Below are 72089 nucleotides of genomic sequence, written 5' to 3'. Positions count from 1 at the left end.
AAATACCAAGGTGGCCACTTTCAGCAGGTACTCTAAAATACTGTCTGGTCCCAGGGCCTATTTCTGCAGGTGAAAGGACACAAAGATGTGTACCCACCGCCCCCCCCCGCTACACCCTATTGCTGAACCCTTTGCTCTGCTCTCTAATCTTTGCACATACCAGAGATTTCGTAAGTTCTGTGAGTACCTGTTTTTCTGCACGTACCAGAGATTTTATAAGTTCTGAGGCAGGGTCACAAGACGTGTTTAAGTAAGATAAACTCTTGCTGCCATAAACCGGTTGTGCAACCTGACACAATATAATTAACTGTCTTTGTGTAAAACTGCTCTCCCGCCTCAAAGGTTGAACCGAAATATCAGAAATGGCGGGAACCAATCATAGTTAGCCAAATCGCCTTGTTCAAACACTAGCCAATCATACATCTGATTTGTATAATAATTCTATGCCCACTTTTCTTAGACTATATAACACTGTTCGGGGCTCAGTGGGGGAGCTCTCTCCTGCCCGTCTCGTTTCACGAGAGAGTGAGAGTTCCAGGTTCGAACCTGTAATAAAGATCCTTGCTGCTTAGCTTTGACTCTGGACTCTGGTGGTCTTCTTTGGGGAATAAACTGTCTGGGCATAACACAGGTTCTTCCTGATATCAGGGGCTCCCTGCATAATAAATTTATCCTTTAGGATAAGTTGTCCCTCTACTGAATCAGGAGATAGAAAGGTATGTTTTACTAAGGCCCCTCTTAGGCTTTCCAGGAAGGCAGTGGGGTTCTCATCCAACCCCTGGTCTATTATGGATAGCTTGGTATATTTGAGAGGGTTAGTTCTAGTCCTACATAATCCTCCATTATGCACGCCTGAAAGTGTCTCCTCTTCCATTCTCCCATGTCATCGCTGGGATCCCATTTAAGGTCATCCAGGTATACTGTTTCTCTTCCAGTTGGATAAAATTCAGGCTCTTTCTTGACACTATATGTAATACGAATCTCATCCCCAAATCTCTCTGCCACCTGCAGGGTGGCCTGCTTCTCAGTGTTAGTCAGGATTTGATTCAAAAATAACATAACATCTTTCCAGGAGATTTCAATACTTGGGTTAAATTCTGGAAAGCCTCTATATATCTGTCAAGATCATCTGAAAACTTGTCAAGATCCCCCTTAATTTGCCTTAACTCCTGTAGAGAGAATGGGACCTGGACCTTACTGGAGCCAAGTTCACCAGGCACCTGTTGGAGGGGTAAGAGGAAGACTGGGGCTTGTCTTCGGTGAGGATTTCTAGGAGTGGGCAAGTGAGAGAGAGAAACTCGATAGGGAGGATGGGGTGGACCTGGAGGGGCAGGGCCGGAGGGAGTTGGCTCCCCTGCTGGAGGTGCCACTCAGTTTCATTTCTTTAGTTTCTTGGAATTGTCCCTTGTAGCCTCTCCTGAGATGGCAAACAGGAGGGCTGGATCAATCCTACACTGTGAGCAAAGGTCTGGACTACCCTTCAAGGTAAAGAAATGCTGCACATATGGGGCCTCAGACCATTTGCCCTCAGGTTTACAGAATACGTCTAACTGCAGGATGCTATCAAACTTAATGGTTCCTTCCGGAGGCCAAGACACTCCTTCCTGTAGATCATTATTTGGCCAAATCTCTTTACAAAGGGCTAAAGACATTTTTTTTCTTTAGAGTCTGAGGGCCAAAGCAGTCCCAGTGATCCAGGATACCCTACAGATGAATATAGACTGAAGATGATGAAGACAGTTGATTGCCCATTCTGAAAGGAAGGGAATCATGTCCCTTCCCTCTTTCAGCAAAAACTTAGGATGTGAGGAGAAAGAAAATGGGCATTCCCATTTATCTCTTTTGTCTTTTTTTCCCCCTGAGTCCTGGTACTCTTAGATGGATGCCACCCATGAGTGCCATTGTGATCTGCAGCCATGAAGCAGGGAGGGCCTAGAGAATAGGAATTATCCACACTCACCTACACCTCCATGTTCCCTACTGTTGGCAACGTTTGGGTTCCCTGGCCCTTATCTCTGCCATGGAGCATGGCCTCCTTCCATGAAGTGGGACCTTCATTGCCAGAAATTAGTCCCGCCCCTTTACATTGTGCCTGTTGCCTGGATCCCTCAGATCTGACTTTCCTTTTTAGGGCTTCAACCCAAAGTTTAGAATTGAATTTGGACCAAACTTGTTTATCAGGGAGTACATAGATTGATTGAGATTAAGTCCCAATGGGGACCTGTCAAATTACAGCTATTAGCCAGTAGGGTCATTCCTCCACTGCTTCCCTATGATAAGCAGAATGCTGAAGTAGGGAAGAAAAGCCCCTTTGCATAAAAAACATAAAATTAAAAAACAAAACAAAACAAAACAGCTTAAGTGTGGGGAAAAAACCACTTGCTCTATGAAAATGGGTTCCTTTAATTATTGTATCATTCCTCTGGCTCAAACCAAGCTGGATCCCTTGGTCAGGGGAGAAAAGACCTTATGAGCCCATAGCAGGAGGGGACAGTGTGCAAGAAACACTGGCCAACTGCATGGAGCCCCTGGCCCCCAGCATTTCCCTGGGGCCCTGGTGGCAGCCGCTGTTCTTTCCTGCCCCATGTAGCTGTTGGGCACTTGCAGGCTGCAGACCCTTCCAAGCACCCCAGCTGGGATGGGAGGGGGTGAGCAGGAAAGCTGCTGTGCACCACACATGCTTGCAGCTGTCGGGATTGGGGTGGTGGTCCTACATCTAAGGACAAATGGAAATCTTATTGTTCTGAATTGCATATCTGGTGGCTGGGCCAAACACTCATTCTAATTAGTAATATTTTTTCAGTTTGTAGCTAAACACTTATCATTATAGGAGAAAAAATAGAAGCCATTTCAAACTGTGAAAGAAGAAAGAGAAAGATATCATAGAAAAGTCTGGGTGTCGTGATTGACACTCTAATAGGCAGTCAGGGACAAGGCCAGTCTAGGGGCCTTCTGGCAGCACCAAGGAGTGGCCTCATCCAGATGCTTTTAGTTGCCCCAGGACTTTATTTTGGTCCCACACAATGGCTAGATATCTATGTAGGGAAACAGAGCCAAAATTCCTTCTACCCAAAGAAAGAGACAGGTGGCAGGGTTGCAACCTGTCCTCTGCAAATGGCACAGCTCAGGGAAAAATCTGAGGACAAGAAGTTTTGAAAAAAAGTGAAGAGTCTGATCCAGCCAATCCACATTTACTCACCCTTCTTACAAATTCCAGATGAGCTCCCTTATGAAGCAGGATATTTCCCTGACCCCTTCATGGGACTTGCAACAACGGTGCCTCAGTTAGTCAGTCTGCCGCTCTCAATGCCTCATGGGAGTGAGTACATGAGTGAATGAGCTGGAAAGTGGAGTGCATGAGCTCGAGAATCACCCAGACACTTCAGCGCTGGTGGGATCAAACTCCGTTCACTCAGATCTGGTGCATTACACTGCTCACAGGAGGGAGCACACAGGGGAGTGGGTGCAGTAGCTGGAGCGAGTGGTTTTTGGTACTGGCAGGAGTAAACTCTATGCAGTCCCCAAGGTAGCATCCAGGCGGGGTGCTGGAGACTTCTGAAGTCCCAGGGAGCATGTTACAGTGTTCTTTTAGCTCTGCTGTCTGAGGAAGGCTTAAGTGATAATAGCTCAGTGAGTCCTCCACCCTCTCACATGAGGCAGATGCCCTTGGCTAGTCAGAGCAAAGGGTCAGTATGACTGCCTTTTGTATCCACACTTGTGGTTCCTGAGCTCTTGTCCAGTATCCAGGAATAATGAGATTACATGAACAAACTGAAGGATGGTAAATGCAGAGGATTTTATTGACGATGAAAGTGGCTCTCAGCCAGAAGAGGATCTAAAAAGGGAATTGGGTAGGTAGGTAATTTTCCCCTGGAGTTCAACCCTCTCCAGCCAGATTCTTCTCCACAGTTACACTGTCAAACTGTCCCTCTAAAGTCAAGCCACAAGTACATTTTATGCTTCTCTTCAACATCCAGCCATAGTCTCTGACATTCTGCTGATTCTCTCCTTTCTTCTGGCTGAGGGTAGGGTCTTTATAAGCAAGGGATGGGGGAAGGTGTGGGCCATGGGTAGTTTAGGAAAAGGCAACATTTGTGGAAAAAAACAGGAACAAAATTTCTCACTTTGGGCCACAGTATCAGGTCTTTTGTCTTGAGGGTAGGGTTTTGTCCTTTTTTGCCCAGAATTTCTTTGTCCCCAAACTTATCACTTCGAGGTGATTGGATCATGGGGGTGACTCTCTCAGGAACGGCTGGGGCTATCCCCTTGGTGATAAGTGAGCTCTTACTCTGAGCTCACACAAAATTTGGTGGTTTAAAAATGCATGACATCTCCTCACTCACTCTCTCTCTTTTGCTTACTCATGCTTCATCTATGTGAACTGCCTGCTCCTGCTTTGTCTTCCAACTTGACTGTAAGCTTCCTGAGGCCTCCCTGCAACCTGACACCAGAACCATGAGCCAATTAAATCTCTCCTTTTTTAAATAAATTACTCACTGTCAGGTATTTCTTTATAGCAATGAAAGAAAGGCCTAATAAAATAATGTTAATAATCTGAGTCACCCATGTTTTTTGGTAAATTGGTTAAAAGACCATATAGTTTTACAAAGTAATAATTCAGTGTTTTTTTACACTATAATCCCATAGTGTCTGTTTAAACATCAGACCATCCTTTAAACTAGTCTTCTGAAAGTCCTTTTTTGCAGCCATTTCAGTAGTTGTTCATATTTATTACTTGTATATGAAATAATAGAATGATATTTAAATGATACTCTGGGCCATGAATACATTTCTCAGAAAGTTTTTTTGTTGAAATTTAACATAATCAAATTACATTGATTAAATTATTTATGGTAAAAATTCCATCTACCACTAGGAAAAACTTAACTCTGCATTTTTCAAAGTGTAGTTATTTCCCAAATAAATAAAATATGGCAAAAAACTGTGCATTTTGTGGGTCAACATATATGCTATGTCTTCTACAGCTGTTGTCTTCTGAATTACTTTAGGACGAACCATCCTGTTTCATACATAAGTATCTAAAATATGTAAATTTTTTCTCTGAATACGTGATTAGTTTCTTTCTAGTCAAAGGAGATTTCCCCCATGATCAAATTCAATCATCTTTCTATATTTTGGAATTCTGCTTGAAATATGCTTATTTTTATTTATGAAAAATGTGCCAGAATATCTGCAAGTGCAATTTTGTAACACTTATTGTAGCATATTTTCCAATTTAAAATCGAGTTTACAGCTAGAAATAGCAGAACAAATGAAAGAAATATCATTATGAATTTTTAAATGCTGTGAATTCAATAGCATGGCTAAGAAAACTAATAACAATGCTTTGGCAATATTTTTATTTTAAGATCATAGTAAGAGTGGACAGAACATGTTTAATAAATGAAACTGATATAAATCTAGAATATATCATTTTAAAGGTTTTTCACTCAGCACACAATAGTTCATATTAAAAAAAAGCATTTAAAACTGAATTTGGATAAACTGCACATATTGATATGGTCCCATGGTCTTTCATTTTTAGACGTTTTCAATGCTGTGCCAGTTATTGATTTATTGTCTCTAATGTATAAATTTCCCCTTTTTACCTGCTCTGTGAAAATAAATCAACCCTTCTAAACATTTTTCTGTTAACATTTTACACTGAAGCTTTGTCAATAAGCAGTGGTGAAGAAACATTGAAGAATATAAAGTTTTGTTTTCTGCTCTTCTTGCATTCATTTGGTATGTTCCTGCACTGTACCTGGCTTTTCCTGGCACTAGGCTCCTGTAGTGCCTACAGCTTCACCACTGCCTTCCTCCTGTTATGCATGGAGGCCAGCAGCATTTAGCAACCAGTTGCTCTCCTCTGGTACCACTTTTGGCTGGTTTTGTAGAAAACTGCCCCTGGTGAGACACACCCCCATGAATTACTTTCACCACACCTTGGAGAACATTTTTCTGGCAAGTCCACCATAGCCATTTCTCTGCTCTTCAGTGAGTCACAGCTGTGTATTCTCCAAGAAAATTTTGTAAGACACATATGTGTCTTTGGAGAAGGGGGTGTTATTTCTTGTATGTCCTGTCTCAGCCATGGAGTAATAATTCTTATTTTGAACTTTTTTTCTATAGTCAGTGAATTTACTAGAGATTCTGGGGTATGTTAGCTTATGCAGGTAGATATATCTCCATTCACAAATTGTTTGGTTGTCTGAAACTTGGACTCAGCCGTAGACTAAAGTTAATGAGACTGAATTGCCAGATCATCTGTGGCATAATTCAGAGCAGGAGATGTAAAGGATTAGGGAGGTAGAGCAAATGAACTGAATTTATTATCCAATTTTCATTTGTAGTTTTGATGCTTTTATTGGAACAAATTACCATAACCACTGTTTAAGTTTCTTGTGCTTTAAATTTACCAAAAACTTTGTGACTGAAAACCTCATACATGTATCATCTTACAGTTCTGGCAATCAGAAATCCAAAATAAACCTTAGTAAGCTAACATCAAGGTATTTGAAGTGTTCAGGTCTTTCTACAAATTTTAGTGGAGAATTTGTTTTGTTAGTTTTTCAGCTTTTAGTGATCACCTATACTTCTTGGTTTGTGGTCTCTTTTCATGTTCAAAGCCAGTAGTATTGAAGCTTCTCTCCTAATTGAATTCTACATCTGACAGCACATCTTTTCTTTATGATTCTGACCCTTCTTCCTCCCTCATACAAATACCTTTGTGTTTATATTGGGAGTCTCTGGATAATTCAGGATAATCTTCCATTGTGAAGATCCTTAATTTAATGAATGTACAATGTACTTTTGCCATGTAAGGTAACATGCTCATAGGTTCTGACATTAAGACATGGGCATCTTAGGGAGACTGTATTTAGTTTATCAAACTCTCCGTTACTGGTATGAAGCTGTTGATCTGATTAATTCCTTATTCTCCATACTAATCTGCAAGTGGTTTGCTTTTACCCGGTAGGCCCAACAGTGTAGTTCTAGAATGTTGTTTCAGGGCTTTTCCAATTCTTTTCCCTGTCATAATATAGTCAATAGGGAGATTGATCATCTTGACAATTCGAGAAACATCTAAGTGGTCTACTAAGCTAATGACATTCTACTGATTAAACCTGATAAGGAGGAAGTCGCAAGTACATTTTATGAAAAAGAAGGTGGAAAATGTACCCAACACAGTTTCATAAACCTGCCCTCCCAGTGTAGATTTTGTTATTTCAGTGGTCTGGAGTATGTCAAGATAGCTTCTCCAAAGAGAAAGGCAAGTTGTCATACTTCTCATTATCTACTATGAGCAAAGTATGCAATACTTAGTAGTCTATTTTGGAATTTTCAAGTATTGTGTACTACATTTTAGTGTACTACTTTGGCTCATCTACAGAATTGTACACAAGAAGTCCATTTATAAGTGAGTACAAGAGGAAAAGAAGATGACTCCACAGCAAATTCAGATTCAGTCTGTAATATAAGGCATTCTAATACTTGGGCCTTGTAATTCAACAGATTTATTAATATTTACAATGTATGCAGCATATAGGAATGCTATATGAGTCTCTAGTGAGCAGAAATAGAAAAATTGCAGAGAAAATCTCCAGGATTTTGAATAAAATCTGTGCCATGTTTAGCATATGATACTATTCTCTTTCTGAGAAACAGAATCTGACTTGCTACTGGGTCTTGGTAGAGAATGAAAGCCCAACCATGGTGGAACCTCAGATGATCAACATACCTTAGCTTTGTGTCACTTGTCACAACATTAGGCATGATCAGGAATTCATTTCAGACCAAATAAAGTGCTGAAATAAACTTGTATTCGTGTAATGAATTTGTTTTACCACATATTTCATCACCTGAAGAAGCTGGTCTATTTGAAAGATACACTGGCATATTGAAGACTCATTTTGACACCAGTTGAGAAAGAGATGCCTAAAAGGATAAAATGTATTCAGAATACAGTATGTTTTAAATAAAAATTCCTTATATAGTATGGTTTTCCACACAGCCAGAATGCTTGAGTCTGAAAAAAATAAATGTGAAAATGGGAGTACCTCCTACCATAATATACCTAAAAATCTACCCAATTGCAGAATAATTGTTTCCTACGTGGTAAGCTTGAGCTCAGTTTCTTTGGAGATATTAATTCTCAAAGTGGAATGAATCTAGAAAGAAAACTGAATTAATGGTTTCGCTAAATTGAAAGAGGAGACTACCTCCTGGACTTTTGGGGCTCCCTATGCCATTAAACTAATGGGAAAAAAGGAGAATTAATCTACTGGATGGAGTGATTCACTTTAATTTTTAAGTGAAAATGTATTCCTTCTACATAATGAAGTCAAAGTAGACTATATGTACATCCCAGGAGATTCTCTGGTGCACTTTCCAAGTATATTCACTCTCAACTGTAAACATTGATAGAAAATTGCAGCAATCAGAAAAAACAACAAACAAACAAACAAACAAACAAAAAACATCCTGAGGGTTTCAGACTTTCTGAGAATGACGATTTAGGTCAGTGCAGAAAAGAATCTTGACCAGAGGAGGTGAACTCAAGGGCAGGGAAATGCTGAAATGGTAGTTAAAGAATGAAGCCGTAGATGTCAATTAAGGCCTTGAGAACAATTACAGAAATCAAGATTGGTAACTTTGGATGTTTTCTATTTTTCTCATCACATATGTGTATTTATTTGTATATATTAATCATCGTTTCCTTTATTCTTTACATTTTCATTTTTTATACAGCAGCAGAATGTCTGCATTAGAAACCTCTACATGAAGGGCTTTCCTCAACACCATGTGGCAAATTCCAGAGGAATGATTTTTAGGAAATTTCAGCAGTGCATCTCTACAGTGACTGCTCTGTCATTCAGCAAGCAATAGTCTTGACATCTCCAAGATGAATCTTCAGTCTTATATCTTTGAACTGCAGGCAAAGGCTCTCCTATAGCTCAGTCCTATGGGAAATGACTATGACTGTTACTTCAATAAGTTTTGGAGGTATGTTTACTTCTTACTAACCAACTTATTATAACCTCGACTCCTGTTGTAGTTAACAGTTTTTTTTACAGTAAACTGTTCAAATACTGTGTGGTTACTATCTCTGGATTGGTCATATATATATATATATAATAAATTACATTGGTTCTATAATATTGAACTGATCTTAAATATCTGGTGTTAACCTCACTTGGTTATTTTGCATGTATTTATTATACTATTCAATTTTCTAAATTTATGTTACCTATTTTTGCATCTATATTTACTTTGGATATTAGTTGGGGTTTTTAACCAATCAACGTTAGTTAACACACGTTATATCTACCAAATTGGCTTACAAATAAAAGAACACTCATAAATTAAGTAAAAAATCCAAGAATTATCATGTTCACATGACTTAAGTAAGCCTTTAATAAGCAAGCTGACTTTAAAATTATTGATAAAATAAAAATGAAATATCCTCAGAATTGTCAGCATACACTTTTGTCTGGGTTTTATATTTGTCTTTGCTAGATATTTTGAGATATCAGTGTTTGTCACAGAAAGTTCTGGAACCATAAATCTAGTCACAACAAAACAATTTTTGAGTCAATTTTTTGATAAGTGAAACTGATTTAATATTGTCGATTTAATGAAAACTGCTGAATATTCTGGTGAAATAATTTCACTGGTGAAAATGTCCATGTAGTAAACCTTAATTTTCACAGAATATAAACTGGTTAACAAGAAAACACGTAAATATTCTAGATAAACTCTTAAAAATATTAATGTATAAGCTCTGTAGGTGAAGTTTTTGTGTTATTTAAAATATTCTTATTAAATGGTTAGGTCATTTCTAATTCAGAAAATGTTGGAAACATGTTCTAAAAACTGTAGAATTCTTCTCATTCATAAAATGCTAATACCTGCTAGGCAGCTTAGGATTTCTTGCTTCCTCAGTTTTCACTAAAACTTACTTCCTTGATTTTCACTAAAATTTAAGGTTACTAAGGATAAGAATTATAGTTTTTGTATATATATATATTTATATATGTAATATACCTAAAGATGTGTTATTACTGAGATAAAGAATAATGTTTTCTAATTCAGGAGTTATATTAAAGTTAATTTAAATTATAGGCTTTTAAAGGTTATTTATGAAACATAGTAGTAAGAAACTTGTAAGTAGGGGAGAGATATGTGACAAAAGTAATGTATGTGAAAATGTATTTTTGGTAAGAAAAGTTATAAAAAAAGATAATTTTGTATGAGAAAAGATGTCATATGGTTAATTTTTTGACCTGGGATAAAATGACTGGTTATTTAAAGAAGAAGGAGAAAATCTGGGATTGAATGGAAAGTCGAGACATGTTGTGGATAGTCTCTGTAAGTCATATGTAGTTTTTCATGTTTCTCTGTGTATCTATCTTCAAGCACATATGGAGAAAACAGAAAGTTGAAAAAGTTTAGATAACAAAACATTATTTAAAATCTGATAGACAACTGGAGAAATTTCATTAAACTTTTCATAGTTAAAACTCTTAGTCTTGATTAAGTTAAAATAAGAAATATTGTAAGGAAATGTACTAGCAGTTTAGCAATTATTTTTTAATATAGTTAAGCATGAAGCCAGATTTAGGGTGGAGCCAAATCTCACATACATGCTTGCACTACTTCATATTATGTTTGCTATTTTGCATGGATAGTTCTAGCACTGTAGTAATTACTGGTCACGTGTCTAGAGTGAACTTCTTGATTGCACAGGATGTGTGGTAATGTTGGTGCACTTACAAACACTGAATTGTGTATTAGGAATAAAATATTAATCATATGACTTTTAGGCTCTAAGAAACATTTCAGCCTCCAAGGTAAACTGAGTTGGAAACATTTAGGGTTAGTTTCTTGTTTATTTGTTTTTGCTTCTGATTTTCATTTCTTTGCTCTTTTTTTTTTCTTTGGGTTTATGACTTGTCTAAGCATAAATATAAGACCATTGATGAGTTTTATTTTCTAGTGGAAGAATTTTATTTGGTTCTGTGAAGAGTTACTTTGTTTCCTGTGGATTTCTAGCAAGTCATCATTTGCTTTATTTATTTATTTATTTTTTGAGGCAGAGTCTCACTCTGTCACCAAGGCTGGAATACAATAGCATCATCTTGGCTGACTGCAACCTCTGCCTCCTGGGTGCAAGTGATTTGCCTGCCAGAGTCTCCCGAGTAGCTGGGGTTACAGGCACCTGCCACAACATCCAGCTAATTTTTGCATTTTTAGTACAGATGGAGTTTCACAACGTTGGCCACGCTGGTCTCATACCCCTGACCTCAGGTGATCCACCTGCCTCAGCCTACCAAAGTACTGGGATTACAGGCATGAGCCACCGAGCCCAGCCCATTTGTTCTATTCATCTAAAATTCCTCGGCTACCTTTGTTGGGCCTGCAGGAATTGATGGAGCACATCAACCACTTGGAATTTGACTGGTTTTGTTTGCTTCTGATTATTAAAAACCATTATTAAAAACAAGTGACATTCACTTGAATGAAGTAGTAGTAAAAATGTGAGACTTTCTAGTGAATTTTGATCCCAACCATTTTATTACTTATGGGCCTTCATGTGTGTACTCAAAAACAAAATATGTGCAAGTATTGCACTGGTTTGAAGATTTTGGTGTTAAAAGTTAGCAAATCAGTTGTCAGTACTGTATCTAGAAACCAATCTTGGAAGTATGCAATGATGCTCTTTTTAAATAGTTGAAAATAAATTATTTTGTTTTTTTCTTACTTTTTCCTTGTTTTGTTGTATAGTATTTAAGTGAAAGGAGATAATTTATTCTTATTTCACTTACCAGGTTTTAATGATGGAGAGAAAAAAGTGAGTTGTCTTACTTTGATATGTTTCACATGGGATCTATGACATTTTTTATGCTTTTGGTCACAATTCTGTCACTAGAATGCTAGTAATTAGATGCATGCAGTGAATAACCTAACTACTTTTATACAGTAGTTTGAAATTCTGCAGGTGCTAACTCCTAAACACCAAATAATCGTGTTTTAATTTGTAACACATCAGATGAAATGACAGGACTTCAGTAGTTAAAATATCTTTTTAACTAAATTTGTGCTGTTAAGTTACAGGACATTGACTCCTGGGTCTGAAAAAGGCACTGACTTCTGCTAAATTTTGATCATCTGCACTCCAGCCTGGGCGACAGAGCGAGACTCCGTCTCAAAAAAAAAAAAAAAAAAAAAAAAAAAAAAAAAAAAAAAAATTTTGATCATCGACATCACTTGAAGCATCATCATTGGATTTGAGAGAAAGGAACAATCAAAATCAACTGCTTTTGTGAGACACAAGGCCATAAATTAAAACTATTCAATTCCTCTAGGATCAGGGACTGTTGGGGAAGAGGTAGGTGAGTGATATTGTAAGGGTTGATTTTGAGAGATAAGATTAGTTCAGAGTTTTTTTTTATAAGTTAATGTCAAAAACACACTGATGCAAGGCCAACCTCTGGGCCCAGGTGTTGGGATAACAAGTCTTTCTTGGAGCATTAATCCACTTTTTACTAAAAAAAATGGAAAAGGTTCTAAAATGTTATGGAAATCTTACTTTGCAGCCAAACTGATTAAAATTAGATAGATTTGCTTATAAGGTTATATTGAAATTGCTTTAATATTAGCAACACATCATACAAAGGTAAGCTTTAGTTTTCTCTTTTTAGCAAAGTGTAATACTAACAGACAAAATAATTTGTTTACCTTTGAGAAAACTGCAGGGAGAAAATGGAGGGGGAACAGACAGATTTAGTTGGCCTCATGCTGTCTTAAGTCTTAGGTCTTATTGTTTGGGAAACTGAGTTTGCTCTCTATCAAAGAGTAAACATTTTTGTTTTATCATTTTGGCTAATGAATGACTATTTTATAATGACTTGTGATCCTACTTTGTGCCATCAAGTATCTTAAAACTTGACAGATTTTCCAACAGCAAACTTTGAAGTTCTAACTTAAGTCTTTTTGTCCTTAAAATAACTTTTTTTTGATATTAATTTCTTTGAAGTCAGAGAGGGAGACATAGTAGTAGGCTTATTAGGATTATTTGTTATGTTAGTATTAGGCAGGATGCATTGTCAAACATGAGGTGGTGCTTAGTTCCTTTGGGTTATATTTATATAGATGTGTTATTAATATGTGTTCCAAGATTGTATGAGATTAGTAAAATTTTAATATGTTTTGATATTTATGTTGTCGGTAATAATTATGATTATGTCAAATTGTTTTATGCTGCAAAAAAAAAAAAAAAACAACACATTTTCTTGTCAACTGTGTCTTTAACTATGGTTGTCTAAAGATTTTTGTCATCCACAATTGACTGTTTGCTTTGATCTTTATTAAAAAAAAAAGTGACTCATAATCAGCTACAGTCCAAGCCTGATTCCTTGGAAGAGTTCATGAAAAGTACTCTTGAATGCAGGTTTTTGATAACTTTGGAGATTTTTCCATTGGAATAGAGAGAAAACTTTCAGGGCACTAATTGAAAGGCTGATGTATTTGTGAAGATTGTTAACCCAATATGAAGCAGAGCAAGAGTTCATTGCATGGGCTAAACTAATGGAGGACAGAAATAATTTTTATGGCTTTTGTTGTTTGAAATATTGCGGATTCTTTTTCTTTTGGTTTTCAAAATCTGGAGAATCTTTTTCTTTTGGGCTATTTATAGCCTTGGAATATACTTTAAGTGTATTGTGTATACTTTTGTAAGCATAATTTGAGTCATATTTCTCTTTCTTTGCCCAATTTCTCCAGAATTTGTAAACTATTTGTGAAACTTCCTAATTCATGGCATTGTGTTTGTTTGCATACAGTTAATAACCACAAGTTTTCTTTTGTAATTGGACACATTTGAAGGAACTGACTATTTTCTCAGAGCTCTGACCAAAATGGCCTTGTGAGATGTTTCAGTTAAGCCAGTTAGGGAGAGTCTATATGGGTAATGATTCTTGTCACATTTTTTGCGCATAATCAAGCCAAGTACATGGGACTGAAGCTAATTTTTCAAGTAGATTGATCCCTGTTTGATTTGCCTTTGGTGGAAGTGGTGGACTGAAGAGAGAACTATTGTATGTCAGAAGAAAACTCTATATTAGATTCACTTTTGATTCCTGGGTGGCTACATGTTCAACCATGGTATGGAGCTGCTGACAGCACCCCTCCTCAACATGAAGCAGTCAGAAGGATTGACAACTGGATTCCTCATGATTGAGGAATTGATAAATAGAAAGGGAGGATTGAAACCAGCCCAAGAGTCCCATAAACAGTTGTTGTTGGATAAACACAGAAATTGATCTCTGGTGTTTCTGTAACAACCCCAAAGAGTGAAAAAAGAAAATGTGGTACATATACACCATGGAATATTATACAGCCATAAAAAAGAATGAGTTCATATCTTTTACAGGGACATGAATAGAGCTGGAAGTCATTATCCTCAGCAAACTAATGTAGGAACAGAAAACCAAGCACTGCATGTTCTCACTTTTAAGTGTGAGCTGAATGATTAAAACATATGAATACATGGTGGGGAGCAACGTACACAGGGGCCTGTTAGAGGAGGCTGGAAGAGGGAGGGAGACCATCAGGAGGAATAGCTAATGGATGCTGGGCTTAATACATAGGGAATGAGTTGATCTGTGCAGAAAACCACCATGGTACATGTTTACCTACATAACAAACCTGCACATCCTGCACATGTACCCTGGAAGTTAAAATAAACTTTAGACAAAAAAGATAAAGGAATATTTAATATTGCTTTCAAGTTACACATATATTTTTTTTCTTTCTTTCTTTCTTTTTTTTTTTTTTTGAGACCGAGATCTCCCTCTGTCACCCAGGCTGGAATGTAGTGATATGGTCTCGGCTCACTAAAACCTCCACCTCCTGGGTTCAAGGGATTCCTCTGCCTCAGCCTCCTGAGTAGCTGGGATTACAGGCACCTGCCACCATGTCTGGCTAATTTTGTTGTATTTTTAGCAGAAACGTGTTTTCACCATGTTGGTTAGGTTGGTCTTGAACCCCTGACCTCAAACAATCCATCAGCCTTGGCCTTTCAAAGTGCTGGAATTACAGGCACATAATTTATTACTATAATTTTTATTCATAAATTATTATTGGCTTTTAAAAATTGAAAATAAAACATCAAAAGATAAAGCAATAAGGGCCTAAAATATACATTTGTGGTGTATAAAAAAAATGAAAAGTATTAAGTAGACCTTCAATACATATTAATGACATGCAATTTAAAGTAGTTTGTAGTTAATAAAAGCATAAAATATGTAACAGAAGAGATTAACTATTTAAATACAATCAATGATTGATTAACATTATATTTATTTTATATTGCTATACTTTTTATTATAATACAACTTTACTTAGATTATAATTGTAATGAAAGTATGCTATTACATTCGACACATATCATTACCTCTCATGGCTAATAACTTATTCTATAATCAGAAACATTTTAGGGTATTGTTCAGATTTCCATATCTATGCATATTGACATTGTTAAAATAAAAACAACTTCTCAGATTAATAGTTTACCTTTAGTAGTGACAGATATATTTGAGGTTGACTTTAATTTTCACTGTTCAACTCAAATTGCCTATCAGAAATTTGCTAATTTAATTCTGAATAATTAAAACAATTATTAGTATTTTTGTGAATAATCATAAAATAAAGTATTTTAGGTAAATTAAACTTAAGTCAAAATGTAAGCTTCTTCATATCAACAAATATACAGGTTTTAAAAATGGTATAGATTGGGATGTACCTCATATAATAAAATGTTAATATTCAATTTAAGAAATATTAGTTTTATAAATAAAATTTTATTTTAACACAGTCTCAGTCATATCGATTGTATGTCTACAGCTGATTTCACACTACAACAACAGTTACCATATTGCTTGCAAAGCTTAAAATATTTTCTGTTTGGCCCTTTACAGAAATTTTTCTTAGGTTCTGGCGTAGAGCAATGCTTGGCCAAATAATTTACTTGGCAGCTCCCAAGTTGTTAATATTTATTTCATTTTCTTTCATTTGCTCAACCAATTCTCACTGTACCTCTAATATCTGGGTTTCATAGTTTGTAATTGGGTAGCCCAGTGTCTGACTTTAGATTTACTTATATTTGTGAACATCAGCAGGGTTATGGGCCTTACTAGGTCTCATTAAAGCTGATTAATGGTAAGTCTACTAAATAAGCAGACTCAGATAAAATCCTTGGTGTGTGATTTGTAGTTTGTCTTGGAATGCAGTTCATGAAAACTGAAGAAAATTCAATAACACAGAGGTGAAATATTTCAATAGTAATGGCAATATACATAAGAAAGGCAGATTGTTTTCTTTATCATAGCTGCCTTCTCTTATCATTAGTTTTGCAGAGAATATAATAAAAAATGAAAGCATTTTATGTTAATTTTTATTTGACCTTTCAAAAGAAGTATGAGAAAACTGTATTTTTTAAAGGTATGTTGATCAGAATAAGCTAAATTTTGCTTTGATCATAAACGGCTCCCAATTCTCATCAGCTTGTAAGAACTAATGTGTGTCACTTAAGTTAAATGTTCATTGAGGGTCAGCTTTTGCTCTATATCACATTGCCTTAATTCCATATCTGTAATAGGCAGAGCAGCTCATATCTAGAATATTGTTGGTGTTGTGGAAAAAGAAACACGGCAAACTAATGAGTTCTTAAAACATCAGCTCTGAAGTGACCCAAAAAAGTTATCTGGCCACTCCTAGGTTCAAGAGCATAGGGAAGTAAAATCCTCCTGCAGGTAGAGACACTAACAAGCCCACCATAATTTCTTTTTCAGGGATAGAAAGCAAATACTTAAATGTTTTGATCAGTAATTTTAAAACACTTTGGCATATAATCTTGGATTCTTAGTAGATACGTGTGTGTATAGGATTCTGTAAATATGTGGGTAACAATATGATAGCAAATCTAATTGGGGGTGGGAGAGGTATATAAGAAACAACGAACAAATCACCTAGGTCAGAATAAGGTTGCTTCTAATAAAAGGGTTTTGAGAAAAGTCAGAATAACTTGCAAATAGTTATATAGAATAACTTGCAAATGTTATGGTAAACAAAAGAGAGAGATTCGAAGAAAATTCTGAGCTCAAAAATTAACATTTTAAATGTATTTCCTATGTGGTGTATATTTTGCAGTATGATATACTATCACTGTCTTTCAACTCTAATGTCTCAAATTATTTGGATTTTTGATAATACTATATCAAATATTAAAAATGATCAGATTCTTTAAATTTTATGGATGAACAAAAAATATGGCCTTGGTATATAATTTAAACTCTTTATTCCAACTTTATCCTTGGAGAAATTAAATTTCAGCATATTGAGGGAATCACAATTGCAATTCTGAAACAGCAAGTTTTCGAAGATATTTTTGTCAGAGAGTGGGTGCCCTTGTATCTCTTAGCAGCAGGCTAAAACAAATGGCCATACAAAATATATAACCTGTCTTTCTTTTCTTGGAACTGAATCCAGGCAGATATCATTGGATCTCTTCAAAAGAAACCCAAATAGAACATTTGCTGAATGTGATCATTAGAGGAGAGACAAATTCTCTTGAGTTTCAAATATTATAAAAAAGATTCCATGAGTTGAACTTTAGTGTAGCTGCTAAACTCCAGGGACAATGAATATATGCTACAAAGTTTCAGAGGGGAAATTTGAAGATTTTTAAAAGAAAAAAAAAAAGAATCATACAATCATTGAATCTATCACTAATGACTCAATGTAAAAAACTGTGAAAGACAATCTATAGATACTTGAGGGGAAGAAAACAAAACTGTAATGTCAGAATCTTGCACTCATCAGAAATAACATACATCTGTTGAAAGGAGCAAAGAAAGACATTTCAATGAGCTTTATGTGAGGATGGAATGAGGTTATCATCAGATCTTCCCTAAAAGCAATGATCAAACTAGATATATTTAAATATATATATTTATATAGATAGATATAGATATAGATATAGATATATAGATATATATCAGAGCACTGGTAAAGATATACAAAGACATACAACAAATTTAAAAAGATTTATACATGAAAACTACTAAACCTTGGTCCAAAATAATATGAGACTATGGCATTCTGTTTTTTTTTTTTTTTTTTTTTTTTTTTTTGAGACAGAGTCTCGCTCTGTCGCCCGGGCTGGAGTGCAGTGGCCGGATCTCGGCTCACTGCAAGCTCCGCCTCCCGGGTTCACGCCATTCTCTTGCCTCAGCCTCCCGAGTAGATGGGACTACAGGCGCCCGCCACCTCGCCCGGCTAGTGTTTTTGTATTTTTTAGTAGAGGCAGGGTTTCACGGTGTTAGCCAGGATGGTCTCGATCTCCTGACCTCGTGATCCGCCCGTCTCGGCCTCCCAAAGTGCTGGGATTACAGGCTTGAGCCACAGCGCCCGGCCGAGACTATGGCATTCTTATCTGAGTCTTCCTTTATTCCCTTAACTCAGCCTCAGTTACTCAGTTATTCTACCAAAGACCAGTCATGAAAAACAAAACACCTCATCACTAAAGAGAGCCCATAGTGACCCTGGATCTCCAGATTCAGAGAGGAATATATTGTGAGATTTACAGTAACATAAGTGAGTTTAGAGAGAGTGAATGACAAAGGCCAGCAGATCCATTAGCCAGAGGTTGTGATTATGTATGAGAAACAATGGACCAGATTTAAAGTTTGGCAGATTAGCCAACAATTTAAAAGAAAGATCCAGGAAATGAATAACCCTAAGGGGTTATAATAAACACACCATACATTCCCATGGTTGGCTGTAAGGCTGTGCGTTTGTAGGAGAAACTAAAGTGGGCCTCATCTATCCATACATTCCTGGCTAACTGTGGGAATGTGCCCAACTTCAGAAAAGATACAAGAGAGTCAGCCAAAGTGAGAGTGAAACATACTTGTGAAACACCTTGAATCCATTATTTCAACACACACACATATAACCACTAGTAAGGGTGGTAGCCTTTAGACTCAAGATGTATAAGTACAACTTTTGCCTAATGATGACATGAACACTAAGCTATATAAACACAGAAGCAATCCCTAGGGACTCAGGCTTAAAAATTTAGATTTAAATTCCAAAAATTGATTAGAAATATCTGTGAACTAATGTCATGAGATTGCTCAGATTTAATCCAGGCAAGGTGCTAACCAATAACAACAACAAAAAAGAGCAACAAAACAACCCTTGGAAGAGAACTTAGAATTCACTAAAAATATAGTATCAAAAATGACAATTTTTCAGTGAAAACTTAAGAGACAACAGAACATACGACACACACACCAGTATGTTGTGGGCAGTCAGGGACCCCGAATAGAAGAACCAGCTGAAGCCATGGCAGAAGAACATAAACTGTGAAGATTTCATGGACATTTACTGGTTCTCCAAATTAATACTTTTATAATTTCTTATGCCTGTCTTTACTGCAATCTCTGAACATAAATTGTGAAGATTTCGTGGACATTTATCACTTCCCTAATCTATACTCTTGTAATTTCCCATGTCTGTCTTTACTTTAATCTCTTAATCCCGTCATCTTCATAAGCTGAGGATGTATGTCTCCTCAGGACCTTGTGATGATTGCATTAACTGCACAAATTGTTCAAAAAGCATGTGTGTTTAAACAATACGAAATCTGGGCACCTTAAAAAAAGAACAGGATAACAGCAATGTTCAGGGAACAAGGGAGATAACTATTAGGTCTGACTGCCTGAGAACTGGGCAGAACAGAGTCGTATTTCTCTTCTTACAAAAGTGAATAGGAGAAATATCACTGAATTCTTTTTCTCAGCAAGGAAAGGACCTGTGAAAGAGAATGCATTCCCAGGGGCAGGTCTCTAAAATAGCCGCTCTGAGAATGTCTGTCTTACATGCTTGCAGATAATGGATGAAATAAGCCCCAGTCTCCTGTGGTGCTCCCAGGCCTATTAGGACAAGGAAATTCCTATGTAGTAAATTTTAGAGCGGTTGTCTGCTCTCAAACCCTATCTCTTGATAAGATGTTATCAATGACAATGCATGCCTGAAACTTCATTAGCAATTTTAATTTCACCCCGGTCCTGTGATCTCTCTCTGCCCCCATTTATCTTGTGATATTTTATTGCCTTGTGAAGCATGTGATCTCTGTGACCCACACTCTATTCATACACTCCCTCCTCTTTGAAAATCACTAATAAAAACTTGCTGGTTTTGCAGCTTGGGGGGCATCACAGAACCTGCTGACATGTGATGTCTCCCCCAGCCATCCAGCTTTAAAATTTCTCTCTTTTGTACTCTTTCCCTTTATTTCTCAGACCGATCGACACTTACGGAAATAGAAAAGAACCTACATTGAATTATCGGGGGTGGTTCCCCTGATACCATTAAAATGCTGCCAATAGAAAGTGTTTGATATTAAAACTAGCAGACAAAGCTTTTAAAGCAGCTATTATAAATATGTTTAAAAAAATGAAAACCATCTTCAAAGAATTAAAAAAAAAAAAATGATGACAGTGATTCATCATAGACAGAATGCCCATAGAGAAACTAAACACTAAGAGAAACAAATGGAAATTCTGGAGTTGAAAAGTAAAAAGACTAAAATAGAAGATTTTCTAGAGGTTTTCAATAGGTGATTTGAAATGGCAGAAGAAAGCATCCATATACTTTAAGATACAGAGATAGAAATCTAAAGAACATAAAGAATATAATACATATTATCTTTTTTCAGTAAATCAATGCCTCTGTTTGGAATCCTCAGTACCAGTTTTTTGTATTTCTCAGACAGGTCAGCCTTCACACATCTCCCCTGAAACCAAAGGGCTTTTTTCAAACAATGGTCAACGATTGCCATTGCATCTTCTCTTGTCTCCATCTCAATAAAAGCCTGAATTTTCATCATCATCAATATGTAATTCTTTATTTTCCAATAAGGCTCAGCAAAGTTGAGGACAACACTGTCAGAATAGCCAGAATGGGGAAAATTGCTGTGATGTATCACATGTCCAAGCTATTGCTTTTGATCAAACTTCTGATCTGGCTCTCCTTCAGGTTTCTTTATTCTGTTATACTTCTGGGATAAATGAACTGCCAATGGCTTGCCTAATACTAATGCTGATGTGGTTGTATCATAATCCATTGTAACCTGAGCATCCTCTGTGGTTGCCATTTCAATAAATGCCTCATTAATTTTATTTAGAATCATATGATTTGAAATGACTCCAAATGGTTCTACTAGGTATCTCAAGTTTTTCCCTTATTGAAAATCCATGATGTGAACAACTCTGCTAGTTTCCACTCTGCCTTTTTGCATGTGTCTAGGTCCTTGCAGGTTTCCATTCCCAGCACCCAGATTTCCTCTTGGTCCAACTGTTGGTCCCCCAAGATGAAATGAGGAAGGTGGAGGGTCTTAGAATTCCTGGCACTGGATTTGTAGACTACTGCAACATGAATGGATCACCCATTGTGTGTCCTGTATCATTGTTAGGATTCCATTCTGGGTAGATTTCAAGAAGAAGCTGGCATCAATGACTATGACTTGCTCCATTGATATGCTGACTCCACTCCTTATTAGAATGAACTGGCAACTCACATATAGAGCACAGATGGGGATATCCCTTTGGTAAGAGTCTATGGAAGTCTTCAATATTGCTACTTGGAGGAGCGCCCCTCTTTTTCTCAAAGAGAGATCTCTCTTGTAAGGGGCCAGGACCACATCCCATTCTCTCATACTCACTGTCAAATTTATGATAATTATGTGAGATCTCACCAGAAAAAGAATCATCACTACACCTTTCTCCATCTCTTAATCTGTCATCTTCATAATTCATTCTGTCATAATAACCAGATTCTTGAGAATGACTTCCATGGTCATAATCAATCACTGGGTTAAGACTAGGAACACGATCATCAAAACTCTTCTAAAGTGCCTTTCTTTTCTTCCCAGTCATCCTTAGGTACTGTGTATGGTGGCTCCCGTGTAGCAGACCTGCCATCTGTACCATAACTCAAGGTAGGGCCTTCTTCAGTTCTCCTCCTTTCAAGCTGTAGAAGGATTTGGGGCAAATTCTCAGGAGTAATCTTGTCCTCTGGATAATGATTCAGTTCATCTAAATCTCTAGCAAACAGACCAAAGCTGGCCAAAATGTTACTGGCCTGGTCTGCATCTCCACAGTGTTGAGAAGATAAAGGGAGTGGACTTCTACTTCCAATGTTAAATATAGACTGCAAATGATGGGAAGAAGTACTAGCAGAAGACAGTGCACTATGAGCTCCTTGTTGATTCAATGAAGAACCCATTCCAAGATTCATTAAACTAGCAAGGCACGCAGTACCCTGGTCTATCCTTTCAAGAGATGCTGGCATACTTAAAATACTGAGTAGCAGCAGCAGGAAGGCCTATTTCTGCTGCAGACAGGTCATGCCCGTGACCCTGTGAGTCCCTACTGAGAGATGACTGCTGGAATGACTTGGACTTTTTAGAACTAGCTCTTGTCTATTTTATAGATTAAAAAACATTTTTTTTTTTTTAAGACGGCCAAAAAGAAAGCTCAAACTAGAAAGCTAGGTTAACTTTGCTTCAAAAAATTGTAATGCCAAGAAAAAGGATCAATAAGGACTGCGGAATCTTCTTCAAGTGGAGCACCAGCAGACAACTCTCCCAGAGAGCTGATCGCGGAGGCTCCTACAATCCGCCGCAGCAACGGTGCTGGCGAGAGGTGGCAGCAGCGGCTGCAGCCCAAGAACTCTCCAGATGACAAAGAATCTTCAAGTGACAAGAAATCCAAGATGGTTCCCAGAAGACTGAAAGTTCAACCGAAGGTAAAGAACAAGAAGAGAAGTCCGGTGAAGACGGTGAGAAAGACACAAAGGATGACCAGACAGAGCAAGAACCTAATATGCTTCTTGAATCTGAAGATGAGTTACTTGTAGATGAAGAAGCAGCAGCTGCACTGCTAGAAAATGGCACTTCAGTGGGAGACGAGACCGATCTTGCTAATTTAGGTGATGTGGCTTCTGATGGGGAAAAGGCACCTTCAGATGCTGTGAAAAAAGATGCAAGTGCTTCAGCAGCAGCAAAGAAAAAAACTTAAAAAGTGTCGTTTCCCAGGGAGTATGGAAGGATTTGTCACTCTGGATGAGGTTGGTGATGAGAAAGATTCGGAACTTCAGAAACTTCGTAAATAGGTCATGGCATTTAAATCTGGTGACAGAAATGATAGGTTGGTTGAAATTAAGGTGGACAAGATCGAGGCACTTGATCAAGAAAATGAAGCAGCGTTGGAAAATGGAATTAAAAATGAGGAAAACACAGAACCAGGTGCTGAATCTTCTGAGAACGCTGATGATCCCTACAAAGATACAAGTGAAAATGCAGATGGTCAGAGTGATGAGAACAAGGAGGACTATACAATCCCAGATAAGTATAGAATTGGACCGTATCAGCCCAATGTTCCTGTTGGTATAGACTATGTGATACCTAAAACAGGGTTTTACTGTAAGCTGTGTTCACTCTTTTATACAAATGAAGAAGTTGCAAAGAATACTCATTGCAGCATCCTTCCTCGTTATAAGAAATTAAAGAAATTTCTGAATAAATTGGCAGACAAACACAGACAGAAGAAGGAAACAAGATGTGCAAGAAATTTGATGATTTCAAAGAAAATAATGGTTCTTTGTTTTTAATGTTAACCTTTTTAAAATACAATACTGATAGAAGAAAACTATTGTACTCTTTTGTTTTAGTGGAGAAATAATAGATGTCTGTTCATGTGTTAAGTGTTATAGCAAAAAAAAAAATACACATATGGTTAAGTTAATGAATATTTTTTGTTTTATCAGAATGACAACAGACAGAAGTACTTTGTAGAGATTGACTTCCTAAGCTACTTAAGACAACTTGCACCATTAAGAAAAAAAATGAAGAACCATTTGGAAAAATGAAATTCAGTAGTTCCAAGTTTCAAAGAAATGTCAACATTTTATTCCATTCAATAAAGAACAAAACCAATAGTATTTTTGTTACTTTCATCTGAAACATTCCATGTTTTAATCTGAGCCTTGCAGACTTTCATTTGGAGTTTGAACGTGTTTTGGTTGCATTTCATTTTTGGAGAACTTCATTAACGTGAGATTGGCAATTCAAATGCAGGTGCAGTTTTCTGTTAATGTCATGCTATTGTTTGGGTAATAAGAAATATTAAGTAATTGCCTTTAGACTTTGTAATCTTTCCCTTGAGTTCCTGCTAGATTTCATATTCTAGTAGCCAATGTATTTTCAGTGAAATATAAAAATATTCCCGTTCTCTTTGACCAGTATTAATTTTTGAGATCTTATTGCTTGTCATTTGATTCCTGTCATACATCTCTGGTATAAGCAACATTTGATTTTTGAAGTGTGTAACCATCTCTTCATATTTTCAAGAGGTAATTTTACATTTCTGCATTTTAAAAACGGTTTGGCCATAATCCTAGATGCACACTTCTAATTTATGTACCTGCACATGTGACCTTTGTGAACTGAAACTTGCCTGTAAAATTTGTGTTTACTTGTAACTTTCTGGTTATATACTGTTTATATCTGTGGATTCAAGTTACTGAAGTGAATACCAATAAAAAGAAAATCCCTGGGTCATGTTCACTGGTTATACATGTTTGGAATGTTAACCAAAAAAAAAAAAAAGAAAAGAAAAGAAAAAAAAAGAATATAATATATATTAAGAAAAATTAACAGTATTTCAGGAACCTGTGAGACAAAGAATCTAATTTTAAAAATGGGCAAAGGATATGAACACTTCACTGGAGAATATATCTCAGTTTTAATAAGTACATGAGAAGATGCCCAAAATAATTAATCATTAAGAAAATGCTAATTTGAACTATAATGAGCTAGCATTATATACTTATGAGAATGAGACACAAGATATCTCTTCTCATATACTTAATAGAAAAGACAAATATAATAAGTGTGAATAATGTGGAGAAACTACAACCTTCACTCATTGCTTTTGGGAATATTCAGTTATTCAGTCATCTTAAAAAGAGGTTCACATTTGTCCAAAAAAATTAAACATAAATTTACCATATATCCCTTAGTAAATGCCCCTTTATTCAATTTTTGGGATTTCCACAAAAGAAATAAAAATATATGTCCATAGAACATTCTTGTATGTCACTGTTTGTATTAGGGTCCTCTAGAGGGACAGAACTAATAAGATATGCATGTATATGATAGGGAGTTTATTAAGGAAGATTGACTTACACGACCAAAAGGTAAAGTCCCATGATAGTCTGCTTGCAAGTTGAGGAGCAAGGAAGCCTGTAGTGGCTCAGTCTGAATCCCAAAACCTCGTAAGTACTGAAGCCAAATTGGAGCCTTCAGTCTGTGGCCAAAGGACTGAGAGCCCCTGTTGGTGTAAGTACAAGAGCCCAAACGCCGAAGGACTTGGGGTCTGACGTTTGAGGGCAGGAAGCATTTGACAGGGGAGAAATAGGCAGGCCAAAAGACTCAGCAAGTCTGCTATTCCATCTTCTCCTGCTTGCTTTATTCTAGCCATGCTGGCAGCTGATTAGATGGTGCCCATCCAAATTGAGGGTGAGTCTGCCTCTCTCAGTCCACCGACTCAAATGTTAATCTCTTTGGAAATACCCCAAAGACACACCCAGGAACAGTACTTTGCATCTTTCAATCCAATCAAGTTGATACTCAGTATTAACCATCACAGTATCCACAGTATCCAAAATAGTATTGTTTCTTACAGTTCCAAAAAAGGCATTATCCAAATTATCAATATTCATTTCAAATATTTCATTCATGAAATACTCATCTACTTAACTCAATTAAACTAAAAAATATACAATTGTTTATAAGGAGATCTGTTCTCACTATGATGAAAAGCATTTGACATGAAAAAATAGTCCAAACAACTTCAGTAAAGTCAAATATTTTTAAATTAGGTGCCTATATTTTTTATACTTACCATAATCCTTAAATTGCTAGAACTTTTAAGTAAAGTGGGAGTGGTGACTTACATCTTAATTCCAGCACTTTGGAAGGTAAATGGATGAACTGATAAGTGGATGAACAAAACGTGGCATAACTAAATGATAGTGTATTATTAAGCAATAACAAGAATAAATTATGCATACATTGTGTTATATGAATGAATCTCAGAAACATTAAGTGAAAGGGGCCAGGTGCAAAGGACTCTCAAATGATAACTTTTTAATAAAATGTCCAGAAAGGCAGATTTATATAAACAAAAAGCAGAGAGAAGAATCAAATAGACACAATAAAAAATGATAAATGGGATATCACCACCGATCCCACAGAAATACAAACTACCATCAGATAATACTATAAACATCTCTACTCAAATAAACTAGAAAATATAGAAGAAATGGATAAATTCCTGGACACATACACCCTCCCAAGACTAAACCAGGAAGAAGTTGAACACGTATGTTTATTGCTGCACTATTCACAATAGCAAAGACTTGGAATCAACCCAAATGTCCATCAATGATAGACTGAATTAAGAAAATATGGCAGATACACACCATAGAGTACTATGCAGCCATAAAAAAGGATGAGTTCACGTCCTTTGTAGGGATATGGATGAAGCTGGAAACCATCATTCTCAGCAAACTATCGCAAGAACAGAAAACCAGACACCGCATGTTCTCTCTCATAGGAGGGAATCGAACAATGAGAACACTTGGACACAGGATGGGGAACATCACACACTGGGGCCTGTTGTGGGGTGGGGGGAGAGGGGAGGGATAACATTAGGAGATATACCTAATGTAAATGATGAGTTAATGGGTGCAGCACCCCAACATGGCACATGTATACATATGTAACAAACCTGCACATTGTGCACATGTACCCTAGAACTTGAAGTATAATTAAAAAAAAAAAAAAAAAGTAGATTAGGGGTTGCCTCTGGTTGAGGATAGAAACAGGAACTGACTAAAAAGGCACAGAAATGAACTTTTTTGTGTGATGTAAATGTCCTAAAAATGGACTATGGAGATCATTTTGTCAATCTATAAATTCTCTAAATGTCACTGATTTTCAATGAGTGAATTTTATGGTATGTAAATTATATCTCAATCAAGATATATAAAAATGAAAACATCCAAATAAAAGGAAAACAATTTGAACATACCATGACTCAGAATGTAGCTATTTACATTCTTTCTCTGAGAAAAATCATTAAATATGTATATACATGAAATGAAAATTCAGTCAGAAGAGAAATCCTGTGGGAAGGAAGAATAAATGATACAGGAGATTATGTAAAATACTCCCCTCTGTTTTTTATATCTTTTCATTTATCTGTCTCTAGCCTTCTGTCCACTCATCCATCCACCTTTCCATCTATATCACTATATTGAACTCTGTAGAGTACTTTCAATAATACTGCATTTTTCTCCCATGACTACCTTCAAAAATACAGTTTCATATCTTTCCTTACTCATTAGAGAAAACTTCAGCAGGTCCTCTAGCTGATGAATTACTTTCAACTACATAAGTAGTCTAATAGGTATTAAAAAGTACAAAATCTCAATAAAAACCTAAGTCTCAAATCCACTTATAACTTCTTTATTTTATTGACTTCTTTTGAGTTGGAGTCTTGCTCTGTAACTCAGTCTGGAGTGGAGTGGCAAGATTAGGGCTCACTGCAGCCTCCAACTCCCAAGCACATGACAACCTGCCCACCTAAATTTGTGGAGTTTTGGTGGAGATATGATTTGGCCATATAACTCAAACTAATCTCAATCAGATTGAGGTTGAGCCAGATCTGATCTTACCCAGATTGAGACTCCTGAGCTCAAGCAATCCACCTGCCTTGGCCTCCCAAAGTGCTGGGAATTAAGGTGTAAGTCACCACTCCCACTTTACTTAAAAATTCTAGCAATTTAAGGATTATAGTAAGTATAAAAAATATAAGTAGCTAATTTAAAAATATTTTACTTTACTGAAGTTGTTTGGACTATTTTTGCATGTCAAATGCTTTTAATCATAGTGAGAACAGATCTCCTTATAAGCAATTGTATATTTTTGAGTTTAATTGAGTTAAGTAGATGAGTATTTCATGATCAAATTTAGATTTTCTAGGAGGGATAGCCTCAATATTAGAAATTCAAACACATAATTCATTCCATCAAATTATTATTTTTAAAATAGAACAATTAGAGCTATCTCTATTCCATATATAGTAAAGAGTTAATGGTTTTTTAGAAATAACCTGTTTGTTTTAAACAGAGAGCAAATGAATCATCATGGTATGAAAAAAGCTAATAGCCTCTTTAGAATTTAGGGAAAACATGTACTGAATGAATCTCTTTAACATTCACTAACTCTGTATCTAAGACCACTAGACACTGATAATAACATAACCTAATTTTGTTCAAAGCTTCAACCTAAGAAAAAATACATACTGAATTATAGCAAAAGAGAAGAATGGGATCTACTGAAATATTTTCCTCCAGACTAAACTCTTAGTCTCAGCTTCAGACCTACAATTTTGTTATAGATTTTACTGGATTTAATGGAGAAAACAAAGCTAAAGGAGCATTGTTTTTGTTTTCTACTTTTGCATAACAAATGTACCCAAGACATAGAGGCCTAAAAAATCACATTTATTATCTCCCAATTTCTATAGTCAGGAATCCAGACATGATTTAGTTGGATACTCTGTTGTAGGGTTTCTCACAAGGATACAAATATAATGTTGGCTGGGCTATGATCTCATTAAAAGGCACAGTAAGCTCGCTCATATGGTTGTTATTCCTCAAGGGTTATTGTAATTAAGGACACAATTCCTCGCTGGCTGTTGGCCGGAGGCCACCTTAAGTTCCTTGTGACATGGATCTCTCCATACAACACAGTGTGATATAGAAAGTGTGAGCAAACAGAGGCATAGTTTTTATAGACGTGTTTCAGAAGTGAAATGACAAATTTTTCACATCTTATTTTTAAAAGCAAGTTACAAGGTCTGGCCCACACATGAGTGAAGTGGGTTGTGTGAATGCATTGGATACCAAAAAGCAAGCAAGAATTATTGGGAGTCATTTTGAAGCTGATTAGCATAAACCCCTGTGATAATAAAATTTAGTACTTATTTCCTAGGCATTCTTGGTACCCTGTATCTAGATAGAGTGCCTTCATCCATGTAGACTGCTATGGTAAAAATACCATAGACTGGGTGACTTATAAACAGAAACTTATACTCATAGTTCTGGAGGACAGGGAGTCTAAGAACAAGGTTTCAGCAGGTTTGATGTTTGGTGAGGGCGTGCTTCCTGGTTCACACATGAGTATCTTCTCACTATGTCTTCACTTTACAGAAGGGGCAAGTCAGCTTTTAACTCAACTTGTAGAAGTTAATTTTCATATTTATTAAAATATTAATTTCATTATAGGTATTTATACTCATATCCAATTAATAGTTTAAAATTTTATCATTAATTGATTTTTTGAAATTATTTCAAATACTATATTTCTATCATGATTTTCCAAAATTGTTTTCTTCTCTTTGATTTGATCTATCTAAAAGACTCATTATTACTTTTTGAAATCTATAATTTTTCAATCTCCTATTAATGCACTTTTATGATATAGGACTTGTATTTACAAATGATTGTGTTTGATCAGAAAAGTTATACTTCTGTGTACTATAATGTACACAGTGGGCTGGCAAGATGGGTGAATAGGAACAGCCCCAGTCTGCAGCTCCCAGCAAGATCAATGTGAAAGGCAGGTGATTTCTGCATTTATAACTGAGATACCTGGATCATCTCATTGGGACTGGTTGGACAGTGGGTGTAGCCCATGAAGGGCGAGTCGAAGCAGGGTGGGGCATTGCCTCACCCAGGAAGCACAAGGGGTTGGAGAATTTCCCTTCCATAGACAAGGGAAGTCATAAGAGACTGTACTGGGAGGAATGGTGCACTCTGACACAGATGCTGCACTCTTCCCACAGTTTTCACAACCAGAAGTCCAGGAGATTCCCTCTGGTGCCTACACCACCAGGGCCCTGGGTTTCAAGCACAAAACTGGACAGTCATTTGGGCAGACACTGAGCTAGCTGCAGAAGATTTTTTTTTTTTTTTTTCATACCACAGTGGCACCTGGAATGCCAGCAAGACAGAACTATCCACTCCCCTGAAAAGGGGGCTGAAGTCAGGGAGCCAAGCGTTCTGGCTCAGTGGGTCCCACCCCCACGGAGCTCAGCAAGCTAAGATCCACTGGCTTGAAATTCTTGCTGCCAGCACAGCAGTCTGAGGTTGACCTGGGACACTCAAGCTTGGTAGGGGGGGTGAGGGTTCACCATTGCTGAGACTTGAGTAGGCGGTTTTACCCTCACAGTGTAAATAAAGCTGCCAGGAAGTTCAAACTGGGTGTAGCCCACTGCAGCTCAACAAGGTTGCTGTGGCCAGACAGCCTCTCTAGATTCCTCCTCTTTGGGCAGGGCATCTCTGAAAAAAAAAAAAAAAGCAACAGCCTCAGTCAGGGACATGTAGATAAAACGCCATCTCCCTGGGACAGAACACTTGGGGGAAGGGGTGGTTGTGAGCACAGCTTCAGCAAACTTAAACATCCCTGCCTGAGAACTCTGAAGACAGCAGCAGATCTATTAGCACAGCTCTGATAAGGGATAGACTGCCTCCTCAAGTGGGTCCCTGAACCCCATGTATTCTAAGAGACACCTCCCAGTAGGGGCCCACAGACATCTCATACAGGAGAGCTCTGGCTGGCACCTGGTGGGTGGCCCCCTGGAAAGAAGCTTCCAGAGCAAGAAACAGGCAACAATCCTTGCTGTTCTGCAGCCTTTGCTGGTGATACCCAGGCAAATAGGGTCTGGAATGGACCTCCAGCAAAATCCAGCAGACCTACAGCAGAGGGGCCTGAGCTTTAGAAGGAAAACTAACAAACAGAAATGAATAGTTTCAACATCAACAAAAAGGATGTCCACTCAGAGACCCCATCCAAAGGTCACCAACATTAAAGACCAAAGGTAGATAAAACCACGAAGATGAGGTGAAATCAGTGCAAAATGGCTGAAAATTCTAAAAAACATAGAATGTCTCTTCTTCTCCAAAGGATCAAAACTCCTCACTAGTAAGTACACAAAACTGGACAGAGAATGAGTTTGCCAAATTGACAGAAGTAGGCTTCAGAAGATGGGTAATAACAAAGTACTCTGAGCTAAAGAAACATGTCTCAACCCAATGCAAGGAAGCTAAAAGTCTTGAGAAAAGGTTAGCTGAATTGCAAACTAGAATCACCAATTTAAAGAAGAACATAAATGACATGATGGAGCTGAGAAACACAGCACGAGAACTTCATGAAGCATACACAAGTATCAAAGTATCAATAGCTGAATTGATCAAGTGGAAGAAAGGATATGAGAGATTGAAGATCAACTCAATGAAATAAAATGAGAAAACAAGATTAGAGAAAAAAGAGTGAAAATAAATGAACAAAGCCTCCAAGAAATATGGAACTATATGAAAAGACCAAATCTACATTGGGTGTAGCTGAGAGTAACAGGGAGAATGGAATCAAGTTGGAAAACATTCTTCAGGATATTATCCAGAGTACTTCCCAAACCTAGCAAGGCAGGCCAACATTCAAATTCAGGAAATACAGAGAACACCACAAAGATACTCCTCGAGAAGAGCAACCCCAAATACACCGAATATTCAGATTCATCAAGGTTAAAATGAAGGAAAAAATGTTAAGGGCAGCCAGAGACAAAGGTTGGGTTACCCACAAAGGGAAGCCCATCAGACTAACAGTGGATCTCCCTGCAAAACCCCTACAAGCCAGAAGAGAGTGGGGGCCAATATTTAACATTCTTAAAGAAAATAATTTTCAACCCAGAATTTCATATCCATCCAAACTAAGCTTCATCAGCAAAGGAGAAATAAAATTCTTCATAGAAAAGCAAATGCTGAGAGAATTGTCAACACCAAGTCTGCCTTACAAGAGCTCCTGAAGGAAACACTGAACATGGAAAGGAATAACCAGTACCAGCCTGTGCAAAAACATACCAAATTGTAAAGACCATCGACACTATGAAAAAACTTCATCAATTAACAGGCAAAATAACCAGCTAGCATCATAATGACAGGATCAATTTCACACATAACAGTATTAACCTTAAATGTAAACTGGCTTAATGCCCCAGTTGAAAGACACGGACTGGTAAATTGGATAGAGTCAAGACCCATCTGTGTGCTATATTCAGGAGACCTGTCTCACATGCAAAGACACACATAGGCTCAAAATAAAGGGATGGAGGAACATTTACCAAGCAAATGGAAAGAAAGAAAAAAAAAAAAGGAAGGATTACAATCCTAACTATCCTAAATATATATGCACCTAAGACAGGAGCACCCATATTCATAAAACAAGTTCTTAGAGACCTACAAAGACAGTGAGACTCACACACAATAATAGTGGGAGACTTTAACACCCCACTGTCAATATTAGACACACCAATGAGACAGAAAATTAACAAGAATATCCGGGACTTGAACTTAGCTCTGGACCAAGCGGACCTAATAGACATCTACAGAACTCTCCACCCCTAATCAACAGAATATACATTCTTCTCAGCATCACATTGTACTTATTCTAAACTTGACCACATAATTGGAAGTAAAACACTCCTCAGAAAATGTAAAATAAAGGAAATCATAAAAAAATCATCTCTCAGACCACAGCACAATCAAATTAGGACTCAGATTAAGAAACTCACTCAAAGCCACACAACTATGTGAAAATGGAACAACGTGCTCCTGAATGACTACTGGGGTAAATAATGAAATTAAGGCAGAAATAAAGATGCTCTTTGAAACCAATGAGAACAAAGACACAACATACCAGAATCTCTGGGACACATTTAAAGCAGTGTGTAGAGGGAAATTATAGCACTCAATGTCCACAAGAGAAGGTAGGAAAGATCTAAAACTGACACTCTAACATCACATTTAAAAGAACAAGAGAAAGAGGGCAAACAAATTCAAAAGTTAGCATACGCAAGAAATAATTAAGATCAGAGCAGAACTTAAGGAGACAGAGACAAAAAAAAAAAAAAAAAAGCCCTTCAAAAAAGTCAATGAATCCGGAGCTGTTTTTTTGAAAAGATCATCAAAATAGATACACTACCAGCCAAACAAATAAAAAAAAAAAGAGAGAAAAAATCAAATAGATGCAATAAAAATGATAAAGGGGATATCACCACTGATCCCACGGAAATACAAACTACCATCAGAGAATACTATAACCACCTCTATGCAAATAAACTAAAAAACTAGAAGAAATGGATAAGATCCTGGACACATACACCCTCCCAAAACTAAACCAAGAAGAAGTTGAATAGCTTAATAGACCAATAACAAGCTCTGAAACTGAGGCAACAATTAATAGCCTACCAACCAAAAAAAGTCCAGAACCAGGTGGATTCATAGCCAAATTCTACCAGAGATATGAAGAGGGGCTGGTACCATTCCTTCTGAAACTATTCCAAACAATAGAAAAAGAAGGAATCCTTCCTATCTCATTTTATGAGACCAGCATCATCCTAATACCAAAACCTGACAGAGACACAACAAAAAGATAAAATTTCAGGCCAATATCTCTGAAGAATATTGATGTTAAAATCCTCAATAAAATACTAATAAACTGAATCCAGCAGCACATCAAAAATCTTGCTCACCATGATCAAGTCGGCTTCATCCCAGTGATGAAAGACTGGTTCAACATATGCAAATCAATAAAATAATCCATCACATAAACAGAACCAATGACAAAAACTACACAATCATCTCAACAGATGCAGAAAAGGCCTTCCACAAAATTCAACAGCCCTTCATGCTAAAAACTCTCAGTAAACTAGGTATTGATGGAACTTATATCAAAATAATACGAGCTATTTATGACAAACCCACAGCCAATATCATACTGAAAGGGTAAAAACGGGAAGCATTCTCTTTGAAAACTGGCACAAGACAAGGATGCCCTCTCTCACCACTCCTATTCAACATAGTATTGGAAGTTCTGGCCAGTGCAATCAGGCAAGAGAAAGAAATAAAAGGTAATAAACTAGGAAAAGAGGAAGTCAAATTGTCTCTGTTTGCAGATGACATGATTGCATATTTAGAAAACCCCATCATCTCAGCCCAAAATCTCCTTAAGCTGATAGGTAACTTCAGCCATCTCAGGATGCAAAATCAATGTGCCAAAATCACAAGCATTCCTATAGACCAATAACAGGCAAAGAGCCAAATCATGAGTGAACTCCCATTTATAACTGCTGCAAAGAGAATAAAATACCTAAGAATACAACTTACAAGAGGTGTGAAGGACCTTTCAAAGGAGAATTACAAACCACTACTCAAGGAAATAAGAGAGGACAAAACAAACAGAAAATCATTCCTTACTCATGGATAGGAGGAATCAATATCATGAAAATGGCCATACTGCCCAAAATAATTTATAGATTCATTGCTATCCCCATCAAGCTACCACTGACTTTCTTCACAGAATTGGAAAAAAAAAATGACTTTAAATTTCATATGGAATCAAAAAAGAGCCCATGTAGCCAAGATACTCCTAAGCACAAAGAACAAAGCTGGAGGCATCATGCTACTTGACTTCAAGCTATACTACAAGGCTATAGTAACAAAAAAAATCATGGTACTGGTACCAAAACAAATATATAGACCAATGAAACAGAACAGAGCCCTCAGAAATAACACCACACATCTACAAACATCTGATATTTGACAAACCTGACAAAAAATAAGCAATGAAGAAAGGATTCCCTATTTAATAATATGCAGAAAGCTGAAACTAGACCCCTCCCTTACACCTTATACAAAAATTTACTCAAGATGGATTAATGACTAACACAAGAACAGTAAGACCTAAAACCATAAAAACTCTAGAGAAAAACGTAGGCAATACCATTCAGGATATAGGCATGGGCAAAGATTTCATGACTAAAACACCAAAGCAATGGCCACAAAAGCGAAAATTGACAAATGGGATCTAATTAAACTAAGGAGCTTCTGCTCAGCAAAATAAACTATTATAAGAGTGAATGGGCAACCTATAAAATGGGAGAAAAATTTTGCAATCTATCTATCTGTCAAAAGGTTAATATTAAGAATCTACAAAGAACATAAATTTAAATGAAAAAATCAAATGACCCCATCAAAAAGTGGGTGAAGGATATGAACAGACACTTCTCAAAAGAAGACATTTATGCAGCCAACAAACATATTAAAAAAAGCTAATCATCACTGGTCATTAGAGAAATGCAAATTATAGTGTCCCTTGGATATGATAGGAAATTGAGAATGTATTATTGGGTGATGTTATGGGAATAACACAACTATATGTGTTTAGGAGATGATCTCTTAAATGTGTGTGTGTGTGTGTGTGTTCTTTTTTTTTTAAAAAAGTTAAGAAATAAAGCATCAATGCATATATCCAGTGTCTTTAAATTATACTTTAGTCCACCTAATTTCCTGAAATCTAAAGAACTCCACATATGCAACATTTTTTTTTCCATTTTGAATTTTCAAATCCCTAATTGTTCTGTAAAAGTGTACAGCGTACAGTCATTGGATACATTATTATTATTATTTTTTATTATACTTTAAGTTCTGGGGTATATGTACAGATAGACCATATATAGTATATATATAGGGATACCATATATATGGGATACCAACTCATGCCAGTTAGAATGGCGATCATTAAAAAATCAGGAAACAACAGATGATGGAGAGGATGTGGAGAAATAGGAATGCTTTTACACTGTTGGTGGGAGTGTAAATTAGTTCAATCATTGTGGAAGACAATGTGGCAATTCCTCAAGGATCTAGTACTAGAAATACCATTTGACCCAGCAAGCACATTACTGGATATATTCCCAAAGAATTATCAATCATTCTACTATAAAGACACATGCAAACATATGTTTATTGTGGCACTGTTCACAATAGCAAAGACTTGGAACCAACCCAAATACCCATCAGTGATAGACTGGGTAAAGAAAGTGTGGCACATATATACCATGGAATACTATGTAGCCATTAAAAAGGATGAGTTCATGTCCTTTGCAGGGACGTGGATGAAGCTGGAAACCATCTTTCTCAGCAAACTAACACAAGAACAGAAAACCAAACACTGCATGCTCTTACTCATAAGTGGGAGTTAAAAAATGAGAACACATGGACACAGGGAGGGGAACATCACATAACAGGACCTGCTGAGGGGTTGTGGGGCTAGGAGAGAGATAGCATTAGGAGGAATATCTAACGTAGATGAAGGGTTGATGGGTGCAATAAACCACCATGGCACGTGTATACGTAGGTAACAAGCCTGCACATTCTGTACATATACCCCAGAACTTAAAGTATAATAAAAAATTAATAATAATGTACCCAATGACTGTATGCTGTATACTTTTACAAAACAATTAGGGATTTGAAAATTCTAAATGGAAAAAAAAATGTTGCATATGTGGAGTTCTTTAGATTTCAGGAAATTAGGTGGACTATAAGTATAATTTAAAGACACTGGCTATATGCATTGATGCTTTATTTCTTAACATTTTTTTTTTTTAAAAAAGAAGACACACACACATTTAAGAGATCATCTCCTAAACACATATAGTTGTGTTATTCCCATAACATCACCCAATAATACATTCTCAGTTTCCTATCATATCCAAGGGACACTATAATTTCCACTTTTAGTGCTCTAGTAAAAACGACTTATTGTAAAATCTTATTAAGCATTTGTGGATTATATTATGCTCTGCAATGAATGATTTTACCAAGTAATAATGGAGAGAAACGTTTTAAAAGGAAAAGGTAGATCGTAATATGCATTTAACTCCTGACAAACCAATGATCATAAAGTATCCTTTTTAACTTTTCAAATAAGTTCAAAAGAATCCTTTATGTATCTTCCAAGAAAACAAGTACTTAGTCAACAGATATATGCAGCGATAAACAAGAAATCTATAGCCCTATGTATATAGTAGGATTTTTTAAATGCTTGTATATGTACTTCCTTTCAAATACAAAATGAAGAAAGGTTCAAATTACAAATCAGAAGGAAGTCTGAGATTTTTTCAGGAGCCTTTAGGGTTTATACTTTGGCAATGTTGTCTTACCTGCTTGGTAAAGATTTTTTAAACAATATATCATTTATTTGAATATATATTTTGAAATCAGAAAAGATGCATTTTAGTAATACACTAAATAGGAGAAAACAGGGTTTGGAATTGTGTTCTTATATTTAAATTATAGCTTTAACATATTTTTCATTTTAATTTGAAAAAATTAAAATAAAAACATTAATTTATTATTTAATTTAATGAAATCCATGCTCTAATTTTTAAAATGTGTTACCATACTTTAAAAAATTGTTATTTTTAATTTTTATGGGTATATAGTAGATGTAAATATGTGGCATGCAAGATACTTTGATACAAGCAATCATTCAAATTAAATTGTATGTTAATACATTACAAGCCTTTTGTTTTCTTCAATGGATATTTAGATGCTTCTCATCTGTAAAATTACATCAATATACATCTGCATATGTCATCAATATAACTATGTAAACATTATTAAATTTTAGTTTTCTTGCTTACAAATGGAAACAATATCTAACTGAATAATAAAAATATTTGATTATAATCTACCAAGTTTATGTCCAAATCCACTTACAAAAATATGTCTAGATTACCAATTTCAAAGGCATTGCTTATTATGGTCCTAGTTCTAGATTAAATTTGGTCTTTAAATTGATAACTGAGTTATTACTAATATATGTAATATTGATAACAGAATATACAAAGATTACCAGGTAGAAGAGAGACAAAAATTAGGCCAAGATATAGAACAAGTGATATTTGAGGAGGCACATGATAAATGTGTAAGAAAGTTTATTTTGCTCAAAATTTAGAAAAATATAAGATAAAATTATTTAGAAACTGGAAAAGACCATGAGATAAATTTTAAAAAGAAATAAGAGGTAAATATCTGATATGAATAAAATCAAAATGGGGAAAATACTCCAAATTTGATCCTTTGAATGATTGGATCAACAAGCTTGAAGAGAGAGAGGACCAAAAATATAATGAGAAATATAAAGAAAATTATAATAAGAAAGACATCAAATATTGTGGTAATAAATTTGTAAAACTAAAGGAAATTGATGCCTTAGCAAAATATATGTAACCAAATTTGACCCAAGACAAACCAGTATCCTTAAATTGGTAATTAGATTTGGAAATGTAAATAGTCAAACTCAGTATTTTAAAATAGGCATTTTGAATAGATATTTACAAAGCTGAGTTCATATGGTCTGGTAAAGAATAGATAATTCAACATGATTTCAATGATCCAGAACAGTAAAATATGCAAAACTCTCCATTCAATATTTTCCATTTTGAAAAACTAATACATAAAGTTGGTAGCATGACTGATAACAATGCTAAATGAGAGAAATGGCTATATTTTGCTTATGCCTACAAATACCAATATTTTAGTTAAATATTAGCAAGTAATTTATAATCATAATATTCTATTGTTTTACTAAGACGATTCGCTTCTTCATAGGACATCCCAAATATAGCAGCTCAACAACAATAAATGTGTACTTTTGTTAAATCGTGCAGCTCAAGTAGGTCCTTTAGTGAAACAGACAAGCAGGACAGCTATGCCCTCCATAACACACAGCTTGTGGAGCTTACCAGATATTGTTATTTCTAGCCAGTGGGAGAGGGAAAGAGAAAACTGAGGACAAGAAGCTTGTTTTTTAATGAAATCAACTAAAAATAGAATATACCATTCTACTCATTGTCCATTAGCCTGTATTCTGTCCTAAAAACACAGTTAGCTGAAGGAAAGATTAAATAAATGTAGTGTTTGGCCAGATGGCCAATTTCACAGTTTTAACTCTATGGGTTCCATTACCAAAAATAAAGAAGTGGAGACTAGATAACAATGAAAATTATGTTTTTGTCAAAAACTGAATGGATTTTATTCTGGGAATGCAAAGGTGGTTCAAATTTTATTTAAATATTTAATTACACCCTCAAAGCGTAACTTGTAAAAATAACTTACTATATTGACTAATTCGATGTTGAATTAATGACTGAGCACCTTATTAAACCCTTAGTGTCAGAAGAGATCTTACGATGTTTTACTAACCCATTTACTCTCTACTCTCATATATAACTGTTTTTTTAGTTTGTACTGTCTTCAAAAACTTTCAAGAGTTCCCCCCATTTCAAATATCAATAACCTTGTTATGTATTTCATGCAGAAAATACATTAACAGAAAACTTTCTCGTCCTTTACCAGCAACCTTTTAATTATGTGTAACTATACAACATGTACTTCCCTGGTTTCCCATTACAGTACATGATTCTCAGTGTAAAATACTCTTCTTTTTAGTTCCAGGTAATGCTATCTTTTTCTACCTGTATTCACTTCTTGAATGATTTCATTTAAGCTCATGGCTTTAAAAATTATCTCTATGGGGAAAACCAATGCACCTGTGTAAACAACTAGAAAAAATGCAAGCAAAATACAAAATAAAAGTCAACAATTACAATTATTTTTATGCCATTTTTGCATATTATTTATTAAACATACATTGAATAGTTGCAATGTATCAGAGAGTTTTCTGCTGGCGTGAGATAATAAAGCTATAATGTTCCAGTCCTCAAAATATCTGGAAGTAAGGAAGGGTACACAATCTACAATTCCAGAGAGGGGAAATTCTGTCAATAAGCTACATCCACTTATTCGAGGGAAACATTTTTGTGTCCTGGACATGAGCAAACTGTTTAAGATGAGGGTCATTTCTGGGAAACAGAGATACAAGCAGAAATTTAGGATGTAATGTGAAAATGAAGAGAGAAATTTAGACAGCCAATGAGATGCAGATATAAACAGATAATTAGTAGAAGATATTCAAACTAAAGAATATAGAGAAAATACAGGAAAGTATATGAGAAACAATTATACCACATTGAAAAAAAATCTAAACCATATTTATAGTTTTTCTCCTTCTGCCACAATAATATTTTGTTTTTCTTGAAAATTGCCGGGTGCCTCACCATAATTTTAAACTTTTCTATGCTATCTACCTTTTTTTAATTTCAAATCAAGAAAATTACAAGAATATTATTTTATTATCTCTGTATAGGATGTACAACTAAATGCAATAAGTCAAAAACAGCAAATTTGTACACATATTGGCACATACCAAAATAAAAGTCCTTTCAGTGATCATACGCTTGTACACCTAGAAAATCTTGCAACAGACCAAAAAAAAGTCAATGATTATTAAGAGAATTTGTCAAGGGACTAGGTATAAAATAAATCTCAAAAAAAAATCAATAGATAAGCTGGGCGCAGTGGCTCAAGCCTGTAATCACAGCAGTTTGGGAGGCCGAGGCGGCGGGATCACGAGGTCAGGAGATCGAGACCATCCTGGCTAACATGGTGAAACCCCGTCTCTACTAAAAATACAAAAAATTAGCCGGGCGCGGAGGTGAGTGCCTGAAATCCCAGATACTCGGGAGGCTGAAGCAGGAGAATCACTTCAACCTGGGAGGCAGAGGTTGCAGTGAGCCGAGACAATGCCACTGCACTCCAGCCTGGGCGACAGAGCGAGAATTCGTCTCAAAACAAACAAACAAACAAATCAGTAGTTAATATTCCAAAGTAACACAATGCATATTTTTAGAAAAAATATTAAAAGATTGCCCACCCTAAACCAAGTACTTTTCTAGGTACTTGCAATATATCAGTAAAGATCCCAGTCCCCTGGTAATTTAGCATTTGAGAGGAGGGAATCAAAAGAAATAATAAACAGATAAATTACCACATATGTGAGAAAATGATACATGGCACAGGAAAAAAAATTATTTATTATTATTATTCAGAAAGAGTCTCACTCTGTAGCCCAGGCTGTATTGCAGTGATCACAGCTCACTGCAGCCTTGAACTCCTAGGCTTGAGCAATCCTTCCACCTCAGTCTCCCGAGTACCTGGGACCACAGGTGTGTGCCAGCGCACCAAGCTAATTCTTGCATTTTTTTTTTTTTTTTTTTTTTTTTTTTTAGAGATGGGCTTTTGTCATGTTTCCCAGGCTGGTCTCAAAAGTCCTGAGCCCAAACAATCCACCTATCTCAGCCTCCCAAAGTGCTGGGAATATAAGCATGAGTCACCACACCCAGGCAGGAAAGAAAATTCAGAATCGGCTTAAGATAAATGGGGTTCAATGCATTGTTACAAGTAGAAGCATAATAGTATTACATCCCTATTATTCATCCTCTGCATTCAAATATTAAGATAATTTTCTAAAATTAAACTTGACTCTGCTAATCATTTGCTTAAAAACCCTTCCTCAGTGCCCAAAGTATTAGCATAAAATAAATGCTGCCTCATGATTTGGTTTCACTCTACTTATCAAAGTCATCTCCATGTTCTATCCACATTTGAGAGATGCTTTGAAACACTGAAATGATTTTCTTTCCTTTTTAAAGTATCCTGCCACCTTTCAGACTGGATAGTCCATGTTTAAACTACAAGACCAAGCTGAAATGTTTATATTACTATATGGAACCTGTTGTGATGTACCCTAGATGAAGTTAATCAATCTGTATTTCACCTATGATATGAAGATATTATATATATATATATACACACACACACACATATATGCACTTAATTCATGTAACAGTAATTATATTAATGTATTGACATAATATGTAATTATGATGATGTTAGCATTACTATACACACATTACGGGATTATTCCCTTCTTCCCCTTCTTGAGGACTGGAACATTATAGCTTCATATCTCACACCAGCAGAAAACTCTCTGATATATTGCAATTATTCAATGTATGTTTAATAAATAATAAGCAAAAATGGCATAAAAATAATTTTAATTGTTGGCTTTTATTATTAAAATATGTTTAATTATTGTTTAATTAACAATTATAATTATGACATCTGCAGTCAAAGAATCATCTGTATTTATTCAGAGAGCATCAAGAATATGCTAGGAATGAAAAATTAAAAAGTGAATTGAGTTTCTTTTTTTTTTTTTTTTGTCCCCAATATGGTGGATTCGGTGCTTGTAGCCTCTCATTAAACCTTTGTGCATTCTTTTCCTGTTTCCAGGTGCCACAAAATAGCAAAATAGTGCACAAAAATCAACTCTTTGAACTTTAATTCAAAAACTAAAATGGGAATCCACCCAAGTTATGATGGTCACACCAGATCCCAGGGAGGAGAATGTGGGCAAACAGCCCCTGTAATAGTGTATAGCCGATAAAAGTGAGTGAAGTCTGAGTATGTGAGAGAGCTTTGAATGCCTGCCTGGGTGCGGAGCAGAGAGTGGGCCTCTACACCACAATCACTGTCAAGAAAAGGTGGTGCAGCTCAGGCTGCCAAACAAGACACATCAGGAGAGGGAGGAGAACCCCTCCCTCCGTAACTCACCCTTCCACTGGGGATCCAAGCAACTCAGGCTAAAGGAGAGCACTTTGATTTTCCCAAGCCCTGGAGCTAACTTGGGGAGAGGCTTGGAGACTCTGGGAGGGACAGACACTGGGAAATGTTTCTGGTATTTTCCCAGATCCAAGGCCAAGAGAAGGATGCCATTCTTAATCCAGGTGCACACAAAGTCAATCATTCTTTGGTGACCTGGCAATGTGGCAATGCAAGCATTTAGTCTTAGGCCAGAGACTGAAACACATGCTCTGGAAGCAATGATGTGCCCTGTTTGGGAGCCTGAGCTGCCCCACCTTTTCTTGACAGTGATTGTGGTGTAGAGGTCCACCCTCTGCTCCACATCCAGGCAGGCATTCGAAGTGCCCACTCACCCAGATTGGCGGTCAGACCCACCAACCCTTCCTGTTCAGAGACCTAGGTGCAGGGGGCCCTGTCTGTTTCACACTAAGGCAGATCTCCAGGCCTTCAGAGCACCTCCTCATCGAGAGAGGTAGAATGAGCTGTCTCATCCTTATTTCACAGACACTGTGGTGCAGCCAGACCTTCTTTGCTCCATACCCAGGCAGTCAGAGCTGCCATTTGCCTGGTTTAACAGCCTGAGCCACCCCATCCATCCTGTGCAGACATTGGGCTGACCAAGGAGTTCAGGCAACTGTGTACTCCACAGATTCGCCTATTTAGAGAGGCAATGGAGAGCTTCTTTCAGGAAACAAGGATCAAGTATATACCCAGTCACATTGGCCTCAACTGGCTTTTATCCGTAAGTGCCATCTACTGGCTTGTAAGTCAGACCGCAAAACCAAATATAAAACCTGCTGACAGAAGTGCACGGGATCATAGAAGCAAAGCCAAAAATTCTACTCAATATTCTTTACAGTCACACCTGCTAGGGAAGGGGAGAAAGGGAAAGGGAAAGGGAAAGATAAACACAATAATATTATAGGGAAAGAAAGAGATAGAACAAATCCTACCCACATGAAAATAAGCACAAAAATTAGAAGTCACATTATATTGAGATGAGGAGAAACCAACATAAAAATCACGGCACCACAGAAAAACTGAATATAGTAACACCATGAAAGGATTATAGCAGCTCTCCAATAATGTTCCCTAACAAAAATGGAAACTCAGAAATGACAATTAAATAATTCCAAATATGTATTGCAAAGAAGTTCAACAAGATCCAAGGCAACGTTGAAAATCAACATGAAGAAATTTCCCAAACAAACCAGGAAAAAAATAAAGATTATAAACCTATAAAAAGAAATTAATCAGAGCTACTGGAATTGAAAATCTCACTTTAGAAATTTGAAAATGCAATTAAAAGATTTATGAATAGAATGGACCAAGAAAAAGAAAAAATTAAAAAACATCAAAAGAGGAAAGTAAGTCAAACTATCTCTCTTCACTGACAATATGATTTTATACCTAGAAAAGCCTAGTCTCTCCCAAAAGTCTACTGCACCTGATAAATGAATTTAGTAACTTTCAGGAAATAAAATCAATGTACAAAAATTAGTATCATTTCTATACATCAATTACATTCAAGCTGAGAGCCAAATCAAGAGCACATCCCATTTACTATAGTCTCTCTCTCTCTCTCTCTCTCTCTCTCTCACACACACACACACACACACACACACACAAACTAGAAATATATCTAATAAAAAAGCAAAAGATCCCTAGAAATATAACTAGAAACACTGCTGAAAAACTCACTGATCACACAAACAAATGAAAAAATATTCCATAGTCATGTACTGGGAGAATCAAAATCTTTCAAATGACCATACTTCACAAAACAATCTATAGATTCAATGCTATTCCTATCAAAATACCAATGCCATTTTTATATAATTTTTTAAAACTCTAAAATTCAAATGGAACTAAAAAAGAGTCCATATAGTTAAAGCAATTTTAAGCAAAAATAACAAAACTGGAGGCATCACATTACCCAAATTTGAACTTGCTGTGTGACTACAATAACCAAAACAGCATGGTACTGATACCAAAACAGACACATAAACCAATGTAACAAAATAAATAATCAAAAAATAAACCAGAACACCTATGGCCATCTGATCTTTGACAAAAATAAGCAATAGGGTAAGGACTCCCTATTCAATACATGGTGCTAGGATAGCTGACTAGCAATATGGAGAAAAATGAAACTGGATCCCTACTTTTCACCATACACAAAAATTAACTCAAGATGGAGTAAATATTTAAATTTAAGATCTAAAACTCTAATAACCTAGAAGAAAATCTAGAAATGCCATTGTGGATGTTGGGATTGGGAAATAATTTGTGACTAACACCTCAAAAGCAAATGCCACAACAACAACAAAAAATTGAGAAGTGGAACCTAATTAAACTAAAGAACTCCTGGGCAGCAAAATTTACCATCATCAGAGTAAATAGACAACCTACAGAATCAGAGAAAATATTTGCAAATTATGCATATCACAAAGGTCTAACATCAGAATCTATAAGAACGCAAACAACACAACAACCAAGAAACAATTAGCCCCATTAAGATGTGGGCAAAATACATGAATAGACACATCTCAAAAGAAGACAAACAAGTGGCTAACAAACATGTGAAAGAATTATCAACATCACACATCGGAGAAATGCAAATCAAGACAGCAAAGACATACTATCTCACACCAGTCAGAATGGCTATTACTAGAGTCAAAATCACCAACATGCTGGTGAGACTGTGGAGAAAAAGGAATGCTTATATACTGTTGGTAGGAATGTGAATTAGTTCAGCCACTGTGGAAAGCAGTTTAGAGATTTCTCAAAGAACTTAAAATGGAACCATCATTTGACTGAGCCACCCCATTGCTAAGCATGTAGCCAGGAGAAAATAAATTGTTCTACCAAAAAGACTCATGCAATTGTATGTTTTCTCCAGTATTATTTACAATATGCAAAGACATAGACTCAACCTAGGTTCCCATCAGCAGTGGACCGGATTTTAAAATGTGGTACATATATACCACAGAATACTATGCATAAATCATAAAAAACAAATAAAATCATGTCTGTCCTATTATTTTACGATTATTATAAGTGTACTGGAACTCTAAAAAGAACTTGTTTGTATAATATTATTCTATACAAGGTATGTAGCCCAGGAAATGAGCAACCTGATGTGTGTTATGACTAATCTGAGCCTCCCATGACCACAGTTCTTAAAATAAGATTAAGGACTAAGGACTGGTTGGAGCTCATAAATGATATGAGTAAAGTGTTAGCCAAAACAACAAAAAAAAAAAAAAAAAAAAAAGGGTGCCCAAACAAGTCACCTTAAAATTTGATGCCTGTGCTGTCATTAATAGTAATAAGTTAGGAATAAGGTGTGGTTCTCTTAATTAGAAAAGAGGCTAGAGGGCAGAAAATAAGCACATCTGTCATAAATTAGGACTGTGTGGAAATAAATGTAAATACTGGTCTTGTGTCATTAAGGCCACTTGGATAAAAGAAAAAAAATGATGAAAAGGATCCAGTCTGATATTTAAAGTAATATCATCCTCTTCCCTCCAGGATCATGGCAACAATATCTCTGGGGGTGTACACTTTCTGCGATATATGTAGTAATATCCTCCCTTCCGCCTTGCAATATTATTAAGGACCATCTCAAACGGGGGTGTGCAACCCTTGCAATATTGGAAATATTATTATCCTCTTTCCCCCCTGCATATTTGGAAAAATATCAGGGTGAGTGTACACCTCCTGTGATATGGGGATTAATATCCTCTTCTCCCTTTCTAGATATTAGAAACAATATCTCACGGGGGTTTACACTTTCTTTGATATCTGGAGTAATGTCATCCTCTCCTGTTTTGAATGGCAAGAACAATATCGCAGGGGGGATGTATGCCCCCTGCCATATTGGGAGTAATATTACGCTCTCCCCTCCTTGATATTAGGAACAAAATCCCAGGGTTGGTATGGAAAGTCCTACTGTCCTCTCCCTTCCTGGATTTTAGGAACAATATCACAGGGTGGGTGTACACAGCCTGCGATATTGAACGTAATATCATCCTCTCCCCCACCGGATATTAGGAACAATATCACAGAAGGGTTGTACACTCTCTGTGATATTGGGAGTAATATTACTTTCGCTTTCCCTGAATATTAGAAGCAGTATCCCTGGGTGGATGTACATCCACTGTTAAATTAGGAGTAATGTCATACTCTACCCCCTGGGTATTAGGAGCAATATCACAAAGTGGGTGTACACCCACGGCGAGACTGGGGGTAATATCATGCTCTCCCTCCCTGGATATTAGGAACAATATCACAGGTGAGTGTACACGCCGTGCACTAAAAAGAATAATATTATCTTCTCTTCCTTTAGCTATTGAGAACAATATCACATGGTAGGGGGGTACACCCCTGCACTGTTTGGAGTAATATCATTCTCTCTTATTCTGGATTGTAGGAAAAATATCACAGGCGGTGTGTACAGCCCCTGTGATAATGAGAGTAATATTATCCTCTCCCAACGTGGGTATTAGGAACCATATCACAGGGGGCGTGTACACTTCTTTGATATTGGTAGCAGTATCATCCTCTCCTCCCTGGATATAAGAAACTATATGACATGCGGGGTGGACACCCCTCGCGATAAGGGGAGTAATATCCTTCCCTGGATATTGGGATCCATGGTGGACACACAGCGTGTTTACAGTTTTGTGAATACTATCATCTCCCCCTCTAGAGATTGCGAACAATGTCAAAGACTGGTGTACACCCTCTGCGATATAGGGAGGAATATCATCCTCTCCCCCGCCCTGGATATTAGGAACAATATCAAAGGAGTGTTTATGACCCCTATGATATTGGTAGTAATATCATCCTCTCCCACGTGGAAATTAGGAACAGTATCACTGGGGGCGTGTACAGCCCCTGTGATCTTGAAAGTAATATCATCCTTTTCCCTCCTGGATCATGGGAACTCTATCACTGGGGGATGTACACTTTCTGCGATACTGAGAGTTACATCACCTTCTCCGGCTTGGAATATTAAGGACAATATCACGGGGGTGGGGGGGGTGTACATCTTCTGCAGTATTGGGAATAATATTATCCCTGCATATTAGGAAAGCTATCACAGAGTGGGTGTTCACCTCCTGCGATATGGGGTGTAATATCATCTTCTCCCCTTCTGGATATCAGGAACAGTATCACACAGGGGTGTACACTTTCTGAGATATTTCGAGTAATATCAACCTCTTGGCCTTTGAATATTAAGATCAATATCACGGGGTGGATGTACACCCCCTGGCGTATTGGGAGTAATATCAACCTCTCCCCTCCACAGATATTAGGAACAATATCCCGGGGTGGGTGTGCACCTCCTGCTCCGTGGGGACTAATATCATCCTCTCCCTTCCAGGATATTAATAACAATATCACAGGGTGGGTGAACACAGCGTGCGATACTGGAATTGTTATCATCCTCTCCCCCTCCGGATACTAGCAACAATATCACAGAAGAGGTGTACTCTCCCTGTGGTATTGGGCGTAATATCATAGGCTTCTTCCGTGAATATTAGGAGCAATATCACTGGGTGGCTGTACATTCATTGTTCTGTTGGGAGACATGTCATACTCTAGCCCCTGGATACTAACATCAAGGTCACAGGGTGAGTGTACACCTACTGTGATATTAAAACTAATATCATGCTCTCCGTCCCTGGATATTAGGAACAATATCACAAGTAGGTGTACACCCCCTGCGGTATTAGGAGTAATATTATTATTAATTATCAAACATCTGTTTTATTAATAATTATCAATGTTAATATTAATTAATAGTATGTTATTAATTTTAATAAATATTATAAATATATGATTATGCATGGTTGAATTTACTATTCGTGTCATTTATCAATAATATTAGTTATTAATCTTAATATTTATTATTATTTTATTACCAATGTCACTTGTTATTGATTTAATTAAGCAACATGATTACTGATAAGATTATTCTATTATTAATAGTGATATTACTGTTAATTATTAATAACAATTGTCAATATTTTAATCAGTGTTAACTTTTACCCTCTTTATTGCAATTATTAATATCAGTGATTACTCTTAATTGTGCTTACATTTATTAATACTAATAATTAATATAATTGTTCCTGATATCCGGGGGGAAAAGGATATTACTCGCAATATCACAGAAAGGGCACATCCTTCTATGATGTTCTTCCTAATAGCCAGGGGGTAGAGGATGACATTATTAAAAATATCGCAGTGGATGTACATCCCTTCGGTCATCTTGTTCCTCATATCCTGGGTGGGAGAGGATGGTAAGACTCTCAATATCACAAGCAGTCCAGACCTCCCCCGTGATATTGTTCCTAACATCCAAAGGTGGAGAGGATGCTATTTCTTCCAATGTTGCAGGAGGTGTACACCACCCCTGTGATATTGTTCCTAATATCCAAGGGGCGAGAGGATATTAGTCTCAATATAGCAGGGGGTGTACACCCCTTCTGTGACATTGTTCCTAATAGCCGGGTGGGGGGGAGAGGAAGATATTACCCCCAATATCGCAGGGGGTGTACACCTCCTTGTGACATTGTTCCACATATCCTGGGAGGGAGAGGATCTTATCAGTGGCAATATCGCAGGGTGTGTACACACCCACTGTGATATTGTTCCGAATATCCAGAGGGGGAGAAAACGATGTTACTCCCAATATCGCAGGCAGTGTACATCCTCCTGTGATACTGCTTCTTACATTCAGGGGGAGAGGATGATATTACCCCCAATATCGCAGGGGATGTACACACCTCCTGCGACGTTGTTCCTAATATCTCGAAGGGGAGAGCATAATATTACTCTCAATATCACGGGGTGAGAAGACCTCCCTTGTAATATTGTTCTTAATATCCATGATGGGAGAGGATGCTATTACTCCCAATATCGCGAGAAGTGTACAGCCGCCTATGATATAGTTCCTAATACCTAGGTGGGGAGAGGATCATATTACTGCCCATATCGAACGAGTTGTAAAACCCCTTTGATATTTTGCCTACAATCCCGAGGGGAGAGGATGATATTACTCCCTATATCGCAGGGGCTGTACAGCCCTCCTGTGATATTGTTCTGAGTATCCTGGGGAAGGGAGGATGATACTACACCCACCCAGTGATACTGTTCTTAAGGTACTCCACCTCCTCCCACCAGGGATATTGTTCCTCATATCTAGGGGAAGAGAGGATAACATTATGCTCAATATCGTAGGGGGTGTACACACCCTCTGTGATGTTGTTCCTAATATCCAAAGGTAGAGACGATGACATCACCGGCCATATCGCAGGGGGTGTACACCCTGCTGTAATACTCTTTTTGATATTCAGGGGAGGGGAGAGGATAACAGTGACCCTGATATTGCAGAAGATGTACAGACCCCTGTGATACAGTTCCTAAGGTACAGAGAAAAGAGAATAATATTACTCTCAATATCGCAGGGGGTGTAACACCCCGCCCCCCGTATATTGTTCCTAATAGGCAGGGGGGTGGAGCCTGATATTACTCCCAATATCGCAGAAGGTGCACACACACCTGTGATATAGTTTCTAATATCCAGCGGGAAAGAGGCTGATATTACTCTGGATCTCACAGTGGGTGCACACCCCCAACCCCCCGTAGTATTGTTACTAATACCCAAGTGGGCAGAGGATGATGATATTGCTGATGATATCGAAGGGGGTGTACAACTCTTCTATGATGTGGTTCCTGATATCCAGGGGGTGAGTGGAAGATATTACTCCCAATAACGGAGGAAGTGTACATCACCCTGTGATTTTGTCCTTAATAACCACATGGGGAAAGGTGATATTATGCCCAATGTAGCAAGGGGCATACACCCCACGTGTGATATGAATCGCAAAATCGAGAAGAAGAGTGAATGACGTTGATTCCAACATACACAGGGTGTACACCCGCTCTGTGATATTGTTCCTATCGTCTAAAGGAAGAGATGATGATATTACTCCCAATATGGCAGAAGGTATACACTGCCCCCCCCCCACCCCGTGATATTGCTCCTCACAACTCGTGAGGGAGAACATGATAGTACTTGAGATATGACAGTGGCGCTACACCCCATCTGTGATATAGCTCCTAATTTCCAGTAGCTAACGTAGGTTGTGCCTCCCAACAGAGCAGCAGGTGGACACCCGCCCTCTGATATTTTCCCGAATATTCAGGGAAATCAAGGATGACATTACTCCAAATCTGGTAAAAAGTGTACACCCATGGTACGATATGGTTCTTAGTCTGTGGAGGCGCAAAGGATGCTATTAGTTTTCACGTCGCAGGCTGTGTACACACCCTGTGAAATTGTCACTGATACCAGAAAAAAAGAGAATGGTGATAATGGGCACAGAACGCAGGAGGGTGAGGCACCCACCGCGAGGTGGGGAGTAAGAGCCACCCCCTCCCCCACTGGCTCCACATATAAGTGGAAACTGATCTTTGAGTAAATATGGGGAAAAAAGTGGCAACAATACATGCTGGGGCCTCCTGGAGGCTGTAGGATGGAAGGGGAACATGGACCGAGAACGAACTATTGAGTATTATGCTCATTCCCTCAGTGACACGATCAATCACACCCAAACTTCAGCATTATGCAATATGCCATGTAACAAACCTGAACACCTATCGCCTGAATCTAAAATAAGAGTTGAAATTATTTGTTTTAAAAGGGAAAAGATGGCCGGGCACAGTGCTCACGCCTGTAATCCCAGCATTTGGGAAGCTGAGGTGGGCAGATCACAAGGTCAGGAGATCGAGACCATCCGGGCAAACACGGTGAAACTCCACCTCAACTAAAAAATATAAAAAATTAGCGGGGCGTGGTGGTGGGCGCCTGTAGTCCCAGCTACTTGGGAGGCTGAGGCAGGAGAATGATGTGAACCAAGGAGGCAAAGCTTGCAGTGAGCGGAGATCGCGCCACTGCACTCTAACCTGGGCAACAGAGTGAGAGTTCGTCTCAGGAAAAAAAAAAAAAAAAAAAAAAAAAAGTATCATTAATCAATTAGCTAAAACTTTTCTGTTTGACTTATGTGTTTCTTAACACAGTATGGTACATATTGCCAAACAAATGTATATAATAAGTGTATTTTGTAGATGTTTATATGACAATTTACAGGACCACAGAAAGTATGGCATTAGCAACTGGAAAAGATTTCAAACCAGAAGTCAATATTTAAATTATAGACTTCCAATAGCTTATAGTATTTGTTAATGTAAAGTTAGAGATGCTCTTAAATTTTCATGAGTGGTTGACATTAAATGCAGATTAATATTATTCCTGTATACATAATATAATCAATAAGCAATTGGTTATACAGAAACCAACAGTTCTTTGATTAATAATAAACCTGTATATATGACAGGAAAATGTGAACAGAATGGTCTTAATATTTAAACAAACTTAAATTTCATGTAAAGATAGAAGAAAATACCCTTATTTTATTTAGATTATAAGTACTTTCATATTGTTTAGTACCCCTTGGTTAATATTATATTTCTAATGCCTAAAAATATAAATAATTAAAAGTTATTCTTAGCTCTGTGAAATAAGACATTTGTAATTATTATTCTTTTAAATTTAGAATGAAGCAAACGGAGCACAAGAGATCATAGCATATTTGTTTCTTATTAATTTCACTTGAAATTTTTCTAGTTGTTTATGAGATTATAAATATTTATTAAGTAAAAACATTTTATTCTAAACAGTTTGCCGTATTTGGAATATAATATTATAAAATACATAAACAATCACAATGAGAAATTAATTAGAGTTATTTATGTATAATAAATAGAAGTATCTCTGGTCATATTTGACAGAGTTCACTTTAAATTTCCCAAAAGTATTTTGATTTAAAATATTTTCCTAGAATTGTCTTCAGGATTAATCTATTCTAATAACAATTATTTATGGATCTGTTGTACTAATAGTAGTAGCCAGTTTTATAATGATATTTAGCTAAATAAAAGTTATAAGGATTACAAAAGAGCTATCAACAATTAAAGGTAATTTTAACAATGGAGCACAAGAAAATTTTTGGAGGTGATAAATATGTTTATTACTTTAACGATGGTGATCATTTGACAGGTTTAGGCATATATGCAAACTCATCTAATTTCGTATATTTCATATGTGCAGCATTCTATTTATTGAACATATGTCACTAAAGCTGTTAAAATACATAATTTTAGGCAGGGTACAGTGTCTCAGGTCTGTAATCCTAGCACTTTGGGAGGCTGAGATGGGCGGATCACTTGAGGTCAGATGTTCGAGATTGACCTGGCCAGCATAGTGAAACCCCATCTCTACTAAAAATACAAAAATTAGCCAGCCATGGTGTCTTACGCCTGTAGTTCCAGCTACTTGAGAGCCTGAGGCATGGGAATCACTTGAACCCAGGAAGCAGAGGCTGCAGTGAACCGAGATTGCGCTCTTGCACTCCAGTCTCAGCGACAGAGCAAGTCTCCATCTCAGGAAAAAAACAAAACAAAACAAAACAAAACAAACAAACAAAAAAAACACCAAAAAACATAATATTAGGAAAACGAGTTTTAATTTAAGCAAAGTTATTAACATAAAGCATACAGAGCTGTCATCAATTATAAAGAATTAAAGGGAAAAATCAGAGATGTTCACCCATGATGCTTTTTCCTTTTTTAAATTAAAAAAATATATATAGATTCAGGGGGTACATGTGCATGTTTGTTACATGAATATATTGTGTAACGGTGATGTTTGGGCTTTACATTTACCCGTCATCTGAATAGTGACTATTGTACTCACTATGTAATTTTTCAACCCTCACCCCTTCCTACCTGGCCCTCTATTGGAAGCCCCAGTGTCTACTATTTTCCTCTGTATTTTCTTGTGTACCCATTATTTAGGTCCCACTTGTAAGTGAGAACAGGCAGTATTTTATTTTTGGTTTCTGAATAATTTCACTGAGAATAATGGCTTCCAGTTCCATCCTTGTTTCTGCAAAAGACACAATACTATTTGTATGGCTGCATAGTATTTCATGGTGTGTGTGTGTGTGTGTGTGTGTGTGTATACACATTTTCTTTACCTAATCATCTGTTGATGAAAACTTAGGTTGACTCCAGACAGTGGGGAAAGGACACTCTATTAAATAAACGGTGCTAGAAAAATTGGATAGGCATATGCTGAAGAATGAAACCGCACTTTATCTCTCACTGCACACAAAAATTAACTTAAGATTGATTAAAGGCTTAAATGTAAGACCTCAAACTGTCAAGAATCCCATAACAAAACCTAGGAAAAACTCTTCTTGACATTGGCCTTGCCAAGAAACATATGAGAAAGACATCAACAGCAAATGACAAAAAATAAAAATAGACAAATAACATTTAATTAAACTAAAGAGCATTTTCACAGTGAAAAAATAATCAACAGAGTAAACAGACAGACTACAGAATGGGAGAAAATATTTGCGAACTATGTACCTGACAAAGGACTAATATCCAGAATCTATAAGAAACTTGACTCAACAAGAGAGAAAAATAACCCCATTAAAAAGTGGGCAAATACCATGAGTAGACGTTTTTCAAAAGAAGACATACAAGCATCTAAAAAACATAAAAATGCTCATCATCGCTAATCATCAGAGATATACAAATTAAAGCGAAGATGAGATGACATCTCATACCAGTCAAAATGGCTATTATTAAAAATTCAAAAACAACATATTTTGGCAAGGATGTGGAGAAAAAGAAATGTTATACACTGTTCATGATACTTTTCCTAAATAGAAACACTAAATATAATAAATTATTTTTTGTCAATTTTGTATTATGATTATACATGTGTGCATATGGTATTCTTTTCAAAGTACATTGAAACAATTGTCTAATATAGTCTCTGTTATCATAATTGGTGTTGTCAGAAGAAAAAGTCGGTGGCTATTAGTTTAATGATAATATGGAGCGGGTTACTATATTTCACCATCTATCATTCTGTATATTTATTATTTAAATAAAAAATGTTTTCTTGTCTAATAAAAAAGAAATATTCTGGAAAATGATCTACTTAGCAAATAATGTTATTGCAGAATTTCTTGTGAGCCAGCCATGATCAAGCCCAAATGAGATAGCTATAGGTTAGTTACTTGGAAGATGAAGGCAATACCTGGGGCAAAGGAGGTATTAACCTGAAGAATCAAAATTAGGTGGCAGAGGCAATGCATGCTTTCATTTCCAGGCTCTGCTTTCCTTTTCCAGTGTCCTTTATTTTTAGGAGAACCATGTTCCTAAATCTAGGCACAGAATGTAGGCAGAGGTGAAGAATCCCCTTTCAGACTGTCGTATATTTGAGAATATAGGTTAGTTGAACATTCTCACTTATCTACTATGTGAGGAAAGAGATCAGATTTTGTGATTTCCTTCCTTCTTCCTGATTCCCCTCTTCTTTTCTCCTTTGGTCCCCTGTTTCTTTGATTTCTCCTATTCCTTTATCCTTATTCTCCTGCTTCTTCATCTTCCTCACTTGTCTCACTCCCCACTTTTGTTTATTTACTTTATTTAACTTTTTGAAATGATCTTCAGTACTCAAAGATGTCTGGATGGCCAAGTGATTGTCTCCACAGAACATATTTTTATCTAGATGCCTCCATGTTTGATCATCTACTTGAAATTGTAAGGGGGAAATATGTTATCTTATCAATTGCTAGGATTATGGATGATGTTCCTATACCAAAAGACTGAACAACAAATGTATACAAATTACTTGATTATAACTTTTAAATGACATGGGAGTTTTGAGAAATGAAGACCTCAAGAAACAGAAAAATGTATTTTTTTATGTTTAGATTTAACTAATAATGGACAGTTGTGGAGGAATATGATTGGAGGACAAAAGGGCATGGTCTAATGATAATGAACTAAGGGTAACTTAGCAAGGCTCCTTTGTTCAGATTCCTCTTTGTATCCCTGTGTGTTCAGAGATAAGGATATTCCTTGCCTCTAGGTATAAGGAGGGCACCTCTTAAATGAAAGTCTTATGACCTGCTTCGGGAAAATGTCAGATAATCCTTTGTAGTTTTTATGACCTGCTTCAGGGAAGAAGGGCAGGGAAAAATCGAAGACTGATCTTGCTTCTGCTATTTTCTCAAATGACAAGATGCTGTATTTTGGGGTAGCATGTCCTGAACCCCATCACTGTATTGACATTTATAAAAACTAGGATCCATTAAATAGGAAATAGATAATTTTCTGAATATTTTTAAGATAGAATACTTATCTTTTTTGTTTCCAGAAGTATCAGTTGCAGAAACTTTATTCTATATAAAATTATTTTCATAATGTTTTATTTTTCCGATATTTTTACAGTAGGTAATCTGAAGATGCTGGAAGAATATCAGCTGTTCTAAAATTTTAATGCAATAGTTATGTGATCCCTGATATAATAAGAAGACATTCTTTTGTAGAGTTCTTCCAAATTATTACTTTAGTGAGATAATCATTAACTCTTACAATAAAGTGTAATTTTACTGCTGGCTTCAGTTGTAATCTACTGCCTTGTTGGGTATTTTCACCTGCTTTTTTACTAGCCCTCTGACTAAGCATGCTTCAAAATTTTTTTCTGTATTAGTCATCTGGCTTAGACAAATCACTTCTTTGACCCTTGGGTTTCTGATATATGGAATAAATAAATTATCTTGCTGATTTTCAATCTTTTTCCTAGCTTTTAGTTTATATGTAGTTTTATTTTGGTTATAGTCCGTTCTGCCCAGAGACACGCTCCTCATGTTTTCTTCTTTAAATAACACCATGATTTATTCAGGTATTCACCTTTAAATTTCCATTTTCTCCTTCATCCATACTCTTACACAAAAACCCCTATGCATTCTGTTCTTTTTAATGTCCTTTCTCCTTCATTCTATTCTCATATTTGTCATGTCAATTTAGATACTCATTAATTTGATTCTGAATTCCTTGCATGGATTTCTAATTATACTCCTTTTGAGGGTCTTCCTTCTTCTCACTAATCTGACAGAAGAGATCCAGTCATACTCACATGAATTCAATGACCATCTCTCTCCCCAACCAAATTAACTATAAACGTAATAACATTCTGACATTCAGGATTTCTGCAACTATCTCCAATCCTCACCCTATTGCTTATCACAAAATGACATAAAACTGTACTCCAGCTGAATTGAAACTATGCTTTTCCTAAAGAACATTTTTCTTTTGTCCCATGTTGCTTGTTGTTTCTTAGTTTTATTTAGTTTTGTTTGGGTTGTGTTTATCTTAAGAAATTCCGTGTGTGTGTGTGTTATACAATTTGCTTTCTCTGGAATTTATTTTCTTTTTCATCAAAAGGCAGATTTTTTTTTTTCTTTTAATGAAAGTTCTGTCCAGTTGCCATGGTAATTTTGTTATCAAAAATAGAAGCTTAAAGGAACCTAGGACCAATTCACTGATTTTTTTGAAAACGAAAACTGAGTACCACACGTTTCAATGATTTGGCCGTTTCAACTATTTGACCAGGTAAAGGTCACCGTTTACCTGGAGGTACAACAGATAGCCTATCTCATCACAGGGAGATGTATTCAAGTATTGATTTTTTTTTTATTTTTATTTTGCTGCATCATAGTGCTTCCCACCTATATTATTGGAGTTACACATTTATTCCTTGAATTATGGTATTTCTGTATTTATAGTTTACTTCTAAAAGATTATAATCTCCTTGATTGGAGATAATATAATTCATTTATCTTTCTTATTGCTCTTTAAAGTGGAAAAAATATATATCAAAACATCTTCAGATCATAAAGTCATGACAAATGATTTCAGTTAATTGAAATACTCATGTGATCACTAATCTATATCATCTATACCTATTATCTATATGTATACTTATACTTACATTTAAATATGTGCCTACAAATTATCTTTTAAAAATGAATAGTAGCACATAGCACTCTTTTACCAGAAATAGGTCAAAAAACATGGAAATGCATAACTAAAAATTACTTCATATATTCTTATGTAATTGGATAACTAATTTTTGTTTAAAAAACATGGCACAAATGATTGAGGTGGTTTTATATTTGATTGAATTATTACTTAAATCTGTTTTACCAGTTCTACATGAAATCAACATTTGCTTATTGTATTAGCCTGTTTTCACACTGCTATAAAGAAACACATGAGACTAGGTAATTTATAAAGGAAAGAGGTTTGATTGACTCATAGTTCCACATGGCTGCAGAGTCCTCAAGAAACAATCACAGGGGAAGGGGAAGCAGCCACATCTTACATGGTGGCAGGCAAGAGAGAGCCAGTGCATAGGAGGAATTGTCAAATACTTATAAAACCATCAGATCCTTTGAACACTCACTAGTTATGACAAGAAAAGCATGGAGGAAACAGCCCCGATGATCCAATCACCTCCCTTCTTCTGCTCTACAGGTGGGGATTACAGGTTCCTCGCTCAACACATGGGGATTGCAATTTGAGAAGAGATTTGGGTGGGGACACAGAGTCAAACTATATCACTCATAGTTAAAATACCTGCCCAGAACCACCTTTGATTTTAAAGTCTACCTTTGCATATTGCCTAGATATGTATCTAAAATCCTATTTACAGTTTTTGAAGAAAAGTTCTCATTTCTAAGCAAGGTTGTGATTTGACTCTGCCTTTATTGAAGCAAAATTAAAACCAACACACACACACACACACACACACACACACACACACATAAATATATAAATGTTTTTCCATAAATATTTCCAGACAGAGGGCTGAATTCTGCTTTCTTTCTTTGCATATATTTTAACAGATATATGAAAGACCTATATGTAACTTAATTCTAAAATTTTATTGTCTGGCAAGCTTAAATATCTTTTATTTTTAAAGAAATGTACATCCCAGGCATAATTTAATACTGAATAGTTTATTTTATTTGAGAAAGTGAATATTAAGTACGATTGCCAAGAATCACCAGTGGAATTTTTTTTTTTTTTTTTTTTTTTAGATGGAGTCTCGCTCTGTCACCCAGGCTGGAATGCGGCTCACTGCAAGCTCCACCTCCTGAGTTCATGCCATTCTCCTGCCTCAGCCTCCTGAGTAGCTGGGACTACAGGCACCCAACACCACGCCTGGCTAATATTGTGTGTGTGTGTGTGTGTGTGTGTGTGTGTGTGTGTATTTAGTAGAGACAGGGTTTCACCATGTTAGCCAGGATGGTCTTGATCTCCTGACCTTGTGATCTGCCCGCCTCAGCATCCCAGAGTGCTAGGATTTCAGGTATGAGCCACCGCACCTGGCCTGGAATTTTTTTAAGCTCTCAAAAATAAAAGAGTTTAAAACAAGCAAGTAATTATTTTCATTAAAGGCCATATATAAATACTTGGTGGTAAATTCCCTATGTTAATGTTTCTTAGTATTTTACTTCATGTACCTGTATTCAGTAGGAAATTGGGAATTCTGGACTTTACAACAATGGTGTCAACACATTCAGTTAAATGAGAAAAATATCACCTAATTGAGGGAAAACACAATCACTGAAATTGGTCATTTTTCATTATGTTGAAAAAGTACTGAGATAATTAGCTGAAATTCCCAGGTAAACAAAATACTTCATCATTGTGAAAGCATAGTCAGTGTAACTAAAATACCATCCAGACAAATTAGTTGTTCCTCTGAATACTGGACTTCCATTTCTGGCACTTACAAGATGAGTTTCTTTTACCAAGTCATTTAAGTTCCCTGATACTCAGCTCAATTGTAAGAGTAAAAGAATGATTGCGAGTAGACGTGGAATCTGTCACAAAACAGAAACTCCCTCTTCCCTTCCAAAGTAGGGAACCTTTAGTTTTGTTAGTTAGAAACAGTGATTGAATAACGTTCCTGTGGCTTTTACATTTTGTTGTCTATGCCAATGGAGAATATCACAGCAATTAAAGAATCTAGACAGGCAAATCAAAGTAGAAAACAATCTAATTTGAGGTTGGGATTTAGAGTGACTTACATATTTTTAAATATGATTCATGAAATTTATATAGTAGAAAAAATATCTTGCGGTTAACATTTTTTGAAAAGTCATAAAGTCTATAGGCACACGCAGCTTCTTAAAGTTCTTTGTAAAGAATTATGTGGATTGATTTTACCACATGGGACATTCATTCAATAATAATCCTAAAAATGATTAGGGAATGTGTACTATGTGAAAAGGATAGTACTAAGACACAGGAGATATTAAAACCCATTGTGCTTATGTTATTACTTGGCTAAAGATAACACCCCAAATCAACAGGAAGTTATACCATGAAAGAAGTAAATGTAGCTTGCCCTTTTACAAATTAAGAATGGGTACCTCTTCCTCAATGGACACATTCCAGAGACAGGGAGTAAGGATTAGTGAGTTTAAGGCCAACTAGATTTCATCTCCCATTTTTCTCCTTGGTTAAGGTCTTTTGTAGAATATGCTAAAAGCATAACAGAGATTTGTGGTCCTAGATTAGGGATTGTAACCAAGTTTTTCCTGAGTCATGTCATCATTTTTTTTTTCTTTTTTTTTCTTTTTCTTTTTTTTTTTTTTTTTTTTTTTTTTGAGAGGGAGTCTCGCTCTATCGCCCAGGCTGGAGTGCAGTGGCCGGATCTCAGCTCACTGCAAGCTCCGCCTCCTGGGTTTATGCCATTCTCCTGCCTCAGCCTCCCAAGTAGCTGGGACTACAGGTGCCCGCCACCTCGCCAGGCTAGTTTTATTGAATTTTTTAGTAGAGACGGGCTTTCACCGGGTTAGCCAGGATGGTCTCGATCTCCTGACTTTGTGATCCACCCGTCTTGACCTCCCAAAGTGCTGGGATTACAGGCTTGAGCCACCGCGCCCGGCCAGGTCATCATATTAGAGATTGTTGTCACTTGGTGACCAGCAAATTAGCAGATAAAATATGCAATCTATAGATAGGGGTAGTGAAGAAAACATGACAGAAAATAGTAAATTCTGATGGCAGAACTGTTATTCCATACTCTCAGTTTTTATAAGCCTCTTGGCTGCATTTATGTCCCTCCCCTGAATGGAAGATGGGTGTTCTATTAGCCTAGGTCCAGGGAAATTTTGATGTAAGTAAACTTATATCTGACCCCTCCTCTCTTGTGGTTTCTGCATGGACCCACTGATTTCCTGATGACTCATGATTTGTTCATAACTCATCCTCCTAATTTATTATTTTTCATATGATTTTTACCTGAGTAAATCTTTCCTCAAAAATATTTAACAAGAAATTCAAGCCTTATGTGTTTCTCTGCACTCCTGCTCCCAGCTACCTCAAGGACATCACCAGGGTACTGTGCAAATGCTGCGATGAACTGTCAAGGTTCGTTTTATTTGTTTCACAGAAAAATCCATCTATTTCCTATTTATCTCAGACTGTGATTTGCTCTCAGAAATCTAAAAATATATACTTAAACTCAAGAGTTAATGACTTCTCCTTATTTATGCATTATTTTGAAAAAAGTTTCCAATACCTTAACCTAAAATCAAGTTCCATGAAGGAAAATACATAAGATCCTTTAATTCAAATCAAGGGACTGTTTTGCTTTTCCTTGATCCTGCCTTAAGGATCTTAGTAAAATGTTCAGAGACTGAGATTGATTGATATGGTTTGGATGTTTGTGCCTTCAAAACCTTATGTTGAAATGTGATTGCCGATGTTGAAGGTGTGGCCTGGTGGGAGGTGATTGAGTTATTGATGCATATCCCTCATAAACGTCTTAGCACCATCTTCTTGGTGATAAGTGAATTCTTGTGCTGAGCTCATGTGAGATCTGGTTGTTTTGACACCTCCCACCTCTTTCTCTCTTGCTCCCACACTTACCATGTTACAAGTCTGCCTCCCATTTGCTTTCCACCATGATTCTAAGCTACCTGAAGCCTCACCCAAAGCAGATGCCAGCACCACCCTTCCTATACAACCTGCAGAACTGTGAAACAATTAAACTGTTTCTCTTTATAAATTACCTAGCCTCAGGTATTGCTTTATAGAAATGAAAAAAGAATGGTCTAACACGTGGATCAAATTAGTTAATATTATCAATTCTGAGTTTCATTACGTATAAATGTTCATACTCAGATTATTACATGTATCCTAGTAGCCATCCTAGTAACTATAAAATGCAGATTGTTGCTATTATCATACAACTATCTGAGGCTTACACAGGTTACATGACTTGTATGAGCCTCAGATACTCATAGGGTACTTATTCTGCTCGACAGTGATAGAAATAATGGACTGATCCAAAGTTTATAGTAAACATTTTTTTCTTATTCTACTACCTTGAATTAACAATAATTTTCAGATAATTAAAACACGATATTTACATCAAACATTTGGCCAACTACAGCCTTGAAATGCAGGCTATTCTTTGAGTGGCAAAGCTCAGTACTGTGGTTAATGATTCCTTTTTTTGTTTAAGTTAAAGTTACCCAGTGTGTGATGTTCCCCATGTACCCTAGAACTTAAAGTATAATAATAATAATAATAATAATAATAATAATAATAATAAGTTACATGTGGTTTCTAGAGTAATTCTTCCACTTTCCATATGCTTTTTGTGGATGAAAATACACTTTTAAATAAAATCACTGTTTGTTTAAAGAGACATCCTTAATTATGCAGTTTGAAATATCTATAGTTCTCAATATATTGCAAACATCATTAACTCACAGTTTCTCAAGCCATGTCTCCTTGTTGCTTATCATGCATCATCTCATATTTATGTGCTCCTCTGATTATAGCAGCTTCTGAAGAATATATAAGCTCATGCTTCGAATGGTGTCTCACTGTTCTAAGATAATCACACACATTTGTGTGCCTGCCATGTTTATGTGAATGCTATAAAAGTGAATTTATTTAACCATTACTAATAAATTTTGTTAATCTTCACAATTTATGGTTTAATGATGTTTCTTTCCCACAAGTGCCTTCTGCAGTGAAAATGTAGAGAGGTAAAATCATTTATTTTCAATGAAATAAATTGACATTACAGGTTAATGTGCTTTCATTCCAAAGCTAAATGCTATCATTTTAGTCAATTAACTTTTTGTCCTTTGTTCAAGGGTCCAGAAATGATAAGAAGTTACTTTGTTATGTTATCCATTCTGAGAATTTCTCTGAAGTTGTAATTACTGTACTGAGAATTTGAGATTTTTTGCACTTTACCAGTCTTGAAGAGGCAACATGGTATCAATGTAAGTGCAATTTTCCTTAATGGATTTTATCTGGTGGTCAAGACCTTTTTAAAGTAATAGAAGTAAGGTCTTAGTGTTCATCTGATAAAAATAACTGTACTGAAAGGAAAAAGAGTTCAGATTAATATTCTTTTATAAATGCAGCAAAAGTGTGCTTTTACTGTAAATGAAAAACCAAAGATGGAGTCTGAATTTGCAACTGTAATGAGAATTTAACACATACCCTACTTCTAGGCAGTTCACATTTTCTGCCTGTTTCAACCGAATCTTAACCTGTTTATTGCAACTAAAACTACTTGTTAAGTCACATAAACATATTGATTATTTGTAGTTAGTATTATATTTTACATCTGAAAGATCAGATTTGAAAGCTTGCTTTGGAACCTACACTCCTGAGCCTGGAATTCATGGATGAAAATCTGTTCTTGAGACTTCTCTAAACTTTTTTCCTCTGGTCTCCTGAAAGTGACCTCTCCTGCCACTTGGTTCACTGGAAATGCCATATCTTTTCCTGAACTCCAGTTGTATTTGCTATCCTGATCAAACATTTGGCATACGTTGTTTACATCCTTACATTCTTAGGCTACAACAAAAACTATATAGACTTGTCAGTAATCCAAAGCTGTTGTTAACGGTAGCAATGGAGAAAATAAATCAAGACCTTAAAAATGCACTCTGCAATAGTCTAGCTAGTGCTTACAACTCTTTGAAAGTCGCAAAGGAAAAGGATCCATCTTGCTTGAAGGGGCTCCATTAAGCAAAGAGGGGCCATTTGCGGCTTCTAAAGAATAACATAATATACAGAAGAAACATTCTTGCAATTATAAAATATCTTAGGAATTATGAAGAAGGTAGTTGAGTTTCAATGGAATGTGTTCCAGAGTTGTCCTAGGAGAATCATGAAATATAACAAATTTAGATGATCCAATAAGGAGAACATCCTAGTTTAAACTGATATATTTTTTATTTTTGTCACAAGAACCCTGCCCATAATGACAACGGTATTGAAGCTAGAAGATCTTAATTCAAACAAAATCATCAGTGTTTACTAAATAAGAGAGTATGGATAGCTACACATGAATATTAAATTGATATTCCCAGGAAAGACTTCAGTCCCTGTTACTTCAATAATTAACATAAATACACTACATAGAATGCAGAGGAGGACTATCAGCTATTTTAAGAAGCTGAAATAGAATAGGCCAATGTATAGATATGCTGTTCTTAATTTATTTCTGTCATAATAATATTTAACATTCCATTGACTACATTAAAATGAAAAGCCCATCAATCTTGTAAAATACTTTCACATTAACAAAACTAGCTCAGTGTAATCTGTAAAACAAAATCTTAAATACTAAGATTCTTGGCTTGGAGTAAGCTAAAATGACTTTACTATTAATAAAAATATTAATTAAAATTAAAATTAATGAAGAAAATATACAAGTAAAATAAATTATAAAATATTATGATAAAATATAGCAGAATATAATTGAATATTTTAAAAGAGGTTTTATTGTAAATATTCAGAAAATATTTGACAAATATTAACATTTATGCTTTGTTTTATATTATACATCTCATAAAGTTATATAGATGAACATAGATACATAAATGATTTTCATGTAATTATAAAATATCTCAGGAATTATGAGGAAGGTGGTTGAGTTTCAAAGGAATGTGGTCCACAGTTGTTGCAGGAGAATGATGAAATATGGCAAATTTAGATGACCAAATGAGGAGTGTATCCCAGTTTAAATAAACAGCTTAATAAAATGCAGACAGGCCAAAGTAAACACATAACATATGACCAAGATATGAGATATTATAAATAATAGTTGGCATAAACCAGAAAAGCCCTGATAGAAAGGTTCTTCGCATCTAGAAGTAAATAATGAGGGGCTGTTGTAGGTTTTGAACTCAGATGAATGCCAGGAAATAATATTATAGAAATCTTGGATTGATGATAAATGTAAATGAGATTAAAATAGAAGTATAATCCCAAAGGCAATGAAATATCTACAAGATGGAAATGTTGTGAACTGAGGTAGCAGCAATGAGATGAAGAAAATATTGTAAGAATAAAATGATTTTAAGGATGATAATTGTATAACTATGATAACAATGATAGGTAAATGAGTAAAAAAAGAGTAATTATTTAGTAGCCTAAAAAGTTACAAAGATATCACAAACAAAAATTGGAGGTTATTTTGTGGAACAAAACAGTGATCTCCATTTTAAATACTGAGTTGGAAGTAACTACTGAATATCCAATGAAAATGACATGAAATAGAAGTGTATTGGTGATTGCAGTGGCTTTTAATGTAGCTTTACACAAATTGAAAAAGAGCTACATGAAACTGACTTAGAGTGATTTTCAGTATATACTATTTAGCAAAAAAATGTAAAGGAATATACATAGTATGCTACCTTGCCTGTAAGAAAGAAATGAAAATTGGCATGTATCTTTTTATCATAACAAAAAGCAGCACTAGAAGTACAAATAAATAAAGTTAGTACAAAGGATGTGGTGAAGGGAGTGGGTGACAAGTCACTTCTTGAAATTTACCTTTTTATACCACTTTGACTTTTAAAAACATATTAATATCATAGTTATAAAAATAAATTAAATCAATAAGAATAGGAAAAGGGGAAGAAACCCACTTTAAAAGACATCAAATAAATACATTTAATTATATTTCAAGTGAGTACATTAACGACATTGCAGGAAGAGAAAGAAAGGGAATAATGAAAGAAGAAAAAGGAGGGAAGGAAAGATAAAGCAAGAAAAGAAGGAAGGAAGAAAGGAAGGAGGAGAAAGGGAGAAAAAAGGAAAAAAGAAAAGAATAGAAAGAAAAAAAAGGAAGGTAGAAGAAAGGAAGGAAGAAAGAAAGATGAAGAAGGAAGAAAAGAAGGAAATAAGATAGAAGAGAAAGAAATAATGAAAAAATAAATTTCTCCAGATGGCTTATTAACAAACTGATTGTATACCCTGAGTTTGGAGCAGGATGGGCTATGAGGATTAAGGAAAAAAGTGCAGAAAATTCTGCTGTATTTTTAGTAGCTGTGTAGTGGTAAGTGAAGTTTAAGTTCTGGAATTAATTTTCATGAAATACAGAATCAATTGAATTAAATGTGCTGATGATTGTTGGTGGCCTTCTCCATTCTCAGTGTGGAAAATAAATGAATGGGGAAAACAATAAAAGAGCACATGGGAATGGATTAGAACTGGAAGTATCTTCCTGAACTTATGATTCTTAAAAAATGTAAATGTACATATACATAGGTTTGTAAGCATATGCATGTATTATATGTGAGTGTATTGTGAACCCCAAAAATCTGAGACATGTCTCAGTTAATTTAGAGTTTATTTTGCCAACATTGAGGTTGTGTGCCCATGATATAGCCTCAAGGGGTTCTGATGACATGTGCCCAAGGTGGTCAGAGCATAGTTTGCTTTTATACATTCTAGGGAGACATGAGACATCAATCAACATATGCAAGATGAACGTTGGTTCGGTCTGGAAAGGCAGGACAACTCAAAGCAAAGGCGGGGAGACTCAAAGGGGGGTGGGGGCGTCCAGCTCATAGGTTTATAAGAGACAAATGGTTGTATTACTTTGAATTACCGATTAGCCTGTCCAAAGGAAAATATCAGATATGCATTTATTTCAGTGAGCAGAGGGGTGACTTTGAAGAGAACGGGAGGCAGATTGTCCCTAAGCAGTTTCCAGCTCGACTTTTTCTTTTAGCTTAGTGATTTGGGGACTCTCCAGATTTGACTTTCACAGTATGCCTGTATATGTACATGTCTGTTTATATTTGCAAGTGGGGATATGTATATGTGTATATGAGCGCATTAATTTCCTAATCCTTTTCAAAGAGAGGGCAACAAAGCAAACATGCCCCACTGGACAGGAGCACACTTAATACTCAGATCTTGATCTCTATCAAAAGAGATTCTTGAACACATAGATGATTACAGGTCTGTAGCAAGTTAGGTATGAGATAAATCTAGAACATCATTTATGCAAGAAAGAAGAATGGAGGCAAGTCACAAGGAAACAGGAGCTACCTTGCTTGAAGGGGACCCACTATGCAAATAGGGGCCATTTGAGGACCCAGATAATGAAATTAATTATAAAACATTGAATATAGGAATTCATGTATCTACCTCAATTTAATTATTTACATACTTAGTAATGTTATATGTATTGAAACATATGTAAATATACTGCCAAATTTTTTTTTTGCACACACATACCCACACAAACATATATCAGTACTGAGGGCTCTTTTGCACAGTGACATACTAGAGTTATAAATGTAGAAGGAATGCTGAAATTAAAAAAATGTGTCTTTTTTTTTTTTTTTTTGAGATGCAGTTTCACTCTTGTCACCCAGACTGGAGTGCAATGGTGTGATCTCAGCTTACTGCAAACTCCACCTCCTGGTTTCAAGTGATTCTCCTGCCTCAGCTTCCAGAGTAGCTGGGATTACAGGTGTGCACCACCATACCCGACTAATTTTTATATCTACTTTAGTAGAGATGGGTTTTCACCATGTTGGCCAGGTTGGTCTCAAACTCCTGACCTCAGACGATACACCCACGTCGGCCTTTCAAAGTGTTGAGATAACAGGCATGAGCTACTGTGCCTGGCCAATGAATGTATCATTTTTTAACCAACACAGTGAAGACTGGAAGATAAATTTAGAGGCAAGTTTGAATAAGGAGGAAGCTATTCCAATGTCCCAACAGACTGCTTTTTAGTTGGAAGGAAAAAGAACTATGAAAACAAAATGGTAATTAAAAATTGGAAAATAATTCAATAATCTGACTGGCATCAACTGTGAGTGGCAGATGGACATGATTTGCTTCTAGATGTTGTATCCTGAGAAGACACAATCATCTATGGAGTATTTTGATCAGCAATGCATAGCCTCAACCTAATCATGAGGAAACATCTAAAAAGCAGAAATTGAGAAATACTGTATTTGAAAAATAAATGTTAGCATACTGTTTTCATAAAAATGTCAATGTCAAAGTGACAAAAATTGGCCATGAAAATGTTCCAAATTAAAAAGACTAAAAGACATGAGGAAGAATTGAAATACCTGACCCTAAATTAGATCCTGTACTAAAGGGGTGGAAATACTATAAAAAAAATCATGAAATCAGTCAACAAATTTGGAATATGAGTAGCAACTTATATAAGAGTAATTATATAAATACTGTTATAATTTTTCTAAATGGACTGTGGTTATATGAGAGAATATCCAAATTGTTAGGAAATCTACATAGAAATATTTATAGGTAAAGCACCATGATATAAGCAACTAACCATCAGATATTTCAGACATTATGCAGGTATAAATCTATTTAAAGTGAGTGTGAGAGAGTGTATACAAGCAAATGAGTGATAGAGAAAATGGGGCAAAATATTAACAATGGCTGAGTGTGAATAAAAGATATAATGGTATTTCTTAAAACATTTGTATTTGTACAACTTTTTATGTTTGAAGTCATTTTTAAACAAAATTTGCAAATATACAACTTACCTACGTATGTACTTACCTCCACATTCTATTGGCCTAATATTCTGGAGATGTCTAATACACATGCATGTATATATTATATACTAGCATAAGAAAAATATTTGACAATGCAGAATAGATAAGAGTATCAGAGTTTCTGTTTTATTTAGAAGCAAAAATTATTGAAGTGCCTCATAACACACTTCTTGTACTTGATATTTTTATCTGCCTTTACTCCTTTAGAAGATCATCCAGACTTTTAGCTTTAAATATTATATATTTTCTGACAACCATCAAATTTATCTTTAGCCCAGAGCTCTATATTGAATTAAAGACAGTATATTAAATTGCCTACTCAACAACTTAGACATCTAGTCAGCATTTCAAACACAGTATTTTTAATTTGTATACCTTAGAAACATGATCTGAAGCAAAATCTTTTTGTCTCCCTTGCACTTCAGAGTTGTGCCTACATCTAGTAAAAAAAACAAAACAAAACAAAACAAAACAAAAACAGAGCAATACTATGGTACATTCTTGGTTGGAAACCAGTAAACTATGGAACTGTTCACCACAGCTTTGCTAAAATAAATTGGGCCAAGTGGAATTGGACCACAGGCTTCTGCCACAGTGTCCGAAACCAGACTTCTGTTTTTCCTTTTAAATCTGATATTTCAGTTAATTATTTATTGTTGCAGGATAAATTAACACAGAAGTTAGTAATTTAAAGCAATATATACTTATTTCCTTACACAAGAATGACTTATTGTCTATAGTCCAAGTTTTCTTACGAGTTTGTAGTTAAGATCTTGCATGGATCTGCAATAGTCCCAATCTCAGTCAAAGGCTGATATATATATATAAATATTTATATTTATCATACACTTCAAAAAACACATAAAAGTTTGAAAATGCATATAATACAGAGTTCAGAAAAGAATCTGGCAAATTATCTAAAAATTACACCAATAATAATAATGATTACTAACTTTTATTTAGTCTTTTTTACATGGCGGGTGCATTAGGCTATTCTTGAAATTGCTGCGAAGAAGTAATTTATAAGAGAAGTGGTTTAATTGGCTCATGGTCCTGCAGCTGTACAGAAAGCTTAGTGTCAGCATCTACTTCTGGGGAGGCCTCAAAAAGCTTTTATTCACGGTGCAATGCAAAGCATGAGCAGGCACTTCACATGGCTAAAACAGAACTAAGAGAGAGTAGGGTGAGGGTGGGAGTGTGTTACACTCTTAACCAGATCTCACCAGTTCTCACTATTACAAGGACGGGACCAAGCCATGAGAAATCTTCACCCATGACTCAAACACCTCCCACCAGACCACACCCCCAACATTGAGGATACATTGCAATATAAGATTTATGCAGGGACACATATCCAAACTATATCATTCTGTCCCTGGTGTCCACAAAATCTCATGTCCTTCTTACATTGCAAAATACAATCATGTTTTTTCAAAAGTTCCCCAAATTGTTAACTTGTTTCAGCATTAACTCAAAAGTCCACAGTCCAAAGTTTCATCTAAAACAAGGCAAGACTTCCACCAATGAGCTTGTAAGATCAAAAACAAGTTATTTACTTCCAAGACACAATGAAACTGTTAACCCAAAATATCTGCAATAGGTCTCAGTCAATTTGGAAAGTTTATTTTGCCAAGGCTACAGATCCACCCTGGCATTAAGAAGTCCTGACAACCTGTGCCCAAGGTGGTCATGAGTACAGTGTGCTTTTATACATTTCAGGGAGCTATGACACATCAATCAATACGTGTAGGATGTACATTAGTTTGATCCAGAAGAGCAAGACAACTCGAAGTGGGAGCTTTCAGGCTAGAAGTAGACAAGAGACAATAGGTTGCAGTCTTTTGAGTTGTTGTTCAGCCTTCCACTGATTTCAAAATTTAGTCTGGCTCAGTAAATGTGCATCTTTACATAAACGATAGGGCAGAGGAAGCAATCAGATATGTATTTGTCTCAGGTGAACCTTAGAGGGATAACTTTTGAGTACTGTCTGTTATTTGTCCACAAGGAATTTCCTGTGGGCAAAATGTGAGGACTTCCAAGCCTCCTTCACTTTTGCATTCTGTGTGCCTGAAGGCTTAACACTATAATGTGGAAGCTGCCAAGGGTTACATTTTGTACTCTCTGGAGCTGGAGCAGCATCTCAAGCTGTACCTAGACACCTTCGAGCTGAAGCTGGAGCCAGAGTGGCCAGGATGTGGAAAGCAGTGTCCCGAGGTTGCACAGTGCAGTAGGGCCCTGGGCCTGGCCCATGAAATCTTTCTTCCTTCTTAAGCCTCTGGACCTGTGATAGGACCTGTGAAGGGCACTGAAATTCCTTCAAGGCTTTTTCCCATTTTCTGAATATTAACACTTGGCTCTCTTTCAGTTATGCTAATTTTTCTATCAAGTAGTTGTTCCACAACCTGATTGAATTCCTCTCCCTAAACAGCTCTTTCTTCCTCTGTCATATGCCCAGGCTGTGAAATGTCCAAACTTTTACTCTCTGCTTTTCTTTTAAATAGATATTTCAACTTTAAGTCATTTATTTGCTCCTGCATCTCAGCATAGGCTGTTAGAAGCAGTGAGGCACATTTGAATGCTTTGCTGCTTAGAAATTTCTTCCACAGGATACTCTAAATTATGTCTCTCAAGTTCAAACTTTCACAGAGCCCTAAGGCGTGAATGGAATGTAACCAAGCCCCTTGCTAAGGCATCACACATGTGACCTTTTCTCCATTCTTAATAAATTTCTCATTTTTATCTGAGACCTCAGAAGCCTGGCCTTCACTGTCCATATCACTATCACCATTTTGGTTACAGCCATTTAACCAGTCTCTAAAAGTTCCAAACTTTCCCTCAACTTTCTTTCTTCATCTGAGCCCTCCAAAGACTTCCACCCTCTGTCCATTACCAAGTTCCAAAGTTACTTCCATATTTTCAAGTATTTTTATAGTAATGCCCCACTGTTCGGTACTAATCTTCTCTATTAGACAGTTCTTGCAGTTGCTATAAATACCTGATACTCAGTAATTTATAGGAAAAGAAGTTTGAGTGGCAGGCTGTACAGGAAGGATAGTGCTGGGATCTTCTTCTAGCAAGGCCTCAGGAAGCTTTTACTCATGGTAGAAGGTAAAGCAGGAACAGGCGCTTCACATGGTAAAAACAGTAGGAAGAGAGGGGAATGGGGAGGTGCCACACATTGTTAATCAAATCTCACAAAGACTTACTTTTGCAAGGACAGCACAAAGCCATGAGGAATATGACCCCATGACCCAAACACCTTCTGTCAGGCCCCACCTCCAACATTGAGAATTACATTTCAGCATGAGATTTAAGTGGGGGCAAATACCCAAACTATATTAGCAGGCATAAAAGCTATGGCTCGCTATTTAAAATATTACCATTCATGATTCAGATAGTGACCATCAAATATAAGTATTTATATGTTCAATATGGGATACTTCAGTTTTCAAAAAAGTTAACTAATTTCTCATGGTCACACAACTATTAATAAGTGGCTCACACCTGTAATCCCAGCACTCTGGGAAGTTGAGGAGGGCTGATCATTTGAGGCCAGGAGTTCAAGATCAACCTGGGCAACATGGCAAAACTCCGTCTCTACTA

At 36.3% G+C, this 72089-nt stretch overlaps 2 pseudogenes; one reads left to right on the top strand and one right to left on the bottom strand.

Annotated features, from left to right (window-relative positions):
* Positions 1-20598: 20598 nt before the first annotated feature.
* Positions 20599-22546, bottom strand: LOC126950588 (matrin-3-like; annotated as a pseudogene).
* Positions 22547-22646: 100 nt separating this feature from the next.
* On the top strand, positions 22647-50441 carry LOC126950540 (matrin-3-like; annotated as a pseudogene).
* The last annotated feature ends 21648 nt before the right edge of the window (positions 50442-72089 follow it).

Source organism: Macaca thibetana, chromosome 1 (assembly GCF_024542745.1).
Source record: "Macaca thibetana thibetana isolate TM-01 chromosome 1, ASM2454274v1, whole genome shotgun sequence".
In the NCBI taxonomy this organism is placed as follows: Eukaryota; Metazoa; Chordata; class Mammalia; order Primates; family Cercopithecidae; genus Macaca; species Macaca thibetana.
The sequence above is the reverse complement of the archived record's forward strand: the minus strand, read 5'-3'. Positions and strand labels throughout refer to the sequence as shown.